At 36.0% G+C, this 72,089-nt stretch overlaps 2 long non-coding RNA genes across 2 annotated transcripts; one reads left to right on the top strand and one right to left on the bottom strand.

Moving 5' to 3' along the window:
* Window positions 1-44,489: 44,489 nt before the first annotated feature.
* LOC148241949 (uncharacterized) lies at window positions 44,490-58,285 on the bottom strand. The gene is made up of 2 exons (XR_015814092.1): window positions 57,745-58,285; window positions 44,490-44,808 (listed from the first exon to the last, which is right to left on the bottom strand). It is a non-coding gene; the product is annotated as an uncharacterized LOC148241949 (long non-coding RNA).
* Window positions 58,286-65,940: 7,655 nt separating this feature from the next.
* Window positions 65,941-67,741, top strand: LOC148241948 (uncharacterized). The gene is made up of 2 exons (XR_015814117.1): window positions 65,941-66,620; window positions 67,390-67,741. It is a non-coding gene; the product is annotated as an uncharacterized LOC148241948 (long non-coding RNA).
* Window positions 67,742-72,089: the final 4,348 nt, after the last annotated feature.

The raw sequence follows: 72,089 nt of genomic DNA, 5'->3' as shown, positions 1-72,089 counted from the left end.
TATCTTACCTTATATGTAAATGGTTAGTCCTGATACACAGCAAGATCAACATCTATATTCCTGTTTATTCAATTTTTAGAGAATAAAAATAGATTTTATTTCTTTTTCGAAGTTCGCAAGGTTATAAATTTACTTTTACAATTAATAATTGTAAATGCCCGGAATTTAATGAAAATGAATTTATAATTTAAATGCGGAAGTAAATAATATATTAGGGTTCACATTCTTTACATAGTAATTTAGAATGCCCAATAGGGCTACGGGAATGTTACTACTATAGTAGCTAGTACAAAAAGAAGCAAATAACTGATTTAAAATAAATAGAATAATATCCTAGGGTTAACCTCTACTAGCTCTTGAAGGGGTCCGATAGGTAAACTACTCATAGTCTTTTTACTAATCGGGGTCTGGATCCTGGTCCTCTTAATCTGAAATGGCTAATGAAATGATGAGCTACACTAGCCCAATAAGAATATTACACTACTCACTGATACAGAAAACTGAAGATTGGTAAAAATCAGAAAAACAACTAATGGAGTTCTTGCTATAATTAAATATATTTAACTTAAAAACGTTTATTTGATATTTACCGTTACGAGTTTTCCATAAAACAACATATGAAGACCCATATCCATACCACTTTTCATTTTCACGTACAAGAGAACAAGAGACGATAATTTTTTTTTCTTACTTACTTACTTACTAGTACCTCTAGGAGTCTATAGGGATGTCCCCTACTCGTGAACCAAATATCTAATTTTAACAATTAACCAGCCGTCTCCATACCTCGTCTGGTAATGAGTGCCAAACATTCCATTGCCTCGATACCTCGTCCATTATGAGGGTGAACCATCTCTTCCGAACTTTTTCGGTAAGGGACTTCCCAGCCCGGTCCGACTGAGATAACGTTCATGATAGGATTCCCTATGTATCAGGCCCATTCGCTCTTTTCCTAGGTACTCAGTAAGTCTTTCACATAAAGATTCTCATCAACAAAACTACCAAAAAAGCCATACCAATATCTCATATTATATTTATAGATTAAGTAGACAATATTAATCAGACGATATAGTTTATCATAACAAGGGATCGAGTAACCAGATAACCAAATAAAACAAATAAATTGATAAGACCATAGAAACTATAAATTAAGAACATGCACAATATGATAACAAGCAAGTAGGATAGTATAGGAAAATAAATAAAAAATCAGGACAATTTGTGAACTAACCGATTCCGCATCCACTAGTGACCTGTAATTATTTTTAATATTTTTTAAATTTTTACAAAAATACAAAATTATACATCGTTAAGCGTTATTTTACTGTAACGGAGAATAAGGTGAGGGATCCTTACCCAGATCGGTATTTCGAGACACCGCACTGTCTAATACGCCTCTTAATGGGTCATAGGTTTCCTGAATTTTTTTTGTGAAATTCAAAACACTCGTCACATACCCTAAAATACCATAAAAACCCAAAATCGGTGTCGAAAACTCTTTTCGACCAATTTTGGGGTTTCGACAAGGTGACACTGTCGTGCTCTGGTGTCAGCTGTGCTGCCCACGGTGGCAGTTCACCTCGACCTAATCGATTTTGGCTAATTTTACACGTATACTGCGAAAAAACACATTAGGGGGCCTTAGTTGGCCTAAAAATTACAAAAAACTGAACCTATCAGCAAGGAGGTCTCCTGGTGCGGCGGCTCCGCTAGTCCTCCTTCATGAATGGGGTTCCTTCTTCGGCTAACATGCACAAAAAAGGATGGTAAACACAATGATTGAAAAATCGCGTGAAACAGAAAGCGGGAAGGGACTCATCGAAGGAATTTTTGGGTTTTGGCGTAGCGGCTTCGCCAGACTTTGCACACAGTTTCTCGCTCACCCTCTATCCCTCTTACTCTGATATGGCCAAGGGAGGCTCGAAATAAAATTCCAAGTCAGTAGGGGGAAATTTTATCTTTTTTGGTTGTCGGCGATCGGCCTTCTTCTCCAATGCCTGGTTCTTCTTCTCCGGTGAGGGTTGGCAGCTAGGATTTGGGATTCCCTGCGACGCGAGGAGTTTATACCCATCCTGCGTCGATCTGGATCGTCCATTCGCATCGATATGGAATGAGGAGGGTCATCTGATCTTTGCCTGTTTAGGCCGATTGCATGGGCGAAACTGGATCTTTCATCGCGATTGATATTGTCTGTTCGATCAAGCTTAAAAAGGGAGCGAATCTGAGCCGTTTACGCGTGCGGGATCGAACCTGGGCTGTCGGACCGCTGGGCATGCAAATTATTTGCGTGGCACTGATGGCAGCATACTTTGACACGTAACGTGCTCCGATTCATCGAGGCTGCTGACTGGACCGTTCCACATGGTTGAATTTTCTCTTTTTGCACTTTGACACTCATATTTCTATTTTTTAAAAAAATACTCCGAACTCAAATTTTCACCATTTTTTCCTAAAATTATTTTTAATCTCATCCCTAATTCTTTTTTTTTCAAAACTTCAATTAAATAAAAATAAATTAAATTAAATAATTATTTTTTATATAATTATTAGATAATTAATCTAACAGAAAATTATCTCGGGCTAATTTTTGGGCCTGGGTATTACAACTCCTCCCCTTTAAGAAAATTTGGTCCCTCAAATTGATCACTCTCTCCCTCAGTCTAACAGCCGGGGGTACTAGGCCCTGAAGCTTGATTAATATTCCCAAATGGCCTCTTCCTACGTATGGTTCTGCCATAGGACCTTGACCAAGAAAATTTTTCGGTTGCGAAGTACTCTACTCTTCTGATCTATAATGCTTACAAGCACCTCCTTATAGGATAAATCCTATTGTAGTGAAAGAGACTCGTGAGACAGGATGTGTGAGGGGTCCAAGTTGTACCTACGTAGAATGGATACGTGGAACACATTATGAACTCTGGATAGCTCTGGAGGTAGTACCAGTCTGTAGGCAGTCATACCAATCCTGTCTAAAATCTTAAATGACTTGATGAAGCGGAGATTTAATTTCCCTCTCTTGTCAAACCTACTGATCCCCTTGAAAGGGGTGACCTTAAGAAACACTCGATCATCTTTTTTAAATTTCAAATCCTCTGTATAATTCTTCTTCATGCTCTGAGTTGTCTGGATGTTCTTCTTGATTTTAACTATCTTGACTGTAGTCTCCTCTACAAGATCTGAGTCGAACAACTTTCTATTACTCACCTCTTTCCAACATATCGGCGACCTGCAGGGGCAGCCATATAGTGCCTCGTACGGGGCCATACCGATACTTTCTTGGTAGCTGTTATTGTAGGCAAATTCTATCAAAGATAGGTGATCATCTTAATGGCCCCCCGAAGTCTAGAACAAAAGCTCGGAGCATATCTTCTAGTGTATGGATCGTCCTCTCTAATTGTCTATCAGTTTGTGGGCGAAATGCGGTACTAAGGGACAGTTTCGTTCCCATAGCTTGCTGAAAATTAGACCAAAATCTAGAGGTGAACCTGGGGTCTCTGTCGGATACCACTATCACTGGAACTCCATATAACCTGACTATATCCTAGATATATATTCTTACTAACTTGTTCAAATATTCGGTCATCTTGATAGCCAAGAAATGAGAGAACTTGGTGAGCCAATCGATATTTACCTAAATAGCATCATGTCTTGAGCAGACCTTAGGCAACCCAGTTACAAAAGTCTATTGTAATATGTTCTCACTTTCATTCTGAAATCGATAATGGCTAAAGTAGCCCGCCTAGGCATTGATACTCTACTTTAACCTGTTGACATACCAGACACTTGGAGACAAAGTCGGCTATCTCTCATTTTATTCCGCTCTACCTAAACTGGGGTCGCACACTTTGATATATTTTAGTACTTTCGGGATGTATAACGAACATTGAGCTGTGAGCCTCTGTCATAATGTCCCTCTTTAGTTCACTGTCATCTGGAACACACACCCTATCTTGAAACCTAAGCGACCCATTGACAAAGACTTGAAATTCTGGATTTACTCTATGTTCTGCATCCTTCTTAAGAGCTGCTATGGTGGAATCAGTTGATTGGACTTCTTTTATTCTCTGGATCAATTCGGGTTGAATAGTCAGGTGGGTCAAACATGTAACTCTCTTCAAGTCCTGAAGTCGTATCTATTGTGCGGCTCCTATTACCCTATATTCAGAAACCATTATGTGAGCTAACATACCCACACTGTTTCTACTAAGTGTGTCAGCTACCATATTGCTTTTGCCTAAGTGATACAAAATATTGCAATCGTAGTCCTTGAGGAGCTCTATCCAATGCATCTGACACATGTTGAGATTATTCTGAGTGAATATGTGCTTCAAGCTCTTACGGTATAAATATCAAAAGTCTCCCCATACAAGTAGTTGTGCCAACTCTTTAAGGCCTGGATGATGACGGCAAATTCTAAGTCATGGATGGGGTAATTTTTCCATCACCCTTCAACTATCTAGAATCATAGGCTATGACCTTGCCACACTGCATCAGAACACAACCCAACTCTAGGTAGGAGGCATTACTATACACTGTATATCCACTCATCCCACTCAGTAAAACCAATACGGGTGCAGTAGTCAACCGCTTCTTGAGCTCCATAAAGCTTCTTTTGCAATTCTCGTTCCATTCAAACTTAACGTTCTTTTTGGTGAGCCGGTTCAAATGAGCGGTTAGGCTAAAAAATTCTTTCACAAACCTATGGTAATAATGTGTCATTCCTAGAAAGCTATGAATCTCCTTAACCGAGGTTAATTTCTTCCATCCAAGTATTGCTTTAAATTTTTTGGGATTTACTGATACTCTATCCTTTGATATGATGTGCCCTAAAAAGATAATCTGCTCGAGCCAAAACCCACACTTGCTCAATTTTGCATATAGTTTTTTCTCTCTAAGAACCTGTAAGACCTGAGTCAGGTGGTGAGCGTGTTCCTCTCTACTCTTTGAATAGATCAGGATATCATCGATAAATACAATGATGAACTGACCCAATAATTATCTGAAAACCCTATTCATCAAGTCCATAAAAATTGCTAATGCGTTGGTTAGTCCAAATTGCATGATTAGGAACTCAAAATGTCCGTACCTGGTTATGAAAGTTGTCTTAGGAACGTCCTCTGCCCTGATCTTTACCTGACAATAACCAGAATGTAATTCTATTTTGGATAAGACTTGAGGACCTTACAACTGGTCAAAAAAGTCATCAATTCTGGGGATGGGGTACTTATTCTTGATCATGACCCTATTCAATCCCTTGTAGTCAATACATAATCTTAATGTTCCATTCCATTTTCTTACAAATGTGACTTTAGCACCCCAATGAGATACACTATGCCAGATTAACCTACTATTTTGCAATTCATTAATCTGTTTTCTCAGTTCTTCCATCTCAACCTGACTCATACAATAAGGGACAACCGAGATAGGTTGGGTGCCAGGCTGAAGATCTATGGTGAACTCAACTTCCCTGTCCACTAGCAGTTTGGGTAGTTCATCAGGAAACACATCTGAAAAGTCTCAAATTACCGAGATCTCTTGAATACAAATTTATTTCTTAGATTTTCTTAATATAGAGAAGACAATAGAGTTAAAACACTATATAATAAGAAAATTTCCATAAGGGAATAATATTTAATTTTTTTTTATTAACTTGTAAATAGCTCCTCATTAGGAGGGTTGAATACAAATTTTTTGTGAAAACAATCTACAGTGGCGTGGTATGCCGCTAACCATTGCATTCTTAGAATTACATCAAAGTCTCCTGTATTAATCTCTATCAGGTCCACACTCAATTTTCCTATCTATTATGGGGATGGGGTACTTGTTCTTGATCATGACCCTTTTTAATCCCTTGTAGTCAATACATAATCTTAATGTTCTATTCCATTTTTTTATAAATGTGACTCTAGCACCCCAAGGAGACACACTATGCTAGATGAACCTACAATTCTGTAATTCATTAATCTGTTTTTTCAGTTCTTCTATCTCAACCTGACTCATACAATAAGGGACAACTGAGATAGACTGGGTGTCAGGGTGAAGATCTATGGTAAACTCAACTTCTCTGTCCACTGGCAGTTTGGGTAGTTCATCAAGAAACACATCCGAAAAGTCTCAGACTACCGAGATCTCTTGAATGCAAACTTTTTTCTTAGATTTTCTTAATATAGAGAAGACAACAGAGTTAAAACACTATATAATAAGAAAATTTCCATGAGGGAATAACATTTAAATTTTTTTTTATTAACTTGTAAATGGCTCCTCGTTAGGAGGGTTGAATACAAGTTTCTTGTGAATACAATCTACGGTGGCGTGGTATGCCACTAATCAGTGCATTTTTAGAATTACATCAAAGTCTCCTGTGTTAATCTCTATTAGGTCCACACTCAATTTTCTTATTTATTATGTATATGATACAAGATTCGTATATAACCTCTCCTAGTAGTGTCCTAATTCCAGGAGTAGACACAAACAACACAGAATCAAGTCTTTCAAGTGATACATTCAAGTTTTGTGTAAAAGTATGCGAGACAAACGAATGTGAAGTACCTGTATCAATCAAAACATGTACAAGATGATTAGAGATAGTGTACGTACCCCTGTATCACATTCGGGTTGGCTTCAGCATCCTGCTAAGTGAGGTTGTAAGCTCTGCCTTTGATAGGAGGTATGGCCTAATTCTGATTTTGTGGGCATTCTCTCGCATAGTGTTGGGCACTCCCACATATGCGGTAGGTATTTTTGAGATGATAACAGGATTGGTTCCCATGATCCTTGCCACAGTACTGGCAAGTCCTATCGCGTCCTGTTACTAGAGCCTGATGAGGAGCCTGAGTAGATGGTCTAAGTCTTTTATTCTGCTGAATCAGTGTAGTGGATGCTAGTTTACGGTATGAAATCCGGGATCTAGGATTCCCCATTACTTGAGGAAAGATGTGAAGCTTCCTCTCCACTAGTTGTGCCTTGGTCAGAATAGCTGAATAGGTACTGAGCTCAAAGCATATCCTCGAACTTCTTTGCCTTTTTGCCTTCATCTATCATGCTTTCAAGGGAATACCAGCCTAACTCTAGGAACTTTCGAGTATACCCCGACACAATCATATCACCCTAGACTAGCTGTGCAAGCTCCATTGTTTTCAAATATCGGAGGTGCTCTAGGAGGTACTCTGCATTGAAGGCCATCAGGAACTGTTCCTAAGTAATTGGAATGGACAAGGTGGTCTACTTGAGCTGCCACCAATGATCTACGTCTCCCACAATTATATAGGTAACAAGTACAACTTTCTTTTTGGGAACCACTCAAGAGTCGCGAAGGCCTTCTCTATCTCAATAACCAATACTCGACCTCTTCAAAATAGGATGTCCCTGTAAAGGTAGATGAGTTTAGTATTTTGTACCTTTCAATGTAGCCTGGGTCCATCATGGGTGGAACTGGATCCCATGGAAGAGGGATTGGATTGTGTTGTGGAGCGATGGTTATGTGGTGGTACTGGATGATACAGTGGAGGTACTAGATTGTACTGTGGTGGTGCTAGATGATACAGTGGAGGCACAAAGTTGTACTGGGGTGGCTCCGGATCTTTCCGATCCAAGGGTGGCTTAAATTATAACAGCAGGGGAGGATCAGTTAGCTCCCTCCTTTCTTTCCGGGCCTACTGGGAATAGATGATTCTCTCCAGCATCTCAAAGAATCGGTCAACATTTTTTTGAAGCGAACCATCCCAGACTGCTCGGTTTAGTGGGAACCTTTCTCTCCTCATATCCTTGTACCTGCATTTCACAAGTAAAGGTTGAGTGATAGTTTGTATTTGGTATTTTTTAAGTCTTTGTATAAGGAATGGTTCTGAGGAATGCGACTTTGATACCAACTATAAAGGCCCAGAACGTAATGGAAATGAATTTATAATTTAAATGCGGAAGTGAATAATATGTTAGGGTTTACATTCCTTACATAGTAATTTAGAATACCCAATAGGGCTAAGGAAATGTTCCTACTGCAGTGGCTCATAAAAAAAAGAAGCAAATAAATTATTTAAAACAAATAGAATAATGTTCTAGGGTTAACCTCCACTAGCTCTTGAAAGGATCTGTGAGGTAAACTACTCACAACTTTTTTGTTGATCAGGGTCTGGATCCTAGTCTTCTTGATCTGAAATGTTTAATGAAATGATAAGCTATACTAGCCCAATAAGAATATCACACTACTCACTGATACAGAAAACTGAAGATTCGTAAAAATCAGAATAACAACTAATGGAGCCCTTACTATAATTGAATACATTTAACTTAAAAACGTTTGTTTGATACTTATAGGTACGAGATTTTCAAAAAACAACCTATGAAGACTCATATCCATATCATTTTTTTATTTTCACGTACGAGAGAACAAGAGACGACAGTTTTCCTTTCTTACTTGCTTACTGGTACCCCTAGGGTCCATAGGGATGTCCCCCTACTCGTGAACCTAATATCTAATTTTAATAATTAACCAGCCATTCTCATACCCCATCTGATAATGGGCCCCAAACATCTCATCGCCTTGATATCCCGTCCAGTATGAGGGTGAACCATATCTCTTGAACCTTTATGGTAAAGGACTTCCCAGTCCCGTTCGACTAAGGTAACGTTCACGGTAGGGTTCCCTATGTACCGGTCCCATCCACCCTTTCTTTCGGTACCCAATAAGTTTTTCACATAAAGATTTTGATCAACAAAATAACCAACAAATACATACCAATATCTCATATTATATTTATATATCAATTAGACGACATTTATGCAAACGATATAACTTATCATAATAAGGGATCAAATAACCAGATAACCAAATAAACCAGATAAATCAATGAGACCATAGAAACTATAAATTAAGAATATGCATAATATGATAACAAACAAGTAGGACAGTATAGAAAAATAAATAAGAAATCAGGACAATTTGTGAACTAACAGATTCCAGCTCCGTTAGTGACTTGTAATTATTTTTAAGATTTTCTAAATTTTCACAAAAATATAAAATTATATATTATTAAATCTCATTTTACTATAACGGAAAATAGGGTGAGGGATCCTCAGCTGAATCGGTGTTTCGAGATGTCGTGCAGTCTATTACGCCTCCTAACGGATCTCAGGTTTCCTGAATTTTTTCTTTGGAATCTAAAACTCTCGTCACGTACTTAAAAATACCCCAAAAATTAAAAATTGGTGTCCAAAACTCTTTCTGACCAATTTTAGGGTTCTGGCACGGTAGGGCTGGCTCTGCCACCCATGGTGGCAGTTTGCCCCAACCTAGTCGATTTTGGCCGGTTTTGGCTGGTTTTGGCTTGTTTTACACATATCCTATAGAAAAAAATGTTAGGGGGCCTTGGTTGCCCTAAAAATCACAAAAAACTAAACCTACTAGCGAGGGTCGCCTGGTGCGGCGGCTCCACTGGTCCTCCTTCATGGCTTATGTTCCTTCTTCGACTAACTTGCACAAAAAAAATGGTGAACACAACGATCAAAAAATTGTGTGAAACAACAATCAAGAAGCGGCTCGTTAGGAAAAAATTTTAGATTTTGGCTGCGACAGCTCTGCCGGACTTTGCCCGCAGTTTTCGGCTCACCCACTATTCTTCTTACACCGATATGGCATAAGGGAGGCTCAAAATCAAATTTCGAGCGGGTACGAGAAAATTTTTCCTTTTTTCTCGATCAGCAATGGCTCCGATGCGGCGGCGATTGGCGGTGAGCCTTCTTCTCCAGCGCCTAATTCTTCTTCTCCAGCGAGGGCTGACAGCTTGAGTTTGGGTTCCCCTGCGACACGAGGTATTTATAACCATCTCGCATTGATTTGCACCGTACATTCGCATCGACGTAGAGCAAGGAGGGCTTTCCGATCTTTGCCTATTTAGGCCGATTACATGGGCGAATCTGGACCATTCATCATGATTGATCTCGTCTATCTGATCGTACTTAAAGAGGGAACGAATCTGAGTTGTTCACGTGCACGGGATCGAATCTGGACCGTTGGATCACTAGGCATTTGGATCGCTCGCGTGGCCTCCTGTGTGGCACTGACATCAACGTGTTTTAACACGTGGCATGCTCCGGTTTGTTGGGGCTGCTGATTGGGTCATCCCACGTGGCCCTTTTTTTTTTTTACATTTTGAGCCCTATTTTTAATTTTTCTTTCAAAAACACTTCTCGAACTCAAATTTTCACCCCTTTTTCCTAAAATTATTTTCAATCTCGTCCCTAATTTATTTTTTCTCAAAAATTTAATTAAATAAAAATAAATTAAATTAAATAATAATTTTTATATAATTACTAGATAATTAATCTAATAAAAAAATTATCCTGAGTCAATTTTCGAGCCTGGGTATTACAATAATTGTCCTATATTTTTCTAACCAATCCAATCCTAAAATAACGTCAAATCCTGAGAAATCTAATAGCACTAGGTTTACAAATATTTCTATTTCTGAACCTTCTATCTTACAATTTTTATACACACAGTGAGCTTCTAATAATTCCCCTAGAAGAAGTCTCTATAGCTAATATTTTTTTAAAAAGTTCATGCCTAATATCTATTTTACAACTAGATGCACAAGAGATAAAAGAGTAGGTAGCACCTGCATCGATCAAAGTTTTAAAAAATGTATCATGAATAGAAAGCATACCCTAGATAAGGACATGAATGGGAAGGGCACTGGGTTCATCTAGGTGATATACACGACCCTGAGTTACAAGTTTGGCCACATCCTTCTGCTGCTGGGAGTAGTCCTTTATAAGGTGCTGGGTGCTTCCACACTGATAGCAGACGTGATTGATATACCGACAGGGTAGTTCATCATGCAAGCGACCACAATGATGACATGGTTGGGAAGGTTGGGCAGGCTGCCCAGTAGGTGAAGGTAGAGCAAGGGGAGGGATAACTCAAGTTCATTTATTTGGGTGGCTACTTATTGGGTCGGGCAGTCTTCTTTTGGGTTGTTGGGGTTGATGTTGTTGTTGGGTACAGACTCGGACAATGCATTGGTGTTTGGCCAAGATAAGATCTTTGGCCAACTAGACATGTTCTAGTACCTTGGCATACGAGCTGGATCTCAGCATCACAACTCGATCATAGATATCGGCACAAAGACTTTTCAAAAACTTCCTAACTTTACAACTTTCAAGAGTGACCATTAGAGGGACAAATTTAGACAGTTAGATAAATTGGGCTGCATATTGAAAAACTATCAAATTTCTTTGATAGAGGTCCTAAAATTCCTCTTCCTTCTTCTCTCGGATATAGGCTGAAAAAAAGTTATCAAAGAACACGTCTATGAAAACTTCATAGGTAGTAAGGGTAGGCATGACTTTTTTCTTACGTCGCCACCAGTGTTCTACTTCATTGATTAGCATAAAGGCTACTAGAGGGACTTTTTATTTCTTGGTTAGGTCTAGGACAGAGAAAAGCTTCTTTATCTGTAGGATCTAGACTTCGGATACTAATGGGTCAAGGCCACCTTCAAAGTGTGGTGGGTTAAGCTCCCTAAACTCTGCTATATTATGAGAGAGACCTTCCGACTATTCGGTATTCTAGGGAAGGGTGCTGACAAGGGTTGGCTTAATTCTATCCTACGACTGTAGTCAATCCTTAAGATGTCCAAGAAAATACTAAGTTCCTTACTGAAATCTTAAAGTTTTTCTATACCTTTTTTTTCTTCTCCTCTCATTCTCTCTCTAGATCAATCTCTGTCTCTCTCTAAGCTCTTAGAAAATGGAAGAATGAAATGGAAGTGATAAAAAAATTGGAAGAAAGGAGTTCCTATTTATAGAAAATAAGGGCCGTTGGATTTATGCAAAGTGGTAAAATCTGGTGAGAAGAGAGAGAGTTGAGTAGAAAAAGAGTGATGTGATGCGACGTAATGATGGTGTAAAAAATAGAGAAAGAACCATTGAACCAGTGATGGCGACACACTGCCCAAGGTGGCACACGGGACCTAATGGGTGGTACCACACTACTCGAGGCAGTAACGTACCTCCTCAAGCTGGCTGCACACTACAGGCCTACCCTGTAGGCGCCGGCCTATCCTGCCACGTGCGGAGGGCTTATAGCACGTAAGGCACTGCGCGTAGGCCTACCGCGTAGGCCTAGTATGTGGAGGATGCGCACACAGGGCGTGCGACACCTAGCCTGTTTGCGTTCAATGTGACCTGCACAGAGTGGCCTGTCTGCACGTGATGGGACCTGCATACAGACCGTCCTTGCGCCCCGCGCGGGCGAGTCTTTCTCGCAAGCATTTTTTCGTCTTTTCTCCTGAAAAATCATTTTTAAACAAAAATAAAAAATAATAAAATAAAATTAACAAAAATAACTTAATTAGAATAAAAATAAAATTAAAAACATGAAGATGAGCGGGGTGTTACAAAAATTATCAATACTTCTTACCCTTACTCACAACAAATGTCGTCGTACATGTTAAACAAACTTCTAATGGATCTTGAAGCTACCCACTCATTGCTCTACCAACCCAAATAAGTAGACCATACCAGTATACCGATGGGTATAATAAAAAGATATGATCGGCCAAGTCAACTCATAAAAGATGCATATATTACGAGTGTAATACCCTGCTCACCACCGTGCTAAATTATATTTGAAAAACCTTATTTATTCGGGCTTTAAGCCCACACTAAACTCATTTAATTTTATTTCGCAGCTTATTAACGTAATTCATAAATTTTGTCGATTTTATTATTTTATTTAATTTTACCTAAATTTGTTTTGATTTATTTTTTTTTTATTTCTCTTTTTTTGAAAAAAAAATGATTTTTAGGAAAAGAGGGAAAGGGAGGAGGGGGGGAGGGAAATCTCGCGGGAGATGGCTGCCCACGCAAGCACCGCGTGCTATGTGCGCTTATGTGCACGTGACAGGCACAGGATATGCGCACAATACTCATGTCCCATCCACATGAGGCGTAGGGCTAGACCTGTGTGCCGCTGCCCATGTTGGGTGGTAGGCCATAACCAATGGAGGAGGATTCTCTTTCGTTTTTTGTGACACATTAAATCAAGCATCTCTTCTATTTTCAACACTCTCTCTCTTCATCGAATTTTTCCACTTGGCACAAATCTAATGACCTTCATTTTCTATAAATAAGAGCCATTCCTCCCATTTTCACATAACTTCTATTCTTCCACATTCCAAGAGTTAGATAGAGAGAGAGAAGAGAGGAGGATAAGAAAAACAGGGTAGGAAAAAAAGTATCTAAGTTTCGATAAGGAATCTGATATTTCTTTAAACATCTTGAGCATTTCTAAAAAAATTAAATTATAAATCTGTGATTTTATGTGATTTACATGTTATATGTTTAGCAATTTTAATAAAATGAATTGTTCTTAATTTCAAGCATGATATGTGATTTATAGGCACTTGATTTGCATATAAATAAAATAATATGAAACTAGTAAGATCATCTGAAAAATAATTATATAAAAAAAGAAAAAAAAAGTTGGAATGAAGCTTAAATGGTTTGAAATATATATCTATATTGACATGTATAATGTATCAAGTGTCTCGTTAGGCTGTTATCTTTGAGAAGTATCTGTTTCTCCCTCTCCCATATGGTCTAGAAAGACGTGAGAAGATCGGGCAGCCTGGCTCCTACGCGGTACGGTAGTACAGCACCTACAGGCTAGGCCTGCTACGTGCGCTAGCCAGGTGAGGAACATTGCCGCCTCAAGCAGTGTGCTGCCGCCCACCTTGGGGGGGGTGTCGCCGCATGGGGTGTTGCCGTCGGTGGAAGAGGATTTTCCTCCATTTTTTATGCCGCATCAAATCAAGCACTCTTCCATTTTTAACACTCTCTCTCTTCACAAGATTTTGCCACTTTAGTGCAAATCCAACAACCCCCATTTTCTATAAATAGGGGCCATTCTTCCCATTTTCTCATCACTTTCATTCTTCCACCTTCCAAGAGTTAGAAAGAGAAAGGGAGTGATCTAGAGAGAGAGGAAGAGGAGGAGAAGAACGGTGTAGGAAAAAAAAAACTATCGAGATTTCAGTAAGGAATCTTGTATTTTTTTAAATATTTTAAGTAGCATTTCTAAAAAATTAAAATTATGAATATGTGATTTTATGTGATTTGCATGTTCTATGTTTAGTAGCTTTAATAAAATGAATTATTCTTGATTTCAAGCATGCTACATGATTTATAAGTACTTGATGATTTGCATGTAAATAAAATAATATAAAACCAGTAAGATCATCTGAAAAATAATTATAAAAAAAAACGTTAGAATAAAGCTTGAATAGTCCGAAGTATGTATCTGTATTGATGTGCATAATGCATCAAGTGTCTCGTTAGGTTTTTTATCTCTGAAGGCTATCTATTTTCCCATCCCCCATCTGGTCTATAAAGACGTGAGAGGACCGCTCCCTATGAATGACGGCATACCCTCTAACGAGAGTAGTGACGCAAATATCTGTTAGGGGTCACCTTTGGCTAAGTATTGTCATGACTATAGAAATCTGACAGGACCACTATGGTCGATACGATCGTGGTCATATATCGTATCATGGTTTGGCAAATCGAAAATGTACCTAAGTAAATTGTCGTTATCGGCATCTGATCTGGTCATTTCACATGGGTAGTCAAAAATCTGTATCTGCCCTCAGAGATGGAAGTTAGAACAACTTCGCGAAGCATGACACAAAAATCTGAGCATTTCATAATTTATTTGATTTTCTCTATTATCAAATATGTTGTTTGTTTTATTTTGATTGTTGTGACTATGATTTGATGTTTTCCTTAACAAGTAAATTATTTTTATAAGGTATGATAGGATTTTGACGTGACCTAATGGTAAGTGTTTATGATATAATTATTCACCTTTTAAATCTTAAGATGTTATCTAAATACTATTTTCCTTATTGAGTATATGGAACTCATTTTTTCCATGCTCCCCTCCCATATGAGGAAGATAGTGAGGGACCACCAATTGATCTACACATGGAAGTCTATAAGGATCTTATGGATCCGCAAATTTTGAGTGCATGATTATTCTTGCACTCTGATGAACCCAATAACATAATGATAGAAGCGGTTTTTTTTTGTATTTTGACATTTATATTTTGTAGCCACTTTTAGCCTTAGTTATATATGTGTAATTTGGAACTCATATAATTTGTAAGGGATTTGTATTAATTTATTCTGCTGCATATAATTTTTATCATGCACTCATAATTTATTTCTGTATTTGACTCCTACTTGTCTCAAATAGCATTTGGGATGTCACAGATGGTATCAGAGTAGTTATGTGGATCAAATCCCTAACAATTAAGGTTGTAGGTAAAAGGACCCTTAGGATATCAAGGAAAATAAGTCGTTTTCTCCAAGTTAGACCACCAACTTATGCCTTCCTTTCTTTTATAGGAATGATGCAAGGAAGACCTTCTGTAGAACGTACCGAAAGACCGGAGACCTAAGATCATCCAACCATGGCCAAGTTTACCAAACTCTTCCAAGCTATCCAAGGATTGACCGCAGCCATATTAGAATCAAGCCAACCCTTATCAACACCCTGCCTTAGAGTATCGAACAACTGAGAGGTCCATCTCTCATAATATAGCAAAGTTTAGGAAACTTAACCCACCACACTTTGAAGGTGGCCCTGACCCCTTAGTAGTTGAAGATTGGATCCTGCAAATAGAGAAACTTTTCTCTGTCTTAGACCTAACCGAGGAACAAAAAGTTTTCCCAATAGCTTTTATGTTGAACAGTGACGCGGAACACTAGTGGCGACTTAAGAAAGAAGTTCTGTCCCTATCACCAAGGAAGTTTTCATGGATGCGTTCTTTGATAACTTTTTTCTAACTTATGTCTGAGAAAAAAAGGAGCAGGAATTTCAGGACCTCCACTAAAGAAATATGACAGTTTCCCAGTATGCAGCCCGGTTTGTCCAACTATTTAGGTTTGCCTTTTTAATGGTTACCCCCAAAAGTCGTAAAGATATGAAGTTTTTGAAAGGCCTTCATGCTGAAATTTATAATCGAGTTGCGATACTGAGACCCAGCTTGTATGTAGAGGTGTTAGAACATGTCCAGTTGGTCGAAGATCTCACCTCTGCCAGGCACCAACGCATGACCCAAGTTTGTACCCAACAACAACAACAACCTCAACAACCTAAAAGAAGATTGTCCCACCCAGTAAGTAACCACCCTGATAAATGAACCCGAGTTACCCTTCCCCCTGCCCTACCTCCACCCACTGGACAGCCTGCCTGATCTTCCTAACCATGTCAATATTATGATCGCTTGCATAATGATCTACTCTGTCGGCGTATCAATCACGCCTACTATCCGTGCGAAAGCACCTAGTACCTTATAAAGGACTGCCCTTAACGACCGAAGGATGTGGTCAGACCTGTAGTTTAGGGTCATGTGTACCACCTAAATGAACCTGGTGCCCTCCCTACTCCTATCCTTATCCATAGTATGTTTTCTATGCATGATACTTCTGTCAAAGTTTTGATCGATACAGATGCTACTCATTCTTTTATCTCCTGTACATTTGCTTATAAATTTGATATTAGGCTGGAACTTTTAGAGTAAATATTAACTGTAGAGACCCCCCATCTAAGGGATTACTAGAGGCTCACTACGTATATAAAAATTATAAAATAAAAGCTTCGAAAATAGAAGTGTTTATAGACTTAATACTATGAGACTTATCAAGATTTGATGTGATTTAGAAATGAACTGGTTAGAAAAATATAAAGCAATTATTGATTGTAACTTTACAATCCCCAAAAAAGAAATAAAATCTATCTTTATTATTTTTCTTAATAATTGAATAAACAGAAATATGGATGTTGATCCTGTTGTATATTCCATACCAGTTGTTTGTAACTTTTTGAAAGTTTTTTTTGTCGAACTACCTGGTCTACCTCCCCTACAAGAGAGAGAATTTTTAATCAAAATGCTACCCGGAACCCAACCCATCTCGAAACTTGCCTATCACATGAGTCGTGTTGAGCTTGCAGAATTGAAAACCTAGCTTTCTGAGCTACTTGGCCAGAAGTTTATTCGTTCTACTCATTCCCTTTGGGGCGTTCCGGTATTATTCGTGAAAAAGAAGGATGGCTCCCCCAAACTATATGTAGACTACCTAGAACTCAACTGAGTAACATCAAAAAACAAGTATCCCTTACCTCAAATCGATGATCTTTTCAACCAATTACAAGGAGCTACGCTCTTCTCCAAGATCGATCTCAGATTGGGATATTACCAGCTGAGAGTCAAAGAAAAAGATATTTTAAAGACCATTTTTTGGTGTAGATATAGTCTGTATGAGTTTAGATGATGCTGTTCGGATTAACTAATGCCCCTGCTGCCTTCATGGACCTCATGAACATGGTTTTTTGGCATGCACTAGATCAGTACGTCATCGTATTTATTGATGATATCTTAGTGTACTCCAAGAGCCCAGAGGAACATGCGGCCCATTTGTCTGAAGTGTTGGGGACACTTCGTCGAAATCAGTGGTATGCTAAACTTAGCAAATGCACTTTTTAGTTGGATCGAGTTTTCTTCCTCGATCACGTAATTTCGAATAAAAGAGTTTTCATGGATCCAACCAAGGTTGAAATAGTAATCAACTGGAATCTGCCCATCAATGTGGTCGAGGTACGTAGTTTCCTTTGCTTGGCAGGATACTATCGGCTATTCATCAACGAATTTTTTAAGATTGCTGCTCCTTTAACTTGACTCACTTGAAAGAATGTACCGTTTGTCTGTAATTATGAATTTAGCGAAAGTTTTATAGAATTAAAGCATCGTCTTACCTCTGCTCCGGTGTTGATCCTTCCTGACAACATTGAAAGATTTTATGTATACTGCAATGTATCTCATATTAGCTTGGGATGCATTTTAATGCAGCATGGTAGAGTGATCGCTTATGGATCCTAATAATTAAAATTCCATAAGTAGAACTACCCTACTCACGACCTAGAGTTGGTGGCCATCATTTTTGCCTTGAAGATATGGCGTCATTATCTGTTTGGTCATACCTTTAAGATTTACACTGACCACAAAAGTTTGAAGTACATCTCCTTGTAGAGGGAGTTGAACATGAGACAAAGACGCTGGATGGATCTCTAGAAAAACTATGATTGCAAGATCATCTACCACTCAAGTAGAGGGAATATAGTTGCTTATGCACTAAGCCGAAAGGAGTCCACAGTGTTGGCCTAAATCATGGCCTCCAGTTAGAAGTTAGTAGATGTTGTGTAGTCACTCCGCTTTAGCTATTATGGCAAAGGTACCTAGCTCGCTCAAATTCGAGCCTCACTAGATCTTTTCATGAAAATTTAGGAAGCTCAGTCCACGGACCAAGAACTCACCAAGAATCTGAATAAGTTCTCTTCTGACGAATTTTTTGATTTCAAAATCTCATATAGGGGGCTGTTTAGATTTCAAAACTGAATTTGGGTTCCTGTTGCTATTAGGACGGATGTTCTCAAGGCTGTCCATACCTCTAAGCTATCCATCCATTTTGGGAGTACAAAGATGTACCGGATTCTGAAGTGCCAATATCGATGGTCAAGAATGAAGGACGTTGTCGACTATATCTCCAAGTGCCTTACTTGTCAGAGGATTAAGGTAGAACATTAAAAACCCGACAGTTTGTTACAGGGCCTCCCGATTCTGGAATGAAAGTGGGAGCATGTAACAATAGATCTTATCACCGGATTAGCCAAGACTTGTTTTGGTCATAATGCTATTTGGGTCGTCATTGACAAACTAACCAAGACCGCCCATTTCTTACCCATCAAGGCTACTGACTCCATCAGTAAATTAGCCCGTTTTTTATGTCGATGAAATTATTCGACTCCATGGTGTTCCCTCATCAATTGTGTTCGATCGAGATCCTCGATTCACCTTTCACTTTTAGGACAGCTTTCAATAAGCTTTTATTCCTGGATTGTACTTTAGCACCGCTTATCATACCCAAACTGATGGTAAGTCAGAACGTACTATCCAAATGTCGGAAGATATGTTGCGTGTTTGCATCCTTGACTTTGGTAATAATTGGTATTAATTGCTTTCCCTGTGTGAATTTTATAATAACAATTATCATTCTAGCATCGACATGGCTTTGTATGAAGTCCTGTACGGTAGGCCTTGTTGTTCTCCCACTTATTGGAGCGAAGTCAGAAACCAGCGTCATTTAGGACCGGACTTCATCCGTGAGACTTTGAGAAGGTCGTGATCATTCGTAAGAACTTGGCTACTGCACAGAGCCGCAAGAAAAGTTACGTTGATAATCATAGGAGACCACTGGAATTTATCGTAGGAGACTAGGTCTTCCTTTAGATTCTCCCCTACAAGGGAAAAATGCTATTCGGGAAAAGAGAAAAGTTGAGCTCTCATTATGTGAGACCTTTTCGGATCATAGAGCACATTAGACCCGTAGCATACCACCTTACTCTACCCCGAGAGTTTATAGGTCTACATGATATTTTTCACGTCTCTATACTCAAAAGATACCACCTTGATCCTTCTCATATCATTTCTCATTATGAGACACAGGTACAAGCCCATATGACTTACGAGAAATTTTTTCTAGAGATTCTTGGATAGACCTATAAAGTCTTACACAACAAGACGATTCCCATGGTGAAAGTGCAGTGGCAAGCAGGCCATCCACATGCGTCACATTGTGCGCGGACAGGCCCGTGCGTAGACTAGCTCCTGTGTGCAGCAGGGTGGCCTGGCGCTTGTAGCGTGCCTCGAACGGATGAAGCACATTGCCGTCTCAGACAATGTGATGTCACCCACCTTGGGCAGCGTGCCACTGCATGGGGTGCCGCCGCTGGTGAAGGAGAATTCTCCTCTATTTTTTGTGCTACGTCAAATCAAGTATCTCTTCCATTTTTAACTCTCTCTCTCTTCACCGGATTTTTCCACTTGGCACAAATCCAACGACCCCTATTTTCTATAAATAGGGGCATTTCTTCCCATTTTCTCATCACTTCCATTCTTCCACCTTCCAAGAGTTAGAGAGAGATAATGAGAGTGATCTAGAGAGAGAATAAGAGGAGAAGAAGAACGGTGTAGGAAAAAAAACTATCGAGGTTTCAGTAACGAATCTGGTATTTTTTAAACGTCTTAAGTAGCATGTCTAGAAAAATTAAAATTATGAATATGTGATTTTATGTGCTTTGTATGTTCTATGTTTAGTAGCTTTAATAAAATGAATTATTCTTGATTTCAAGCATGCTACTGATTTGTAGGCACTTGATGATTTGCATGTAAATAAAATAATATGAAACTAGTAAGGTCATTTGAAAAATAATTATACAAAAAAAAAGAAAAGAAAAGATCGAATGAAGCTTGAATGGTCTGAAGTATGTATCTCTATTGACATACATAATGCATCAAGTGTCTCGTTAGGCTTTTATCTATGAGGTGTATCTATTTCTCCTTCCCCATCTGATCTGAAAAGACATGAGATGACCACTCCTTGTGCACGATGACGTACTATCTGACGAGAACGGTGACGTAAATATCTGTTAGAGGTCACTTTTGGCTAAGTACTGTCACGACTATAGAATATCTGGTAGGACCACTATGGTCGATACGGCCGTGTCGTAGATCATACTATGGTTTGATAAGGCAAAAATGTGTCTGAACAAATTACTGTTATCTGTATCTGATCTAGTCATTTTAGATGGATAATCAGAAATCTGTATCTGTCCTCAGAGATGGAAGTCGGATTCATGAAGCAAGACACGAAAATCTTAGTATTTCATGATTTATTTGATTTTCTCTATTGTCAAGTATGCTGCTTGTTTTATTTTGATTGTTGTGACTATGCATGATGTTTTTCTTAACAAATAAATTATTTTCATACGATAGGATAAGACTCTTACGTGACCTAATGGTAAATGTTTATGATATAACTATTCACCTTTTGAACCTTATGATGTTATCAAAATATTATTTTCTTTAATGAGCATATAGAACTAATTCTTTCCATGCCCCCGTCCCATATGAGGAAGATAGTGAGGAACTGTCAGCTGACCTACCTATTGAAGTTCATGAGAATTTCGTGGATCTGTAAAACTTGTATCTGTCCTCAGAGATGGAAGTCGGATTCATGAAGCAAGACACGAAAATCTTAGTTTTTCATGATTTATTTGATTTTCTCTATTGTCAAGTATGCTGCTTGTTTTATTTTGATTGTTGTGACTATGCATGATGTTTTTCTTAACAAATAAATTATTTTCATAAGATAGGATAAGACTCTTACGTGACCTAATGGTAAATGTTTATGTTATAACTATTCACCTTTTGAACCTTATGATGTTATCTAAATATTATTTTCTTTAATGAGCATATAGAACTAATTCTTTCCATGCTCCCGTCCCAGATGAGGAAGATAGTGAGAAACTGTCAGCTGACCTACCCATTGAAGTTCATGAGGATTTCGTGGATCTGCAAAACTTGAGTGCATAATTGTTCTCGCACTCTGATGAGTCCAATAGCATAATGATAGAAGTGACTTTCTTTTTTATATTTTGACATTTGTATTTTGTAGCCACTTCTAACTTCAATTATATATGTGTAATTTAGAACTCATATATTTTGTAAGGGATTCATATTAATTTCTTCCACTGCATATAATTTTTATCATGCACTCGTAATCTGTTTTTGTATCTAAACACCTACTTATCTCAATTAGCATTTGAGATGTCACAAATTCCTCATCTGGATGTCCGCATAACTCTCCTGCATACTCTGAGCCGTCTAGATGTTCTTCCTGATTTTAACTATTTTGGTTGTAGTCTCCTCCACAAGATCTGAGCCACATGATTTCCTATCATCCACCTCTTCCTAATATATTGGCAATCTGCACGAGCGTCTATATAATGCCTCGTATGGAGTCATGGCGATACTTGCTTAGAGTTGTTGTTATAGGCAAACTCTATTAAAGGTAAATGATCATCTTAATGGCTCCCAAAGTTAAGAACACAAGCTTGAAGCATATCCTCCAGTGCGCGAATCGTTTTTTTTGATTGTCCATCAGTCTGAGAGTGGAATGCAGTACTAAGAGACAATTTATTTCTCATGATTTACCGAAAACTAGACTATAACTGAGAAGTGAACCTAAGGTCTTTGTCGGATACTATTATCACTAGCACTCTATGTAACCTGACTATCTCCCGGATATATATTCTTGCTAGCTTATCCAAGAGGTCGGTCATCTTAATGGCCAAGAAGTAAGAAGACTTGGTGAGTCGGTCAACAATTACCCAAATGGCATCATGTCCCGAGCATGGCCTAGGTAGTCCTGTCATGAAATTTATTGTGATGTGTTCTCACTTTCATTTCAGAATCAGTAATGGCTGAAGTAGGCCTCCTGGGCGTTGATGTTCTACCTTGACCTGCTGACACACTAGACACATAGAAATAAAGTCGGCTACCTCTCTTTTATCCCATTCTAGCAAAATCGGAGTTGCATACTTTGATACATTTTAGTAGTTCCGAGATGCATGACAAATTTTGAGCTATGAGCTTTTGTCATGATGTTTATTTTCAGCTCACTGTTACATGGAACACATACCCTGTCTTGAAATCTGAGCAACCCATTAGCAAAGACTCGAAATTCTGAATTTATTCCATGTTCTGCATCTTTCCTGAGAGCTATTAGGGTGAAATCGGTGAATTGGATTTTTTTTATTCTCTAAATCAACTATGGTTGAACAGTTAGGTGGGCCAAACATGTAACTCTCTTCAGGTTTTGAAGTCGTATATGTTATGTGGCCCTTATTACCTTGCATTCTGAAACCATTATGTGAGCTAACATACTTGTATTTTTTCTATTGAGTGCATCGGTTACCATATTGTCCTTACCCGGGTGATACAAAATGTTTCAATCGTAGTTCTTGAGGAGTTCTATCCATCGTCTCTTATGCATTTTAAAATTCTTTTGAGTAAATATGTGTTTCAAGCTCTTATGGTCGGTATAAATCTGAAAAGTCTCCTCATACAAGTAATGACACCAAGTCTTTAATGCGCGGTAAATATTCAAGGACATTAATCTCTTTTAGTAACTATCTTTGTAACTTCAAAATTCTTTTATGCAGTACTAATGATTTAGTAACTATTTTTTTGAACTCGATGGTATAATCAAAAGATCTTAATAAATACAAAATAAGATTTATGAGTGCATAAACCATTGAAGAGAGTTTTGGATTTGGTCTTAGAAAAACTGTGAATTATTGAAACCATTAAATTCAAACTATGGTAAAGTAGCTCCTCGATGGAAAAAGACTTCTTTGATGGTTGTTGCAATAACTCTATTTGTACTATTCATATTCATTATCTTGGAGATGTTTAATTCTTCTGTTTTACTTGACATAATTTCGTATTTTTAAAAAAAAAATTAATTTAACAAATGCATGTATCTTAATTATTTTTAAAAATTATTTTCATATTTAATTTAATATTAATTTAATACTTTGTGTTTGAAAGGTCTGATTGTCTTAATTAATTGAAGTTGTATGTTAATTAAAATAATATTATTACATACGAAATATAATAGAATATGAATTAGAACTAATTGCACAACAGTTCCACCAAATTATTATAATAACAAACATTTGGTTTTGTCTTTCTTCTGACGGAGACTATGTTGTCTTGTATTAGTTATTTGAAGTTGTATATTAATTATAACAATATTATTAAAGACGAAATTAAAAGAAGATTGATCGTTTGCATTGTACATATATATATATATATATATATATGGGAATATGCTCCATTAAATTAAGTAGTATACTCCAACGATGCTTCGTTAATACTATGGTTAAATGTTTGTTATACTAATCTCAATAAATTTTTTAGAAGTCTGATTTGTAAGTAACGTTTTTAGAATATATTAAAATTTTATAAAAATCTTCGTATATGTATATGCAATACATATTTCACATCATTAATAAATTTTAACATGATATAAAACTTAAAAAACATTTATTTTATTATTATAAAAAGAGATTTACATAATAATGTCAAAACACTTAGTGTTACATATGTATTTATTATTATTATTAAATTAATAGAAACTATAATTATTAATACATGTGTATATATATATTATTAAATTATAAAATATAAAAAGATAAAAAGCAAAAGCCCTTATTAATAACAATTATTTACAATTATAATTTTGCTAATTATATTATTCTTGAATTTCAGTAAATATTGTTATAAAAGATGAGAGTTTATATTAAAGTAGTAGATATTATTTTGGTGAACATCTCAATTTTAAGACCGTAATAACATAAATATAGTATATTATAAATTTCAATGAGTATATAATATTTTTATCATTTTATAATTTATATGTCAGATAATAATAATAATAATAAATTTATATTAAAAATAATAAAAATTATTTAATTTAATCATTTATATAAAAAATAAATAATAATAAAAATAAATCATTATATTTAAACATTTAGTTTACAAATGTAACAGTTCGAACCCTAATATCATTAAAAACTGAACCCCAATATCATTAAAAACTGATCGTTTGTACATTATTAAAATTTAAACTGTTATAATAAATACATTACATAAGTTAAATTGATATTTTGTAGTACAAAATATGATAATACTATGCTAAAATAACTACAAATATATTAAAACAAGTATTTTTATTAAATTTTTCAATGTAAAATTTAATTTTTTTATAAGGAAGTTATATTTTTTAGCATAAAAGTAAGCATTGAGGTGATAAATTAATCCTAATCAGCATGAAACGTAAACTAATGTGGGACCCATCAAAATTTATTCCCATGCAAAAATTACTTAGGGATTCAGTGTCTGCTTCTGCACCTGCTGCCAAAACTGGTCCTAGAAATTATGAAACACTGCTTATCACATCACGTGCCTGTCTCATCTCTAATCAACGTTTCTTCTCTGGTCAACCGTACAGCATACGACAATATACACATACTCGGATGAAATTTCGGTGATTATCTTCGAGTTTTTATATAATGTTATATAATATTAACAATATATTTATAAAAAAATAATTATTTATTTAGCTTAATAATCTACATTAATATACTATTCTTAAAATAAATTGTTTATATCTAAATATTTAATTTTAAATATAAAATAAATTATAAATTATAAATTAATATAATATTAGAATAAGTTGGGGTCATAATGTAAACTTTTGTAAATATAGGGTTCATGCTGTAAATAATTATAAGCTGCGGGTCAATTATGTGATTAGGCATAAGTTTATTTCTGTGTATAAGTACCATAAATTTTACAGTTAATAAATAGATTCATCATTGTTTTACCGGTGTACAACTTCTAGCTTCCTCTTTTTCCTCTCTTTTTGCTTCCAGAGCAAGCTTGTCTTTCTCTCCAAATTTCAACACAATCTCTCATAGTTTATGTTAATTTCTTATCAAATGTTGCTATATATTGTTTAGAAACTTGATATGGTATTTGAGAAATATTGATTTTTCTCTTGAATCACCTATTGTGAAAGTTTCTCAAAACTCTACTTATTTTTTCTAGTCGTCTAGTTGTCAAGAAATCAAAATCTTTCACATGCAAGCTATCATGAATGCAACTGTGAGTTCAAATTTGTCAATGATAAATAGATCTATGTCAAATCCTTTCTACTTGCATCAGAATGAGAATCTGTCACTCTAACTTACGGCATCAGTTCTCACAGGTAACAACTTCCATTATTGGTCTCATTCAATGAAGTTAGCTTTAATTTTAAAGGACTCATGAAGTTTGTGGATGGATCTATTCCTGTTCCTAACAAGGATAATCCTTTACATGGAGCATGGGAGAGATGCAATACTTTGGTTGTATTGTGGATTATGAGATCTCTATCTCATTCTATAGTGCAAAACATAATCTGAATAGATTATGCGAAACACTTATGTAAGGATTTACAAGATAGATTCACACAAAGTGATCTAGCCAAAATCTCATATAAGACAAAAAAAATTTCGTTAAAGCAAGGCACAAATTTAATTACTGAGTATTTCACATAACTGAAAATTTTATGGAACAAATTGTCCAATTTGAGGCTTATACCTACCTGTGAATGCCAATCATAGTGTTCCTACAAGATACTATGTGTAAACAAAAAATATCAAGATGAGTAATTCGATTTTTTAAAGGACTGAATGAGTCTTTTAACGTAGTAAAGTCTTATACACTACTCATAGAACCTTTGCCACCTCTAAATAAGGTGTTTGCATTGGTGCTCCAACACGAGTGTAGTCTCAATGTTAATGTCTTTGTATAACAGTATGAGTCAAGCATTCTATACATGAATAAAACTTCAGGAGCCCAATATAGAGGAATTAGTGCTTATAATCATGGAAATAATAAGAAGAATAATGGAATAGCTAACACTAAAGGGCCAACTTGTACTCATTGTGGCTTTGTTGGTCATACTGTAGATACATGTTATAACAAGCATGATTATCCACCAAGTTGTAAGCCTAAACTAAGAAATGTCTCAAATGTTAATCAGACAAGTACTTAAGTGCAAGAGAATAAGGCAGAAATAGCTGAATTCCATATTATATTCAATTCTTAGGGTAACATTTCATATGAATTGCCTTTTTCATTTACCAGAGATCTTAGGGTAACATTTCATATGAATTGCCTTTTTCATTTACCAGAGATCAGTACTACAAATTATTAATTTTAATTCAACCTTAAGTTCCTGCTTTGCAAACCACATATGTTCCACAAATAAACACTCTCATAGCCAATTTTCAACCTACTTCAGAACCAGGTATTACTTCTCTATTAATTTTTAAAATAAAATTAAATGATTGAATTAATGATTTTGGGGCTACTAATTATATAGCAAGTTCTATTGAGATGTTTGATTTCTATAGGTCTGTAGAGAATACTCCCATCAAATTACCTAATTCACAAACTATACCTATTATACATATAGGTGAAGTTCATATTTCACCTATATTTATTTTACATAATGCTCATATGCACCACATTTTGCACAATATCATATCTGTCAACCGTTTGCTTCTTCATTCTCCTTATAGCTTATTGTTTCGTGGTAAATATTGTATTATTTAAGATGCTCACAATCAGAAGAGGATTGGTATACTACTAGAGAGAAAGATGGGTTGCACCATCTTGAAATAGATAAGACCAATGTTGTAATACTGTAGATTCTATTAAACAATCTAATTCCTTCACTTGTAATTTTGTTGCTAGCCAAAATTTGTGGTATTTACATCTTGGTAATCCTTATACACCAAGATTAAAAACAATTCATCAATTAGACAATTTTTTCTTACCTTGTTCAACTCTTACTTGTGATATTTGCCATTTCAATAAACAAAAAAATACTTTCTTTTCCTATAAATGATTTATCCAATCACCATTGTTTTGAACTAGTACATTTTGATATTTGGGGACTAAATTCAATTGCTTCTCTATATGGTCACTATTATTTCCTTATCATTATTGATGACTTGAGTAGGTATACATGATTGAATCATATGAAGAGTAAAACAGAAGCAAGGAAGATAATAATTGATTTTTTTTTTTTTACATTTATGGAAACACAATTTAGTACAAAAATCATATTTGTTCGAATAAGCAATGAGAAAGAATTCAGTAGGCCTGAATTCTATACTTCTAAATGAACAATACATTTGTATTCATGTCTTTACACACCATAACAAAATGGTGTTGTGGAAAGGAAGCATAAACACATTCTTAATGTAGCAAAGTCCTTATGGTTTCAACTAGTTTGCCCATGAAATTTTATGAGGACTGTATTACAAGCAACATGTTTAATCAACCGTAAACCTTCCCTGGTCATCAATAATAAAACACCATTTGAACTTTTATACAATGTCTTTCTAAGTACAAGCATCTCATGGTCTTAAGATTCTTGTGTTATGCATTCAATTTAATACCTGGTTGATTTAATTTTGATTCTCAGGAATCTAAATGTATTTCTTGGGAATCCTTTTCATATCAAATGATATAGACTATATGAGTTAAATTCTAAAAAATTATTTATTTTTCTTGATGTTGAATTTGTTGAACATGTTTTTCCTTTTTCCTCCTCTACTTATCATTCTTCAGATGACATTGTATTCCCTAGCTTTAATGAATTCATGACAGATTACAGTAATGACACTTGGTCTATTAGGCATCAAGATAATACAACTCAAGACTATTCTTAAGGGCCAATCACTTATGGTAACATTTCATCTCATTTACCTTCTATTGATTTATCAATTAATGCATCTAACAATTTTGCCAATTACCCTATTATTTCCTTAGATCTAGAACCTCATCATTTAGAATTACAAATTAGAAAATCTACTAGATCTAGGAAACAACCATCTCATTTGTATGGCTACTTATTGTATGGTCACAAGTCCCAAAATAGGTCTAATCTGTCTATCTTCACTTCATTTTCGACTTTATTTCTTACAATAATATTGATACATCTCATAAGTTATTTATACTTGCTATATCACAAGACTCAAAACCTAAAAGCTATAACCAAGCTATTCAGCCTCTATGCTGAAAAGAGGTAATGAATTCTAAAATAAAAGCCTTAGAAGAGAACTAATCGTGGGATTTGGTTACATTGCTTAAGAATAAAAAACCTATTGGTTGCAAATAGGTTTTTAATATAAAAATGAAAACTAATGGTTCTATTGAGTTGTATAAAGCACAATTAGCTGTAAAGGATTATACTCAACAATCTGGTGTTGATTATCTATATACATTTTCACTAGTTGCCAAGTTAACCACCATCCAGACTTTGGTTGTTGTTGTTGTTGCCAAAAGTTTGACATCTTCATCAACTTGACATCAATAATATTTTTCTACATGGAGACTTGAGTGAAGAGGTGTATATGAATCTTCCATCTTTTTTTTAGGCTACACTAAAAAATCATATATCTAAGTTGAAGAAAATCTTATATGGTTTAAAACAAACTAGCGAGCAATAGATTTCAAGCTTACTGAAGCATTAAAAAGTCAAGGTTTTATCTAAGCACATTCAGACTCCTCACTATTTCTTAAGTTTTCTAATAAGAGTTTTATTGGGCTTGTTTATGTGATGATGTTATTCTGGTAAGCAATGATTTTTCTCTTATTTAGTTTGTTAAAGATTATTTTCATGATACATTTCGTATCAAAGATCTTGGTGATTTAAAATTTTTTTTAGAGCTTGAGGTTTCCTGGTCTCCTAAAGGCATTAATCTTTGTTAGAGGAAACACAAACCTGATGATGCAAGTTAAGGAGAGGCAACTCACACTAAGTTACATGAGATCTCATGATCAGGATGTAACTCAAACTCACATATAATACCACATGGAGATCACGATAAAAGATGAGCTTACATGAGCTTAAAAGCTCACAACCATAAAAAAAAAAAAAATCATGGACATATGATCTTAAGACCTCGCAAAAGAGCTTATATGGAAGCTCACGATTTCATGATCTTAGAAGGCTATGGTCTAAGCCTAAAAAAGCATGAAGGTCATAGCTTGGTCCATTTAAATTATATAAAATATCCAATTCAAGCTAAACAAAGTCTATATAAAGACAAGAACTTCAAGGTGCACTTTGATTATATGGATGGAGTATCACAAAAATATGGGCCAATACACTTAAGAGGAACTTCCAAGTTTATATCAATAGATGGATCCATAAAAAGAAGAGTCTTGGGCCAAACTTTGAAGGCCTTAAGAGGGGAAAATTGAGATCATCAAGTTAAGGGAAGATACAATAAGAGTAAAACTGACCCTTAAAGAGTCTTACACCTCAAGGACTCTTAGCCACTCATCCTTAATGAGTTTTATCCTCCTCTAAATCATCAAAATAAAGCCAAAAAGAGTTCTCAAAATTACGAAAAGCTTGGATTTGCGCAAAAGAAACTTTCTCCTAATTTTTCTCATCACAAACAGTAAACCCCTCACAAGAAATTTTCTCTTTTTTCCAAATCTTCACAACTGGCTATTTAAGATTCTTAACACCTAGGGAAGTTTGACAAAATCTTCCAAGAAGTCTTCAAACAAATGGCCACCAAAAGAGTTTTCACATCAAAGACTCTCGGATTTTTTATCCCTACAAACATGGGGGTTGTCTAACTCTTCTTTCAACAGTTCTAATCGATTTCTCTCACCCAAACAAAAGTGGAAAAGTATGTGGAGAATCCAAGATTTTCTCCCACAAAATCTAGCCAGCATTCCAAACTAAATTCACCCACCTTGTCTATAATTCTAGATGTCCACTCTTATACTAAAAAACTTAGTTTTCAACTTCAATTTGCATAAGTAGTCTTATCCCAGCATCAAGGCTGAGAGTTGTCTACTTGTGGAATTATTACCACATTTGATTTCAAATTCAAGTATGATTCAAGAGTTCTTATCCATCATAAACCAAATCTCTAAGATGAAGATCATGATGGACGACCACACCAGAATCTTTATAATTTTTTTTAGTCTTTATTCTAAAGAGTCTTTATTATGTGAACCATGATCTCTTAAGAGTTTGAGATAATCATGGTAGTTAGAGTCTTTATTACTTTAAGAGTTTTATTTTTTTAAAGAGTCTCATGGCCTACATCTATCTATAGGCTTTATGAGTTGGTTATAATTTCAATTCAATTTGTCATCATTAAAAGGTCTAGTTTTCAAGCTTATAGTTTTGATTTTTTGAGTGTTTTTTGATATGTTTCTTCAACTATCTTGTTGAGTGGAGAATTAATTCATCTTATCAAGGTAACTCTCGTGGTGTTTTATCAATTCTTATTCTTTTTTTTAGGTACCTTAATTTGCAATTACATGTTGATTATATGTTAAGTAGAAATACTTTATTTAGGGATTAACTTTTGCATGTCAAATTCTTAATTTATTGCATGATACTAGTTTCTTAGGCCATAAGCTAGCCCCTACAGCTATGGTTTCTTTTATTAGATTGACAAAAGCAGATGGCTCACCTAGTGTCGATGCAACTTCTTATAAGAAATTGGTTGGTTAACTTTTGTGTCTTACCAATACAAGGCCTTACATCTGTTTTCTTGTTAAATAATTGTCTCAATTCTTGGATACCCCAACTCAAATTCATTTATAAGCAGCACAACAGGTCTTAAGGTATTTGAAGGACACATCCATTCAAGGCTTGTTCTATCCTACATAGAACTTCCTACAACTGAAGGCATTCAATGATTCAGATTCGGCTTCATGTGCAGACTCCTGTTAATTAACTACTGGCTTTTGTGTTTTTCTTGGTAATGTATTCATTTCTTGAAAGATAAAGAAACAACAAACTATTTCCAGGTCTTCTTCTGAAGTAGAATATCATGCTCTTGGATCTGTCATTTGCGAGTTACAATAGTTACGATATATTCTTCTTGATTTACAAGTTCATCCAACTTAAGCATCTCTACTAAATTTTGACAATTTATCTACAGTCAAAATTTTTAAAAAACTGGTATTTCATGAACGAACCAAACACAATGAGATAAATTGTCATGTCGTTTACCAAAAGATTTTTGAGGAACTTCTTCGACTATTACTTATTTATACCTTTCATTAATTGGTAGATTACTTTACAAAGCCTTTTATTACTTCTCAGTTTCAGAATGCCATAGTCAAACTGAGTATTTCAATATTTGTATACTCTACTTTGATAGGGGGATATTAGAATAAGTTAGGGTGATAATGTAAACTTTTAGAAATATAGGATTCATGAAATACTTATAAGCTTTGTTTTAATTATGTGACTAGACATAAGTTTATGCCCTTATATAAATACCATTAATTTCACTGCTAATAAACATATTCATCATTTTCACCAATTTACAACTTTGAGCTTCCTCTCTTTCCTCTCTATTGGCTTCAAGAGAAAACTTGTCTTTCTCTCCAAATTTCAACATAATGTCTCACAGTTTATATGAATTTCTTATCAAGTTTGGCTACATATTGTTCATAAACTTGATATATAAAATTATTACACTAAAAAAACTACAAATATATTAAAATGAAATATTTAAATAAAGTTTGGTTGCATATATAAAGTTATCCTTTTAATTTTTTTCCAGAAAACTAAAAAAATTATATTTATTTGTCATGCATATTAATTAATATTTAATCTGACATAAAATTTTGTCTGTATTATAGGCCACTAATTATTATTTTTTTTTGGTTTCAAATGGAAAAATTATACTTAGTTATATAACATAACATTGAGATACCACTACCGTAATTATCTGGCTGCCTGTTGAGAATAATAATTTCCAATGAGTTAGTCTGTCGGCGCATATGTTTTATTAGATGTTTATGACTCAACTCAAAGTCGAGCCAGTGTGCGACAGGTGGGTCCATGGTCTGGATCTAAAATGGATCTGCCCATACTTCATTAGACACCCATTAAAAAAAAAAAAAAAAAAATTGAAATTTAGATCCGACCCAATTTAACCATTCCATGTATGAGAGAATTTATCTTATATGGGTGATTGTATTGATGTATCGTTTGTCACCATGTCGTTGTGTTTGAAGAGCTATTGGGAGATGATGGATCAGACGGTCAGGATTATTAGATGGTAAGCTTGTGGGACCGGGTTGTTTTAGTGTGGCAGGGATTCTCCATGTGGTTTGTCGTCCAAGATGAATATATGAAATGTATTTATAAATAAATTTCAAATTTTGATGAAATGTATTTATAAATTTAACATGATATAAGTTTTATTAGAAAACAATAAAAACATAACATCATATATAATTTAATGTGGAATTTGTATGATGCATTCCGAATTTCGTTGAATTTAATAAAATTTCAAATTATTTGTTTTAATTCTTGATGAAATTTCCCTCTTTATAAATAAATTTCACTAAATTTTTAAATTCTTTTCCAGATATAGTTATAGAATTATTTCAAATAAAAGAAGATTTTATAAGATTTGATTTACTATATATTTCAGAGTTCATTAATTTGATAAAATTTTAAATAAAGTTCATAAGATTTGATCTAGGTTGCTTGATTAGTAAAGTATGAAATGTCATAGGATCTTGATTTTTATTATTTTCTAATAGAATTTATATTATCTAATAATTAAATTGAACATAAAAATGCAAATCAATTTTCATTATTAATTAAATATACATTAATCCAAATGCAAATATTACCAATTAAACTTAAAATTCTAAATTAGACATAAAACCAAAATTAAAATAGATTAGATAATCCAAATGAGATACACAATCCAAATTACTAATTCACTTTAGATATACCTACAAAAATATTCATAAAATATCCAAATTTCGAAATGTTTTTGTCCATAGCAACTGTGCGTCGTATTTTACGTGTGTATACATACATATATATATATATATATATATATTACATTCAACTTTTCAGTAACTAATATCTTAAAAAATCAAGTATAAGTAATTGAATAAAAAATCTAACTAGTGTCAAAACATTAGAAAAAAAAAAAAAAAAGTAGATAAGTTGACAAGAGAGAAGTAATTTGATTTTTTGCTAATAGGCAAAAATGGTGGAGCTTACTCTATCTCAAGAGCTTGCGAACTTCATGCAAAACCTCTGAGATCAGGTACACAAATTTTAGTGTTTTTTTTTTTCCGCTTTTATCTACCAAAAATAAGAATTTTCTGTTTGAAGTGATGATATTTTATAAATTTTTCTTACTCTTTTTCCAATATGTATATATACATATTCATATATATGAGAAACAATTATAGATAGCCACATAGCACAGTCTGAGTCTTTTCTCTTATAATTAAGGATGAAAGTAATGAACTATTTTGAATAGTTGAATGAGAGTTAAATTTTACATAGATAGTAATAAATTTTATAATTAATATGAATTTTATGATACGTTATGGTAACATATATTTTGTGTTATATTTTTTTAAAAATATTTATCTGTATTTGTCACTAATCGCTTTATTCTCTTTTAATAGTTACAATCTTTCCCCCATAAAGTTTGAAAATATATATAAATGAAACACATTTTTCTTAAATTAATATTTTTTGTCGAGCTTATTTGGAAGTGACCAGCGTGCTTTGCAAAGATGTTGAAGTTTGTATAGCAAAACTAACAAATGTCATGTAAGTAATATCCTGTTTTGAACTTATGAATTAACGATTCCTAATTTTTGCATGTTTGTATCTTTACTACAGCGAGTCATATATATATATATATATATATATATATATATATGTTTTGCAAGTCCCTAAAATTTCATGTCTCTTATTGTTTATGTTTTGTTTATAACTATCCCAAGTGGTTGGATTACGCAAAGGATATTAAACCAAGTATCTATAGGTAATATCTTCTAAATTTGTTTTTTAGTAAATAAATGTTGTGTACGCATTAACATATATCTACTGTTATATTCATAGTTGAAAATTTTGCTTCTTGTAATTCTTAGAATCCTATATTAAATTTATATTATACTAGAGTGTATTTTCCATGTTATTTTATAATTTCAAAACAAAATGTTTTTTTCCATATTTCTTTTTAGCTACGTTCAAACAAATCCATATTATTTAATTAGGTATATTCTAAATTATATCATTATAATAAAAAACTAAAGTTCACATAGAGTTTTATACAAAACTAAAATAGTACATTTTAAAGTTCTATTAAAATTAATACATTATTTTAGTCCTATAAAAAATTTTGTATCAACTTTTTATTATTTTATGTAGATTTCTTGTCATACTATAGTTAAATAAAATGTAATTTACAAACTCATTTAACATAGAATTTACACTTGTTTTATGCAGTGCCTTTTCATAAAAGTCATGCTTATGTTGTATGTTTTGTTCATTGACGTTCTCAACCTTTTCGATCTGTTTACAGGTAGGAGAGTCACAACAAATCTCCCAAGCATTTCCTACAAGAAGTTTGTCAATTAGTATTTTTCTACTACAAATTATTAGTTTCTCCATAAATAGGATTTAGTCTAATATCTAATCCATTTTTCCTCATTATGGATTTTCTCAAGTCAAAATTATTTCTCTTCAAGTACATCTTGTGTCTATTGATATCTCTCATCAATGTTATTTCAATCTTGAATGGAAAGTAAATTTCTTATATGAAGTCCCATTCTTATAGAAACTTTTTCATACATAATAATTCTTAAGTGGATTCTATCATTGCAAAAGTCAATCTTAGTTTCCTCTTAATAAAATGTTCAAGGAAACTGATTTATATTTTCCATAATCAACATTATTTATCATAATATCGACCAAATATTACAAAAAAAAAAAAAGCACTAGTGAACCCTAGAGTTTCATGTTCTTCTTATCAATTATCTTGAGGGTTTGATTTGTCTGACTCTAGGTCAATGCAATTGTAGATCTTGTAGACTATCAGATTGTGAGTTATGATTGTAGTGAGTTTTAAATTTTTTAGGATTAATAACTTGGGTGTAAATAGTTTCTAGGCCGGTAATTATTCAGGGCATAGCAAAATAAATGATTTAGGCACGTGTCAACTTGGTGACTGTAGATGGTACGACTCTAGACTTTGTAGACTGTACATCTTGATTTGAAAAAGATTGTTAAATTCAAGCCACCAACCAACAACGATTCTTTAAACCCTTCATCGAAACATCATGAGAAATTGTTCTTTAAGAACAAAACTACCAAACTAGTAAGAATTTTGAAATCCATAACTTTTTAAAATATTCTTTAAGACTTCTCCAAATTAAAACCATCAACTTGCCACAACAAGCTATAATAATAATAAGATTTTATACATCGAAAAGAAATCTTCCACTAATAGTTAGTTAACAGGTCTATAATAAGTCCTTTCTAGTACCATTAGAAATACTGTAGTTATAAATTTGGACATAAAATCTCAATTCAAATAAAAAGCTAAGTTGTATGAGTGAAGACACTATTGAATAATAGAAGATTTAGTTAACCACTACATCAATTTATGGTACTCTAAAGGTACAACTTTCATCAATAATTTTAACAATAGTTTATAGTAAATTTGTAACATCCCCAATATGTGAAGTCGAAAATACCATTCATAAAGATCAATACAATAGATACATAAATGTAAAATCTAGGCTGTAATCTCTCCAAACTGGTCTAAAATACCATCAATTAATATCAAATCAGTAGATGCATAAATGAAAAATCTGTTATATCACCATGGCAGTCACTGGACATAGATCTAAATATCTATCAAGTTCGAATTAGTCGTAAGCTAATTTCATAAACTAGTAGACCTTCTCAGACTTGTAAATACAGGTAACTCTTATCTCAGCAACAAAATCAAGCCACTGGTATTTACTCTTATAAGCTATTTCCACTCAACAAAGCAAAAATAGAACTAAAATTTACAAAATTCGGCATATCACCAAGTCTGCACACCATCCGGGTCATGTCCCAACTCTAGGAGTTCTTGCAGGGGTTCCTATTTTACTACCTCTATACAGAAATAAAGGGATGAGCTAAGATACCTAATAAGAAAAAACTCAAGCATAAACCAAAGAATTAAAATAAAAGCAACTAATTCTCCCCCCCCCCTAATTTCCTCAATAACCATTTGCACCTCAGTATTTCCCATGTTCTAACAGCTCTCTTCTTTTCATTTCAAAAAATTCTTCCTCTTTCAAGTACCCTTCACTCATTAGAACATCCTAAACAACAACTCTCCATTCAGTCAAGTTTGTATTCTCCCTCTCACCATGCTAACCTGTCCTCCACCTTGCTCATGTAATCCTGTTAGGTCCATTATCCCTCTATTTCTCTCTTCTCAATTTCTCTCTCTTCCGACACTGATTAGGTCGGCCTCTCCCTTCTCATGCACACATTTTACTGTAGCAGACCCATTAGGCTTGCTCTCCCTCTGTTTCTCTTTTTTTAATTTCTCCCTCCTCCTACATTCATCCATCACAGGTAGCTGGACGCCCTTTTCTTTTATTTCCTTTACTCCCTTCAATGATTTCCCCTTTAAACCGTACTCATTCCACAACAGTACCATTTCAAGGAATTTCTTAAAAATATATACATACACGTAACCCTACATCGAAGCCATAACACCTGGCTCCACTGCACAAACACATTCACAGCGTCTTAAAAATCCCAAAATCAAAGATCATCATATGCAGCCATTATTTATGCATTTAACACATATACATAAGCAACACATTAATTTTCAAAGTGTCCGCATGTGGTTATTATGCACATGCATACTCATCTAGCACTAATTAAAATCAGGATAAGATATCATATCATACATAACTATATTATGCATAAACATGCAATATAATTAAATTCAGATTAAGAAAGGTAATGAAAAGAGTCAACCACTTCACCCATTCACACGCTAGTTACCCATACCGAGAAGATAGAACCAATATTCACTCAGCTTCCTAAACAGTTTCCTCTTCTCAATTTTGAGTCCTAATATTCTCTCATTCAAGTACATTCTACTAGGTCTCTGTTGTTAATTCAAATTTTCTCCATTTCTTATACTCAGTGGGTAATTCACAGCCCATTATGTTCTTTTGTCTTTTTGTTTATTTGTTTCTCTTTTCTTTTCTTTCTCTTTCCCTTCTCTGTTTCTCTTCCTAATTCCTTCACTGAGCCTGTAATTGGTTTGCCAATCAAGGTATTGTTCTCTTCATCTTATTCTACCGTTGTCCTTACTCTCAGTTTATCTCTACGTTTTCCTTTACACATACATCATTAATTTAAGGTATAGAAATTTTTCTCTGTCTCCTCCTTGGTCATATTTCTTACAGTATCACGTTCCTTAAATTTGGGTTTTAAGTCATTTTTGTTATTTCCTCAACAATTCCTTCCAACAATTTGTCCTAGTTCACCACCATTCTCTTTTTCCTCATATTTTGGTTCATGGCCTCTATAAATTCTTTCTAAACTTCATCTGAACTGATAAACTCAGCATTTCAATAGAACCTATATACCCATACCTGTAATACCTGCCCTGTCTCTTAAGAGTTCAGTAGCCTTCATTTAGAACAGTCTATCTGCCATTTCAAATGATCAAGATTTCCTAATAAGTAATTTACGCAACAATTTAAATTTAAACTGCTTACTCATCAACACTCCCAAAAACTAATTTACAGTGTTATATCTTAGGAAATTAATCCAACTATTTCAAAACTCGATATTAAGATCAACTTGATCCTACCTCTTTGTTCTCGAGTATAGCATCTGCATTCGAGCAGAAAACTCCTCGTTGTTCACTCTTTGTTCGACCATGAAGACCGCAATCCTCTCCTCCCTCTTCACTGAAATCTGTTCAGCTCTACTCCCTTTTCTCTCCCTGTAGCTTGACCTCCCCCCTCCCTACTTATACCCTATGAAATTTAATCCTGGCTGTTGTTCTGTTTCCTTAAATCTGGGCCCTCTACATATGAGGAACACAATACGGTTTTTGCTCCATCAGCATCGTGTGCCTCCATTTATACCATTCTTCTATAATAGACATTATAACGTCACCATTAACATCACGTGTCTCCATCTATACTGTTCCTCTGTAACAGACGCATTGCAACATCGCTTTTACACCTGGCTTGCGTGAATCGGTTTGTCGGTGCTTTGGTTGTAGATTCTCCTGTTTTCGGCTACATTGCACTTAGGCCCCATTCTAAGCATCCCTTTTAAAAGAGTCCTTTCTTTCATCAATTATTACTCCTGGTCTTTCCTTCTTTATTTCATAATTGCACCCTTATTGTTTTTCAACATGTATAAAACAAAAAATTATTGAATATTCATGCATCTTGATTAAGAGGGTTTTCTCCCTTTTTTTGTTTTGTACATCTCACAATATATTTATTTATTTATATTTTTTTTAATCCTAGAATATTAACATTTATCTGGTTGTTACAATATCCCCTCCTTTAAAAGAAATATGGTCTCCCAAATTGTTATACCTCTTTAAAAAGTTGGGGGTGAACCCGCTTCATCATATCCTCGTGCTCCCATGTTGCTTTCCTTGGAGTGGTGTTGCCATAGTACCTTTACCATTGGTATCATTCGGTTCCTCAACATCCTCACTTGTTGCTCAAGTATGCATATGGGTTCTTCTTCATATGTCAAGTCCATTCCCAAGGTGATTGACTCATGTTGTATCACGTGTGATGGGTCCAGATGATATTTGCATAATATTGACACATGAAACACATTGTATACACCCGAATATTCTTATGGCAGTGCTATCCTGTAGGCTGCCATGCCAATCCTTTCTAACACCTCAAAAGGCCCTATGAGTTTAGGGCTTAATTTCCCTTTCTTTTCGAATCTTAGTTCTTTCATGGGTGACATTTTCAGGAATACATGATCACCGATCTCAAAGACTAGTTCCCTCTTTCTATTATCTGCATCACTCTTCTATCTATATTGAGCGATTCAAAGTTTTTCTCTGATGATCATTAGTTTTGTTGTGGTCCCCTCCACCAGTTCAGGCCCGATCAGTCTTCTCTCTCCCATTTTATCCCAACACGTCAGAGATCTGTAAGATCTACCATACAGGACCTCATAAGGCATCATCCCAACACTAGAGTGATAACTGATGTTATATTCAAATTCTATAAGGGGTAGTAACTTATCTCAGCTTTCCCCGATATTTATAACACATGCTCGCAGCATATCTTCTAATAGCTAGATGGTTCTCTTTGTTTGTACATTTGTCTATTGGTGGAATGCCGTATAGAAGTTCAGATTTGTGCCCATGACTTGTTGAAAACTCTCACAAAACCTAGATGTAAACTTGAGGTCTCGGTCCGACACTATTAACATAAGAATTCCATGCAATCTTACTATTTTTCAAATATACAATCTGACTAGCTTATCCACTGAATCAGTGACTTTCATTCCAAGAAATTGAGTAGATTTCCTTAGTCGATCCACTATTACCCATATCACATCATTATTTGCTCGCGTTCTTCGTAAACCCACTATAAAATCCATCGAGATATTTTTCCATTTCCATTCTTGTATCGGTAAAGGCTGCAATAATCCTTCTAGTTTCTAGTGTTTGGCCTTTACCTGTTGGCATGTGAATCATCACGACATGAATTTAGCGATGTCTTGCTTCATTTCGTTCCACCAATAGCGGTCTCTCAAATCCCGGTACATCTTTGTGCTGCCCGGGTGTATTGTGAAACTCAGAGTTGTGGGCTTCCTTTATAATCTCACTTTTCAATTCTGTATTACTTGGAATACATACCCTGTTCTTGAACCTGAGTAGTCCATCATGGTGTATACTAAATTCCGATTTCACCCCTTGCTCCACATCCTTCTTAACCACTTACAACATAGTGTCAGTCATTTGTCCTTCCTTAATCCATTAAATCAGAGTTGGTTGTACTTTTATTACGACTATGTATCCCTTACTGTTTTATTCTTTTACCTCTATTCTCTGCATAGCTTCCTCTACTTCCTATTCTAAGACCATCACATGTGCTAACATTCCTATACTTTTCCTGCTAAGGGCATCTGCAACCACATTTTCCTTGCCTGAATGGTAATTGATTTTACAACCAAAATCTTTTAACAAATCCATTCACCGCCTTTGTCGCATATTGAGTTCTCTCCATGAAAACAAGTATTGTAGATTTGTATAGTTTGTGTAAATTTCAAAGACCTCACCGTATAAGTAGTATCGCTAGAGTTTGAGAGTGAATACCACAGCGACAAGTTCTAGATTATGAGTCAACTAGATCTTTTCATGAACCTTTAATTGTCTAGACTCATGTGCAATAACCCTTCCATGTTGCATTAATACACAACCCAAACCCTGGTGGGCTGCATCATTGCATACCGTGTATCCTCTAGTGCCACAAGGTATGGCAAGTATAGGAGTAGTGGTGAGTCGACATTTCAATTCTGTGAAACTTTTCTCCCATTCACTGTCCCACTTAAATTTCACATTTTTCTTAGTCAATCTTGTGAGTGGAGAAGCGATGTTCGAGAACCCTTTCACAAATCTGCGGTGATACCCAGCTAATCCTAGGAAACTTCTAATCTCTGTCACCGACTTTGGCTGTACCCAATTTATCACTGTCTCCACTTTTGAAGGATCTACAGATACTCCATCTTTGGACACTATATGCCCCAAGAATGAAATTTCTTCTAGTCAAAATTCACATTTACTCAATTCCGCATACAATTTGGCCTTCTTGAGGATCTCCAACACCCTGGTCAAATGTTTGACATGCTTCTCCCAATCCTTAGAGTATATTATAATATCATCAATAAGTACAATAAGTACAATAACATAGCAGTCTAAGAGGGGTCTGAACACTCTGTTCATCAAATCCATGAAAACAATAGGTGCATTCGTCAGTCCAAATGACATTACTAGAAACTCATATGGCCATACCTGGTTCTGAATGTTGTTTTAGATATATCCTTCGCCTTGATCTTCACCTGGTGATACCCAAAATGCAAGTCTATATTGGAAAACACTTGAACCCCCTTTAGCTGATCGAACAGCTCATCTATCCTTGGGAGGAAATACTTGTTCTTAATAATAACTTAATTTAGATCTCGATAATCTATACACATCTCCATTGTCTCGTTTTTCTTCTTCACAAACAGCACCGATGCGTCCCATAACGACATGCTAGGTCGAATAAATGTTTTTGTCTAATAAATCTTCTAACTTAGTTCTCGCCATTCGGTATGGTGCCTTGAAAATAGGTTGCGTTTTGGATTTTAGTTCAATTGAGAATTCTACCTCTCGGTCAGGTGGTAGTCCCAGGAGGTCATCTGAAACTGCGTCAGGAAAATCCCTAACCACAAGAATCTCTTGAAGCATGACCTTTATACTCCTGTTCCCTAACAATGTGTTAGTGTTAATTATATGCATGGGCAATAATCAAATATAAAGAATGCAATGATTCATGCTCTCTATGTGATAGTAGTAGTATTATTTCTAAATTATATTATTATTATTATTATTATTATTATTATTATTATTATTTCATATCAAATCAATACGTACATAATTCTTTTTTTTGCTCTTAAATGGTCAAGGGTTCTTCCTTAGGAATTGTCAATGCAACTTTTTTTTAAAATAGTCTACATTAGCATGATAGGCTACTAGCTAAGTCATCCCTAATGTTACATCAAAATCCTTAATATCTAACAAGATTAAATCTATCTCTAATTCTACGCCTGAAATTTCTACTACATAAGATTTATATTTTACATTAGTATATTGAGAGCCAATTGTCAGTGTAGACACTTTCAACATATATTCCAAGGGAACTAGGATCACCTTTAACTTAGGTACAAATGTGGGTGAAGTGAAAGAGTGTGCGGACCCAAGATTAATTAAGACTTTTGTAGGACAGTTAGATATAAAAAGCGTACCTTAGATTAACTATGGTGTTGCCTTTGCATCATGTGTTGTGATATTGTATACTCTATCGTAGGTCATGGGTCTTTGGGGTTCTCGGGGCTCTGGGCAATCTTGAACCGAATGTTGCATACTATTGCACTTGTAACAACCACAGCTAAACATAACACATGGGTGATCACAATGGTTTTTACCACAATAGGGACAACTCAAATTCCTTACATCGACCCCCTGAGTCGTAACTAGAATCTGAACTGTTCTTTGTCTTTTGTCTGGCTGAATGGGCATTGACATAAATCTCTTGAAACTCGAAAATCCCCTAGCATGTTCTATACTCTTTCTATGAAATGTCTTCACTAACTGAGCCTTCTCTAGGACCGCCTAGTAGGTAGGTAATGTCAAGACTGCTATCTGATGATAAAGTTCAGGTTTCAACCCCTTCCCAAATCTCCTAGCCTTCTTTAATTCATTCATCATCACCTCTACGGTAAAACGTCCCAAGTCTATAAACTTCTTAGCATATTCTACCACTATTTGTTTACCTTGGCGAAGATCTGCAAACTCTCCTTCCTTCCGTTGTCAGAGAAAATCTAAAAAATATTCTGCATTAAAAGCTTCTAAAAAGATTTCCCAGGTAATAGGAGAGATTAGTGCTCCCTTCTTCAGAGTCCACCATTGTTCCACTGCTCCTCTTAACATAAAGGTGGCCAATTGCACTTTCTGCTCTGCATTCACCTTTATAATCCTAAACAACTTTTCAGTTTCCTTAATCTAGTCTTCCGCCACCAGCGGGTCGGAACTCCCATGAAAGGTAGGGGGGTTAAGTCTTTTAAATTTTTCAATATTGCTAGTGTTAACCCCAACATGCCCAAGATTCAATACCTGTAACTGTGATGTTTCTTGCAACAATTTTCTCTCCCTTATCATAACTGCCAAACTCTACCACCCTGCATAACCTGTTAAAATCCTCTTGACTAGTCCCCAATGAGTTCAGGGTGGGGGCCTGTGGAGTTGGGGGTGGTACTGAGCGAAAACATGGTGGTCCTTGGAATGTAGGAAGGGAATCCTGATTAAAGAAAGGAGATCTGGGTTGAGTCCCCTGTGGTTCATGTGGAGTCGGGGTAGATTCTCTTTGTGGTTTTCCTCTGCCCTTCTTCATGGTTTTCCCTATTCCTACAAGCCATAAAAAATTAGATGGAGTTACCCTCGTGGTATTAAAGTTCGTATTGCCTAGTGCTGCACATGCGTACAACCACACTATCACTCATTACTACTATCATTGTGTTATGTTATCGTTATATATATATATATATATATATATTGTACCCTTTCCAAGTTTATCGTGTCGCGGTTCGTCCCAAAGAACCACTTTGATACCAATTGTAACATCCCCAAAATGTGAAGTCTAAAATACTATTCATAAAGATCAATACAATAGATACACAATTGTAATGGGCTGTAATTTCTCCAAACTGTAGAGCCTAAAATACCATCAATTAATATCAAATCAGCAGATGTATAAATGTAAAATCTGTTATATCACCATGGCAGTCACTGGACATGAATCTAAACATCTATCAAGTTCAAATTAGCCATAAGCTAATTTCATAGACTAATAGACCCTCTCAAACTTGTAAATACAGGTAACTCTTATCTCAACAACTAAATCTAGCCACTAGTATTTACTCTTATAAGCTATTTCCATTCAACAAAGTAAAAACAAAATTGAAATTTATAAAATTCGACATGTGACACCCTGCCGATCACTGTATTAAAATAATTTAAAAACTCTATTTATTTAGCTTTTTGGCCGTTTTAAACTTAAGTTAATTTACGATATTTAACATTTTTCGAGATTCGTAATTTTGATCTATTTTTACTTTTATTTATTTTTGCAACAAATTAGCATTAGCTGTTAGAGGGTACTTTAGTATTTATTGAATATTCTGGTTTGGACAGGTAGCATTGCCAACTGTTCCACTACCACAATATTCCTTCTGTTTTTATTTTTTTTTAATGTTTGTTACGCATGTATGGAGCCTATAAACTGGCACTCCATCTTTTCTGTAATGCAAGGGGAAAATAATAAAGAAACAATTCCCTTCAAAACTACAATTTTATTTACCCTAGGGCCATTAAATGTATTTTTGTTGGATACTCTTCAAATCAGAAAAGATACAAATGTTTTTTCCCAAGTACTCATCGTTTTTACAATACTATGGATGTAACTTTCTTTGAAAATCAACCATTTTATCCCACAATAGATATTCAGGGGGATAATTTCACTTAGAAATATCTATTGTGGGATACAGACCCACCTCCACCTCCACATGTCTCCTTGCCAACTACACCTCCTCAAATAGCTGAACATGACCTTGAAACCACTAAAGAACCAGTTGTACCTGAAACCACAAGAGAGCCTGAATCTGTCACAGATACTAATAACACATTACTTGCAAAAAGTAAGTTACGTGTCTACACAAAAAGGAATAAGACTCAAGTTGGTAGAACTTCTGAACCAACTATGCAATGTCATGAATCAACTCTTGGACTAAGCACTCAAAATACACCAGGTAATGAAATCTCAGACTCACTGATTGATACTGATATTGATAATGAGTTACTTATTGCTTCGAGAAAAATGTGTTTGCTCTTGCACCATGCATCCCATACAGGAGTATGCCTCATATGGTAAGTTATTTCCAATATATCATGTACTTGTAAGTAAACTTGATAGCAGCATCACTGAACCAAAAATAGTTCATGAAGCACTCAAGTTCCCTGAATGGAAAGCTGCTATTCAAGAAGAAATCAAAGCACTTGAAAAGAGTGGAACATGGGAGTTAACTGAACTGCCCTCAGGGAAAATTCCAATGCGATGTAAATGGATTTTTACTACAAAATATAATCCTAATGGAAGTATAAGTCGATACAAAGCTCACCTTGTTGCTAAAGGTTTTACTCAGTCATATGGGATTAATTATTAGGAAACTTTTGCCCCAGTTGCCAAGCACAACACCATCCGAGTACTTTTCTCACTTGCTTCAAATTTTAATTGGCCCCTTTACCAACTTGATGTGAAGAATGCATTTCTCAATGGTGATGTAGATAAAGAGGTGTATATGGAAGTCCCTCCAGGACTTGAAATAAATCGGCAAAAGGTATGTAAACTGAAAAAGGCCCCCTATGGTCTCAAGTAGTCATTAAGTGCATGGTTTGAAAGATTCTCTAAGGCAGTTAAACATATGGGATATACACAGTACCAGTCTGATCACATTCTATTTGTTAAAAATAGTGTCATAGGGAAGAGAGTTATCCTAATTGTGTATGTTGATGATATTATTTTGACAGGTGATCATAATGAAGAGATCTCAAAACTCAAGGACTTCCTTGCTAAGGAATTCGAAGTCAAAGACGTTGGGATACTAAGGTATTTTCTTGGAATGAAGATAGCTCGATATAAGAAAGGAATCTCAATATCACAACGTATGTACATCTTAAACCTTCTAAAAGAAACAGATATGCTTAGCTGTAAACCTGCAGGAACACCTATGGAGTCAAATGTTAAACTTGGTCTCAAAACGAATGATAAACCGGTTGATAAAGAAAGGTATCAATGACTTATTGACAAATTTATCTATTTAGCTCACACAAAACCAGACATTAGTTTCGTTGTGAGTACCGTAAGCCAATTCATGTCTCAACCCACTAAAGGACACATAAGCGCTGTGTACCGGATTCTGAGATACTTGAAGATGACTCTATGACAAGAACTATTCTTTTAAAAGAGTATGAACAGAAATATTGAAATCTTCATCGATGCAGACTGGGCAGGATCAGTAACTGATAGGAGATCCACATCTGGTTATTTCTCATATGTATGGGGTAATCTTGTCACCTGGCGTAGCAAGAAGCAATCAGTTATTTCAAGGAGCAGTACCGAAGTTGAGTTACTTGCCCATGGAGTATGTGAAGGTGTGTGGCTAAAGAAGATACTCCATGAACTTAAGTTCTCAGTTCCTATTCCCATGAAACTTTAGTGTGATAATCAATCTACCATTAGCATAGCCAAGGATCCTGTGCACTATGATAGAATTAAACATGTTGAGATTGATCGCCACTTCATCAAAGAAAAGATAGAAGACCAGTCTATAACACTTTTATATGTTCCAACCAATCAACAAACTGCATATATTTTTATAAAAGCTCTTCCAAAGGGAGTATTTAATAACATTGTATCCAATATAGGTTTACCAAATATCTATGTAACCTAGATTGAGGGGGAATGTAGAAAATTTGCATTAGCTGTTAGAGGGTACTTTAGGATTTGCTGAATATTCTGATTTGGACAGGTAGCATTGCTAGTTGCTCCACTACCACAATATTCCTTCTATTTTCATTCTGTTTTAATGTTTGTTACACATGCATGGAGCCTATAAAATGGCATTCCAGCTTTTCTGTAATGCAAGGGGAAAATAGTAGAGAAACAATTCTCTTCTTTCTCTCAAAATCTTTCTCCCTTCAAAACTACAATTTTATTAATTTAATTTTTATTTTATTTTAAAATATTTTATTTTATTTCGAATGAAAAATTTTAAAAAAATCAAAAAACGGCAAAACAGAAGAAAACCAGCTCGCGGGAAAAATCCTGGGAGAAAACTGTTTGCCCGCGAGGGTGGTGGGCATTGTGCGCGTGTGCATAGTGGTCGTGGGGCATGCGCACAGGGCGCACGTCCCATTCGCATGCTAGCACGCATGGGATGTGCCCACAGCACGCACGTCCCCTCTGCACGCACGCACGCACGCGACGTGCATAAAGCGCGCACATCGCCTCCATTTGCACACACGCACGGGATGGACGCAAAGCGCGCATGTCCCCTCTGCACGCACGCACGCACGGGACGTGCACACAGCACGCACGTCCCCTCTGCAGGTATGCACGCACACACGCACGGGACGTGCGCACAATGCGCACGTCCCCTCGGCACGCACACACACACGCACGGGACGTGCGCACATCCCCTCCCCACGCACGTCCCCTCCCCACGCACGTCCCCTCCGCACGCACAGGACATGAGCATAGTGCACATGTCCCCTCTACATGCATGTACGCACACATGGGATGTGTGCATAGAGTGCACGTCCCATCCGCGTGCACAGCATGGGGTCAGGACCTTCACGCGCGTCCTGTTGCGTGTAGGCGGCCCTTCCGCGCGTAACTTCGCGCACGGATTGACGCCGCACACTGTACGTGTGCCGTCCACATAGCAGGCTTGCATGGACCGCCCCCATGAGCCTGGGGCCTGCGCGCGTGGCAGTAGGCCAGTGCACTTGTAGGCTAGCCTATGGCGCATCGGCCGGGCACTACCACCTCGGGCAGTGTACCGCTGCTGCCTTGGGCGGCGTGCCACCACCATTGGTGGAGGAAATTTTTCTCCCTTGTTTTTCATGCCAAGAATCTTTTTCTCTTCTCTCCACTAGATTTCTTCACTTGATGCAAATCCAACAATTCTAAAATTCTATAAATTGCCGTTCCCCTTCCCTTCCTTTTCACACTTCCATTTCTTCCAATTTTCAAAAGTTTAGAGAGAGAGAGAGTAAAATAATAAAAAAAGAAGAGAAAGAAAGGAAAACGGTGAAGAAAAAAATATCAAGATTTCAGTAAGGAATCTAGTATTACTTTCGAGATCTAAGGAGTATTTTTAGATAAGCAAATTTGATATGATTGTTAGTTTGTTTGTTTTGCATGCCTCCGATTTCAAATGAATCACATTGTTTTGATTTTCAAGTATGTTGTGTGAATTATTGACACTTGATGAATTTGCATGTAATAAATATAATATATAGTTCGTAATAATAAAAGTAAAAAGAAAAAGAGAAAAGTGGAATGAAGCCTGTGTAGTCCAAAGTATATCTGTATTGACACATCAAGTGTCTCGTTAGACTTTTTATTTCTAAGGGGTATCTGTTCCCCTTACCCTTTGTGGTATCTGTTTCTCCCTCTCCTATCTAGTCTAGAATGAGATAAGAAGACCGCTTCCAATGGATGACGGTGTACCCTCTAACGAGAGTGGTATTGCATTATCTGTAGGGGTCACTCGTTGCTAAATAATGTCGTGACTATAAATATCTATTAGGACCACTATGGTTGGTACGACTATGGTCATAAATCATACCATAGTTTGGCCACCCGGAAGTAAGCCTGAGCAAATTGCCATATCTGTATCCGATCTGGTCACTCCACTTGGATAGTTGGAAATCTGTATCTTCCTTCAAAGATAGAAGTTTGTAACGATTTCGCGAAGTATGACACAAAATATCTGTGCATTTTATGATTTAATTGATTTTCTATGCTAACATATTATTTTGATATTCAAATAAATGGTTTCCTTTACTAATGATGAGTTAGGTAAACAAGGAAACTAAACGGTGAGATAAAATAACAAACCTTTAAAATCTTACGACGTTAATTTAATATGGTTTTCCTTAATGAGCATATGGAATTCACTTTTTCGATCCCCCTAGATGAGGAAGAAAATGAGGAACCACAGGCAGACCTACTCTTGGAAGTCTATAAGGATCCTGTGGATCCACAAGTCTAAGTGCATGACTGTTCTCGCACTCTGATGAATTCCAATAGCATAGTGAAAGAAATGACCTTTATGTTTTGTATTTTTTTGCCACTTCTGGCCTCAGTGATATATGTATTTGGAGCATTATATATATCTGTAAAGGATTTGTTAAGGTTTGATTCTACTGTGTAAATATAATCATGCACTCGTTATTCAATCTGTATCTGATATCCATTTGCCTTAATTGGCACTTGGGATGTCACATGTAGTATCATAGCAGAATTTTGCGGAACAAATCTCTTGCACTGAGGTCTTGGATAAATAAACCTTTTTAGAGTATCTAGGGAAGAGAAATGTCCTTTTTCAAAAATTAAACCTCCAACTCGTGTCTTCCTTTCTTTCGTAGGAATGATACGGGAAAGACCATCTATAGAGCGTACTGAACGACCTAAAGCCCTAGATCATCCAAGTAGGACTAAATTTACAGAAATTTTTCAAGTCATTCAAGGATTAACTATAGCTGTAGGAAAAAAACCAAGCCAATCCTTATCCACCCCCTTCCCCTGAATTCTGAAATACAGATCGGTCTATCTCCCACAATATAGCAGAGTTTAGAAAACTTAACCCCCACACTTTGAAGGTTGCCCTGATCCTTTAGTAACCAAAGGCTGGATCCTACAAATAGAAAAATTCTTCTTTGTAGTAGACTTGATCGAAGAAGAAAAGGTCTCTTTTGTAGCCTTCATGTTAAACGGGGAAGCTGAACACTGGTGGTGACTTAAGAAAGAAGTTCTGCCTACCCCTACCACTTGGGAAGTTTTCATGGATTCTTTCTTTGATAACTTCATCCCTGCTTATGTTTAGTAAAAGAAAGATGAGGAATTTCAAGACCTCCATAAAAAAAGCTTGTCTGTAGCCCAGTATGCAGCCTGATTTATTTAACTGTCTAGGTTTGCCCCTTTGATGGTCACCCTCAAAAGCCAAAAACTTATGAAGTTTCTCAAAGGCCTTCGTGCTAAAATTTATGACCGGGTCGCGATGCTGAAACCCAACTCGTATGCAGAGGTGCTTGAACATGCCCAGTTGGTCAAAGATCTTATCTCGGCTAAGCACCAACGCTTTGCCTGAGTTCGTGCCCAACGACAACCCCAACAGCTTATAAAAAAATTGTCTGACCCAGTACGTAATCCTCCTGACAAACGAACCAGAATTGTCCTTCCTCCTACCCTGCCCCCACCTATAGTTCCACCTGCTCGAGCTAACCAACCTTATCAACATTGTGGTCGCTCGCATGGTGATCTGCCTTGTCGGCGTATCAATAATGCCTGCTGTCGGTGCGGAAGCATCCAACACCTTATAAAAGATTACCCTCAATAACTTAAGGATATAGCCCGACCTATAGCACAAGGTCGAGTATACCACTTAGATGAATCTGAAATCCTTCATACTCCTGTTCTCATCCAGAATATGCTTTCTATTCGTAATACTCCTGCCAAGTCTTTGATCGATACTGGTGCAATTCACTCTTTTATTTCTTGTGCATTTGCTTGTAACTTAGAATTTAGACTAGAAGCTTTATGAAAAATGCTAGTAGTGGATGCTCCCTCTAAAGGACTATTAGAGGCTCATTGCGTATATAAGGACTGTACGATAAAAACTTAATAGATAAAAGTATCTGTAAACCTGATACTATTAGATTTTGTAGGATTTTGTGTAATATTAAGAATGGATTGGTTTGAAAAGTATAGAGTTATAATAAACTGTGAAAGTAAAATTGTAACCTTATGAACCCCGAAAAAGAAATAAAAGTTGTTATCATTTTTTTTTTTTTAACAATTGAATGAACATGAATATGGCCGTTGATCCTGCTGTGTGTTCCATACCCATTGTTTGCAATTTTCCTAATGTCTTTCCCATCGAACTCCCTGACCTACCTCCCCAACGTGAAGTAGAGTTCCTGATTGAATTATTACCTAGAACCCAACTGATCTTGAAGCTCGCGTATCGCATGAGTCGCACTGAGCTAACAGAGCTGAAACATCAGCTTTCTAATCTAATTACTCAGAAATTCATTCGCCCTAACCATTTTCCTTGGTTGCTCTTGTGTTATTCGTAAAGAAAAAAGATGGTATCCTCCAACTCTGCGTGGACGATAGGAAACTCAATCAAGTGACCATTAAAAGCAAGTACCCCTTACTCCCGATTGACGATCTCTTCAATCAACTACAAGGAGCCACGGTCTTCTCTAAGATCGATCTTAGAACCAGATACCACCAGTTGAGGTTTAAAGAAAAAGATATTCTAAAAAATGCCTTTCGGTGCAGATATGGATTGTACGAGTTCAGGGTAATGTCGTTCGGATTGACTAATGCCCCAGCACTTTTCATGGACTTAATGAACCGAGTTTTCTAACACGCACTAGATCGATATGTCATTGTCTTTATTGATGACATTCTAGTATATTCCAAAAGCCATGGGGAACACATAGTGCATTTGGTTGAAGTGTTGGAGACTCTCCGCCAAAACCAACTATACAAAACTAAGCAAGTGCTCCTTTTGGTTGGATCGAATTTTTTTTCTCAGTCATATAATCTCATGTGAAGGAGTTTCTGTAAACCCGTTTAAGGTGGAATCAGTGACCAACTGAAGTTCACCCACCAGTGTGGCCGAGGTGCGTAGTTTCCTTGACTTGTCAGGCTACTACCGACGAGTCATTGACGAATTCGCCAAAATTGCTGCCTCTATGACTCGACTCACTAGAAAGGGTATACCATTCGTTTGGAATAATACATGCAGTGAAAACTTCATGGAACTAAAGCGTCGTCTTACCTCTGCCCCTGGGTTGATCCTCTCGGACAATGAGAGATTCTAAGTTTACTGTGATGCATCTCATATTGGTTTGGGGTGTGTCTTAATGCAGCATAGCAGAGTAATCACCTTTGCATCCCGACATCTCAAAGTTCACGAACAGAACTACCCTATCCACGACCTGAAGCTGACAACCATTATCTTTAAACTCTGAAGATATGGTTGCATTACCTATATGGTCAGACTTTTAAAATCTACACTAACCATAAAAGTCTCGAATATATCTTTTTACAACGGAAGTTAAACATGAGGCAAAGATACTGGATAGATCTTCTGAAGGATTATGATTGTTAGATCATATATCACCCCGGGAGAAGGATCATCGATGCTTTAAGTCGACGAGAGCCTGCTGTGCTGGCCCAAATCAGGGCCTCCAGTTGGAAAATGATGGACACTGTGCAATCACTCTACCTTAACTATTATGGTAAAGGCACCTACCTCGCCCAGATTCGAGCCCTACAGGAGCTCTTTATGAAGATCTGGGAAGCACAGGCCACAGCCCTGGAACTCATCAAAAACCTGAATAAGTTCACTTCGGACAAATCTCTTGATTTCAGGATTTCTGATGATGGATTGTTCAGATTCCGGAACCGAATTTGGGTCCCCGATGCAGTAGCACTAATGTACTCAAGACCGCCTATGCTTCTAAGTTATCCATTCATCCCGGAAGTACCAAGATGTACTAGGACTTGAAACGACAATATTGGTGGTCAGGAATGAAGAAAGATATAGTTAACTACGTATCTCAATGCCTTACTTGTCAATAGATCGAGGCAAAACACCAAAGACCCAGTAGCTTGCTACAGGGTCTTCCAATTCCCGAATAGAAATGGGAGCACGTGGCTATGGATTTTGTCACCGGATTGCTCAGGACCTATTCTGGTCAAAATGTCATTTGGGTCATGTGGATAGGCTGACCAAGATTGCCCATTTCCTGCCTATTCGAACCACGAACTCCACCAGTAAATTAGCTCGTCTATATGTGGATGAGATTGTTCACCTTCACGGAGTTCCCTCATCTATTGTATCCGACCGCGACCCTTAGTTCACCTCTCACTTTTGGGACAGGTTCCAAAAAACTTTGGGGTCTGGGTTGTACTTCAGCACCGCTTATCATCCCCAGACAAATGATCAGTCTGAGCATATGATCCAAACATTGGAATTCGCTTATAATAACAATTATCATTCCAACATCGGTATGACCCCGTATGAAGTTTTGTACGAAAGGCCTTATCGTTTCCTTACTTGTTGGAGTGAAGTCGGGAACCAGCGTCATTGAAGACCAGACTTCATTCAGGAAACCATAGAGAAGGTCGCAATCATCCGTAAGAATTTGACAACTGTCCAAAGTCCCCAAAAGAGTTGCGCTGATAATCGTAGGTGACCCTTGGAGTTTGCCGTGGGAGATCAAGTTTTCCTAAAAGTCTACCCCTATAAAGGTAAGATGCGGTTTGGAAAGAGAAGGAAGTTGAGCCCTCGTTATGTGGGACCTTTTCTGATCGTCGAACGTATTGGACCCATGGCTTATTGCCTCACCTTATCTCAGAAGTTCGCAGGTTTACATGATGTCTTTCATGTCTCGATGCTCAAGAAGTACCAACTTGATACTTCACATGTTATTCCTCGTGATGAGGTACAGGTACAGGCCTATTTGACCTATGAGGTGGTTCCTGTGGAGATTTTCCGGTGGACTGATAAGGTCTTGCGTAACAAGATAATTCCCATGGTGAAGGTATATTGGCAACATCACACCTCGGAAGAAGTGACATAGGAGTTGGAGGACGAAATGTGGAAAAAATATCTAGAATTGTTCGAGACAAATTTGAGGACCAAATTTTTTTAGGTGGGAGGGATATGACACCCTGCCTATCACTATGTTAAAATATTTTGGAAACTATATTTATTTGGGCCTTTGGCCGCTTTAAACTTAAGTTAATTTACGTTGTTTAATATTTTTCGAAATTCATAATTTTGATCTATTTTTACTTTTATTTATTTTATTAATTTTAATTTTATTTTATTTCAAATTATTTCATTTTATTTCAAATAAAAAATTTAGAAAAAAATCGAAAAATGAAAAAATGGGAGAAAACCAACTCGCGGGAAAAATCCTACGAGAAAATTGTTTGCCTGCGCGAGTGCTGGGCACTATGCACGCACGCATGCGTGCACAGCGGCCGTGAGGCGTGCGCATGTCCCATCTGCACGCTAGCACACACAACACGTGCGCACAACGCTCACGTCCCCTCTGCACGCATGCACGCACAAGACGTGCACACAGCGTGCACGTCCCTTCCACACGTACGGCGCAGGGTCAGGACCTGCGCGCGCGTCCTGTCGCGTGCAGGTGGGCCATTCGTGCGTCATTTCGCGCACGGACTGGCACTGTGCACTGTGCATGCACCGCACCATCTGCACAGTAGGTCTGCCCGGACAGGCCCTGTGCGCCTGGGGCTTACGCACAATAGGCCTGTGCACGCGGAGCCCAATACGTCTAGGTCTTTCGCACGCAGCAACCGGCCTGTACGCCTGCAGGCTAGCCTACAGCGCACCGACCGGGCACTGCCACCTCGGGCAGTGCACCATCACGGCCTTGGACGGCGCGCTACCGCCACCAGTGGAGGAAATTTTCCTCTCTTATTTTTCGTGCCAAGAATTTTTTTCGTCTCTCTTCACCAGATTTCGCCATTTGGCACGAATCCAATGGTTTCAAAATTCTATAAATTGCCCTTCCCCTTCCCTTCTTCTCCACACTTCCATTTCTATCCATTTTTCAAAGGTTTAGAGAGAGAGAGAGAGAGAGAGTAAAATAGTAAGAGAAGAAGAGAAAGAAAGGAAAACTGTGAAGAAGAAAAGATCAAAGTTTTAGTAAGGAATTTAGTATTACTTTCAACGTCTTAAGAAGTATATTTAGATAAGCGAAATTGATAGGATTGTTAATTTGTTTGTTTTACATGCCTCTGAGTTCAAATGAGTCGAATTGTTCTGATTTTCAGGCATGGTATGTGAATTACTGACACTTAATGAATTTGTATGTAATTAGTGTAATATGTAGTTTGTAATAATAAAAGTAAAAAGAAAAAAAAGAGAAAAGTGGAATGAAGCCTGTGTGGTCCAAAGTATATCTATATTGACATGCATATTGCATCAAGCGTCTTGTTAGCCTTTTTATATCTGCGGGGTATCTGCTCCCCTTACCCTTCGGGGTATCTATTTCTCCCTCCCCTATCTGTTCTGCAAAGACATAAAATGACTGCTACTAGTAGATGACGGTGTGTCCTCTAACGAGAGTGGTATTGTACTATCTGTAGAGGTCACTCGTGAACAAGTAATGTCGTGATTATAGATATCTGTTAGGACCACTATAGTTGGTACAACCGTGGTCATAGATCATACCATGGTTTGGTTAGCCGGAAGTGGGCCTGAGCAAATTGTCGTATTTGTATCTGATCTAGTCACTCCACTTGGGTAGTTGAAAATCTGTATCTGCCATCAGATATGGACGTTACATCGCGGAGCAAGACACGAAATATCTGTGCATTTAATGATTTATTTGATTTTCTCTATTATTTGACATGATATATGTATATTTGATTTTCCGTGCTAACGTACTATTTTGATATTCAAATAAATGGTTTCCTTTACTAATGATGAGTTAGGTAAACAAGAAAGCTAAATGGTAAGATAAAATAATAAACCTTTAAAAATCTTATGATGTTAATTTAATACTGTATTCCTTACTGAGCATATGAAACTCATTCTTTCCATCCCCCTCGATAAGGAAAGAAATGAGGAACCGCAGGCGGACTTACCCTTGGAAGTCTATGAGGATCCTGTGGATCTACAAGTCTGAGTGCATGACTGTTCCCGCACTCTGATAAATTTCAGTAGCATAGTAAAAAAAAGCAATTCTTATGTTTTATATTTTGTTGCCACTTCTGTTCTCAGTGATGTATGTATTTGGAACATTATATATATTTGTAAGGGATTTATTAAGGTTTGATTTTGCTGCATAAATATTATCATGCACTCATTATTCTAAATCTGTATCTGACACCGATTTGCCTTAATTGGCAAATGCGATGTCACACGACATATTACTAAGTCTTCGCACTATCCGGGTCATGTCCCGACTTTAGGAGTTCTTGCAGGGGCTCCTAGTTTACTACCTTTGCACATAAATAAAGGGATGAGCTAACATACTCCAGTAAGAACAAACTCAAGCATAAACTAAAAAATTTAAAAAGAAGCAACTAATTTCCACCCGCCCCAAATTTCCTCAATAACCATTTGCACCTCAGTATTTCCCATCTTCTGACAACGCTCTTCTTTTCATTTCATAAAATTCTTCCTCTTTCAAGTACCCTTCACTCATTAGAACATCCTAACAACAACTCTCCATTCAGTTAGGTTTGTATTCTCCCTCTCACCATGCTAACCTGTCCCCCACCCTACTCATGTAATCTTGTCAGGTCCACTATCTTTCTGTTTCCCTCTTCTCAATCTCTCTCTCTTCCTACACTGATCAGGTCATCCACTCCCTGTTTTTTATTAGCCTCTCCCTCCTCCTGCACTTATTTTACTGTTGCAAACCCATCAGGGCCATTCTCCCTTTGTTTTTTTCTTTCAATTTCTCCTTCTTCCTACATTCATCCATCACAGGCAGCTGCATTTTTTTTTTTTTTTTCTTTACTCCCTTCAATGATTTCCCCCTTCAGACCGTACTCATTCCACAACAGTACAATTTTAAGGAATTTCCCAATTATATATACATACACATAGCCCTTCATCAAAGCCATAACAGTTGGCTCCACTGCACACACACATTCACAGCATCTCAGAAATCTCAGAATCAAAGATCATCATATGCAGTCATTATTTATGCATTTAACACTTACACACAAGCAACACAGATTAATTTCCAAAATGTTCGCATGTGGTTATTATGCACATGCATACTCATCCAACACAAATTAAAATCAGGATAAGATATCATATCATACACAACCATATTATGCACAAACATTCAGCACAATTAAATTCAGATTATAAAAGGTAATGATAAAAGTCAACCACTTCACCCATTCACACACTGGTTACCCATACCGAGAAGATAGAACCAATATTCACTCAGTTTCCCAAACGGTTTCCCTTTCTTAATTTTGAATCCTAATATTCTCTTGTACTCAGTGGGTAATTCATAACCCATTATGTTCTTTCGTCTTTTTATTCATTTGTTTCTCTTTTCCTTTCTTTCTCTTTTCCTTTCTTTCTCTTTCCCTTCTCTGTTTCTCTTCCTAATTCCTTTACTGAGCCTGTTAACTGGTTTGCCAGTCAAGGTATTGTTCTCTTCATCTTATTCTACCATTCCCCTTACTCTCAGTTCATCTCCACGTTTTCCTTTACACATACATCACTAATTTAAGGTATAGACATTTTTCTCAGTCTCTTCCCTAGTCATATTTCTTACGGTTTCACATTCTTAAAATTTAGGGTTTTCTGCCATTTCTGTTCTTTCCTCAACAATTCCTTCCAACAGTTTGTCCTAGTTCACCACCATTCTCTTATTCTCTTATTTTAGTTCATGGCCTCTATAAATTTTTTCTAAACTTCGTCGATTGCAAATCATCCCGAACTGATAAATTCAGCATTTCGATCAAACCTATATACCCGTACCTCTAACACCCGCCCTGTCTCTTAAGGGTTCAATAACCTTCATTTAGAACCGTCTATCTGCCATTTCAAATGATCAAGATTTCCTTAACAAGCAATTTACGCAACAATTTAAATCTAAACTGCCTACTCATCAACACTCCCAAAGATTGATTTATAGTGTTATATCTCAAGAAATTAATCCAACTATTTCAAAACTCGAGTTTAAGATCAGCTTTATCTTACCTCTTTGTTCTCGAGTATGGCATCCGCGTTCCAACAAAAAACTCCTCGTCATTTGCTCTCTGTTTGACTGTGAAGACTACGATCCTCTCCTCCCTCTCCACTGAAATCCACTCAGCTCTACTCCTTCTCTCCTTGTAGCTCGACCACCCTCCTCCCTACTTGTACTGTAGAAATTCAATCTTAGCCATTGTTCCATTTCTTTAAATCTAGGTCATCCACGTATGAGGAACACTGTACGTTTTTTGCTCCATCGGCATCATGTGCCTCCATCTATACCACAAATGAATTATAACGTCGCCATCAGCATCGCGTGTCTCCATCTATACCGTTCCTCTATAACAGACGCATTACAACGTCGCTTGTACAACTAGCTTGCGCGAATCGGTTTATTGGTGCTTGGTTGTAGATTCCCCTATTTTTACCTAAATTGCACTTAGGCCCTAATATAAGCATTCCCTTTTAAAGGAGTCCCTTCTTTTATCACTTAGTACTCTTGGTGTTTCCTTTATTTCAGAATTGCACCTATATTGTTTCTCAACATGTATAAAACAAAAACTTGTTACCTTTATTGTTTCTCAACATTGTTCCCTTTTTTTTGTTTTCTACATCTCACAATATATTTATTTATTTATACTTTTTTTTTATCTTAAAGTATTAACATTTATCCGGTCGTTAAAAAATTGATAACATTATATAGTAGTCAGTTAAATATATACATTTGAGTTATTTATTCATAAATACCTCAAAATATAAGTTATTTTTTATAATTCAAATAAATTATTGAAGAAAATACTTAAATTATCAAATAAACTATAGTCTAAATGTTTTAGAGTCTTAATGTCTCTAAGGTTTCATAGAATTTCCATCTAAAATATTTTTTTATTGTGTTTTATCCTATCATCATATCTTAAAAATTTTAAATTAAAATAATTATTATTCCAGTATCAATGAATAAACCATTGTGGTAGTATGTGTATAAATTTTTAGTCTCATGTCTAAATTTCATCTAAAGCTTAAATTCATATCTTTTTTTTCTTTATTTATTAGATTTGAGTATTATTGCATTATATATTATTTATGTAAATGTAATTGTAACCTAATAAATCTCTAATTCATTTAAATGTAGAATTGGAGACCTGTTGGTAGCCGAATGATAAATAATTACAAAGAATTACGTCAATCTATTCTTGAAAAAAATGAAAAACAAATGTAAGATTTTTTTTTTCTTCTCAAGCAAACGTCATCCAAGTCTTTATTTGCTTTCTCTTGTTCACATAAAAATCTTATTAACTTATAATATTGAGCAGAACACAATATTGGTATATGTTTTTTAATAACAAAAAAATAACATGTAATCAATGCAGAAAATGTTATTTTAAAAAAAAAAGTTACACTTTATGATTTTAGTAAATATAACATATTTCATAGGATGAATGAATCCATATAAAAAAATTTTAAATTAAAATGTATCTCTCATGCCTAAAACCTAATCCTAATACACTTAAGTGTTCCAAGAATTCATATATGACATTTTCATTTGTCTAAGTGTAAATGCATACCATATGTAAAGTGTTAATCAAATTAAACTAAATATTTTTCTTATTAATAGTAGATTCTTTTATTTCTATGTGCATTTAGGTGTTTGACTGTTTTGGAGAAAATGACAAATGAATTTAATATTCTATAACAAAATATAACTACAATTATCGAGGTAATTTTAATTATTTTTTATTCTTAAACATGGTTTTCATTTATTACTATTTGTAGTAAAGAAAATAGATGCTCACACAAATATTCATGCACACAATTGTATCATGACTAAAGATTGGATTTATTTCTGATAATACTTTTCATGTTATCGAAGAGTAGGCATAAAGGAAAATCCTGAATAGATCCAGAGGAAATCATCCTTAGGGATATTTGAAGGTTGAAAGTTGTTAGTGGAAAACATTTTTTGTACTATTCAAGAAAGCAATAATTGGTTTTCTTTTGCATGGAACATTAATGTTGCTTATATTTTCTTATGTGTTTGAGTTTTTTAATGTAAGGAAGAGCTTGAAGAGACGAAATATATTCAGCTCTTTTGTTAGCTTACTATAGCTTGATTAATTTATTTTGAATATAGCATGTTTAGTTATTAGTTAATGTTGAAGTGGGTTGGATTATTGATAATTGGTGAGTCATGACCCCACCTTAATTTAATATTAGTTCCTTGGGTTTAACTTTTTCTATTATTTGTGTATATATGTTTATGTGTTTTTTAAACATAGGATTGATATTTAAAGAACGAAAAAAAATTAAAAATTCCTCCTTTGGTCCATAAAGAAGATAATTTAGTTTGACACATATAAAACAAAATATTGTTCTTTAGTTGTAAATCAAGTCAACTTTTCCATCTATAATAGTAATCGTGATCTAGGACATATTTTGTTGTTTATTGTGAGTGAAAGAGAGAGCAACAAGATCTTAAGCTTTCATCAAAGATACATTTATAAGAGAAAAATTTAAATACATTTCACTTTATTTAGTTTTATTGTAGTGATATCAAAGCATTATGTTGATAATTCTTGTTAGAAACAAATATTACAACATTCTTTTATGTTGCTTTCATGGATATTCTAGGATTCTTATATTATGAATACAAGAAATGAAAATGTTTTTATATTATCAGTATAAGTTATAAAGTTAGATGAGCATAAGTAAACTTTAGATATGTAATTAATTAATTATTTAGTCAAGAAATAGGAGGGAAACAAATATAACAAAAATTTGGTGAGCTTTGGAGCTGAAAATATGACATCCTGATGCCCACGGGCAATGACATTGATACGCAAACATTATATCCACACATTCTTACATTAAATGAACAAAATGCACATATAGTAGTTTACATCCCTTATAAAAATCTCAAGAAAACGAGACTCTAATAAGTATGAATTAATATTTCACAATTACATCAAAGTGCTACTTGTGTTATGATTTAACTTCTAGCCTCCAAAAACCACATTGAGCTCTTACTGAGCTTATTTTTGACCTATTTCTTGTACTGGACCTAGCTCTTATTCTTGATTTTGATATAAAAGAGGATGTGGACTGGGGTGAGTTCCACAAACTCAGTAAATACAAGATAGTAATATAATAGTAGGGACAAGGGTTTTCTTTGAAAAGTAAATACATAATTTAAGAAATGCAAGTAAATACTACCACAGTAAAGGTTCTTCTGCAAAAACTTCATAATAAGTCATTTATTTTGATATTATATTGGAAGAAAAACTTCTTATTTCTTCACTCTTAGTTGTTTTACTTCTCTTGAGTTTACAAATTTTTAGAAATCATTTTAAACAAAGTTTACTCCTATTTTCCTTCCTAAATACTTATAATTATTTGTACTTATTATCTTCATTCTTTCGTTTCATTATTTCCAATCTAAGTTGACAAATTTTAATAGATATCACCAACAGTTCTTTACATATATATAAATTCGAATACCTTTAGTATTTAGAGTTTTTATTCTTAGGTTGGTAAATTTCACAATTTTCTTTCCCAAAAGTTTTACTTCATTGGATTTAGCAGCTTCATAAAATAAAATTTTACAAATTTATATCAAAATATCTAACAAAATTATAGATAAAGACACTTCATTGTATAAAGCCACTTCTAGCCTACATTAAGGAGGGCAAAAGGGAACCTTGATTACCATTATGGATAGATGCATATATGAATATGAAATCATATACGAAATTTCATGATAGTATTTCGCCAAAGTGGCCATTAAGGAAACCATGCTTGGACTGGGTGCACAAAATCATTATCTATCAATAAGTTAGGGTTCAAGAATCAAAATGTCAAATTTTGCCGCATATAAACGAAAATTCCTTCGTGATATTTGGCAAAAACAGATTTTACAACATTCACATTTTCTAAAGTCATATTTTCACTTCTCTTTTTAATTGTACCATTCATTGAATTTCAATCTTACATAATTATACTAGATAACTTATAACTTATCTTTTTAAATTTTTCGTTGAAACTTATGAAACATCTTTTAATTTTTAATTATTTTAATATAGAATTCATTACTACATTATCTATTCTGTTTTCCAACTCTTAATTTTCTTCATTTTTTTTTATCATCCTTCCTTCCTTTATGGATTCCAATATTGCTTCATCATTTCTCTTCGTTATCTTGCATTTTAAATCTTTTGTATTTCTTTAGGCTTTTTAAAGGTTTCCAAATTTTTGTTTTAAATTTTTTTTTACATACAAAAAATATATTTTTCTTTATATTCAATTTTCTTTGTTTATTTCCTTAAGAATGATCTTTCATTCTTTTATTCTTACTTTTTCAATTTCTAAAACTTTTATTCTTTTCGAATTAAATCTTTCACTTTCTATTTTATCTCAATTAGATTATTAGTAATAGGCACAGTCCTTATTAATTTAATTGACTCTTTATATGAATCTGATAGGTCCTAATTAAAGTTAGCGAGATAATTTTCTACTTAAGGTGAGAAAAGAAGCAATGATTAAACTTCACTGCTTTATTCCTGGCTAAATGGCTCTTTAAATACAAAAAGTTTCCTTCAAAATAAGTGCAAATTCCTATTTTTATGAACATGAAAATCAACATAAAGATAAATGGATAAGTGACCACTTTTGTTGTGAGAGAGCAGCTGCTGCGGGTGGTTGAGGTTTGGACCGATTCTTCAGCTTGGTGGTTGGGTCAATGCGGCTTGACTGAGTCTACAATTTTAGCATGTGCAGCAGACTCTTTTATGGATTTGCAATATGTATTTACTCCAAGTACTTCGGGTTCTTTATTGGAACCCATTGGGATCTTCGAATCCTAACATTTCTCCCACCATTTTAAGCAACTTTGTCCTCAAGGTTGGAAAATTTTGTGAGCTGCATCTTCAATGGACAAATGTTTTCTTTTAACTAGGCTTTCTTCCATAAATTTACCTTCCTTCTTAACCCATCGTTTGTCCATGATCTTATATAGTTAGAGGAGGATGTTGCCTTCATTATTGATAGCTGTGAGATCTTTGGTGGTGAATGTAGAGTTGCCTATTTTTTTCTTTAGTAGTGAGCCATGAAAAGCTGAATGAATGCATGACTCTTCAAGTAGTTTGAGTTTACAGGCCTCCAGTCCAATATGATATGGCCCATAAAATGACATGCTAATTTTTTAAGAGCTCTTCAAAAGACGGTCTGTTGGCGATAGGGTTGTAGTTTGAGAAAAATGTAGTCGCCTTCTTGGAACTCCACATTGCAGCATTTGGAGTTTGCATAAGGCTGCATGCTATTGTTGGCAACTTGTAGGTTGGCTTTGAGTTGTTGTATGAGTTCATTGTGCCTTATTAGCTGCTGGTCTACTTTATTCACTGAAGTCATACCAGGATGATAGTACAGAATGGTAGGTGGCGACTGCCCATATAAAGCTTGGAATAGGGTCATTCCGATGGACACATGGAAGGTGGTGTTACGTTGTGTGCGGAAGGGACGCGCGGGCTGTGTGCACACCAATGGAGAATCATGATAGACTTGCATGTGTAAGGCCGACCTAGTTTTTCTTGAGCTAGTGCATTGATTTTTTTCATATGGGGGTGTTTTTCTACCTCCTGCTTTATATCATCCCATGGTTGATTATTTTGAACAAACAAGGCATCTAGGGAGGACTCTGTCACTTGGTGTGTGAGAGCATCTGCCGTTGCATTTTCTTTTTTTGTCTTGTAAGTAATCTCGTAATCATAACCCAAATAACTTGGATACCCATTTCTGTTGTTCTTGAGTGGTGTGTGTTGCTCTAATAAGTACCTGAGGCTGCACTGATCCATTTTAATAAAAATTTTATGCCCTATGAGATATGGTCACCAAGCTTAAACTGCAACCACTACAGTTACATTTCTTTTGCATGGGTGGATTGTGATTGTTTGGATACCCCAAGACTTCGATTGAGATATGTTACTGGCTTTCCTTGTTGAGTGAGGACTACTCCGATTCACGCATATGAAACATCTATCTTAATGGTGAAGGGCTCATTAAAGTTAGGTAGAGCCAATGTAGGAGTGGTAGTCATAGCCTGTTTCAAGATGGTGAATGCCTTGTCGGTGTACTTAGGTCCATTCAAACTGACCATTCTTCAATAAGTTTGTCAGAGGTTGGGCTATGAGTCCATAATCTTTAACAAATTTCTAGAAGTAGCCAGTCAACCTCAGTAGCCCCCGAAATTCTATAAGAGTGATAGGTCTTGGCCATTATAACATTGCCTGTATTTTATTCTGGTCAACTTGAACTCCTTGCGATGTAATTATATGAGCCAAGTATTCTAATTTTTGCTACCCAAATACACACTTCTTGAACTTTACAAAACCTGTACTGCTTCAAAATTTTAAATATTTATCTAGCATGTTTCAAATGTGAGTGCCAATTGGGGCTATAAACGAGTATATCATCAAAGAATACTAACACAAATTTATGCTAATTCAGGCGAAAAATGGCATTCATGATAGCTTAAAATGTAGAGGGTGCATTGTATAAACCAAAAGACATTACTGGATATTCATAGTGGTTGTTATGTGTTCTGATTGCGATCTAGGAAATATCAGCCGGATGGCCCTGGATTTGGTGGTACCCAACTGTTAGATCCAATTTAGTGAAATAAGCAGCATCGTGCAACTCATCTAACATGTCTTCCACTGTGGGAATGAGAAATCAGTCCTTGATGGTGACCACATTGAGAGCCTGATAATCGGTGCAAAAGTACTATGTACCGTCCTTCTTTCTAACTAATAGAACAGGGAATGAAAATGAACTGGTGTTGGGACAGATGAGTCCGGAACTAAGCATGTCAGCAACTTGCCGCTCAATCTCTACTTTTTGGAAATAGGCATATCGGTAGGGGCAAATGTTGATTGTGTCACTCACTTCCTTGAGGTTGATGTGGTGATCAATCTTTCTCTTTAGAGGTAGTTGATCTGGTGCCTGGAAGAGGCCCGAAAATTCTGTCAAAAACTTTTGCAACTTAGGGGTGGTGGTGGTCTTGGCATTGGTTGCAATTTCCTTGTTGATTTCTTAGGTCGATGCTGCTTGGATGGGTGGTCAAGGCCGCACAACGGGTCTGGTTATGCTACTAGAAGGTCATGGTGAGGTTCTTTCTGTCATACATCACTGTTCCAAGTCCTTCAAGCCACTGAACGCCCAACACAATATCCAAACCAGTTAGAGGTAATGAAAAAATATGAGTGAGAAAGAGATACCTCTAATCTGTAGTGGCACTTCGTCGAACTGACCTTATCACTTCATAGTTTTTCTGTTTCCAACCTTCACAGGGAATGGGGCTGTTGGCATTATCTAAAGTCGCAGTCGACTTGTAACTTTCTCACTGATGAAATTGTGTGTGGACCCACTGTCGATGAGGGCGACGACTTCTTAGTGGCCAATGGTGGCAGCGACTCGCATGGTGCGAGTTAGGGTCCAATCCGGGAGGGCATGCAAGGAAATTTCTGGTTCTGAACCCTTTGTTTCTTCATTTTTTTCACTACCTTTTTCGAGTAGTAGGAGCTGTGGTTTGCGACATTGGTGGCCTACCGTGAAGCGTTCGTCACAGTTAAAGCACAACCCTCGGTCTCTTCTTTACTGTATCTCCTCCCTAGATAACCTCTTCGGTGCTGCGGGTGTAGCAGTTATGGTTCATAGAAGCTGATCCGGCAAGGACAATGCTTGTTGGATGAGTTGGATCCTAACGGGTCCAGTTAGCCTGCTCTGTCAGCCAACCTGCTCTTTCTGCATGCTGGCCAGGCCTATAGCCTCTCTTAGTGATCTGCGCTTGAAAATGCAGATTCCATCTGCAATTTCAGGCTTGAGCTCACCGATAAAGGCCCCCACCAAAGCTCGTTGTGGCCATCCATAGAACCTGCTGCCTGTCATTCAAATTCTTTTTTATACTCTCGGAGTGGGCTCGTTTCTTTAATGTGGGATAAGGCTTCATCAAAATTCTCAAAGTTTGTTGGCCCAAACCGAGCTCACAATTCCTCTTCAAACCCGGTCCAGGTGATTTCTCTTTCTTCCTCTATGTAACTCCTATTCAACCATTGCCACCACTAGTGGGCCTCTCCTTCCAGGTGGTAGGATGCTAGAGACACCTTGTGCGGCCCGGTAGTGCCTTGAAAGGAGAATAATTAGCTGACACGACACATCCATTCAGTCAGGTCCCCTCTAGTGTAAACCGAAAATTCCAATTTGGTGAGTTTGGAATAAAATGGGGCTTGGCTGTTATCTTCGTTTGGGGGTTCTTTGTTGCAGCTCGTATGTGGCGTGCTGGGGCGAGGAAAGTGATGGTTGCTGAAGCCTTCCCGGCTAGAGGCAACGGTATTTGTGAGCCATTGAAGGGATTCTTCAATCATCCAAAACCTGTCGGCTATTCCGACCTCCATGTAGCTTAGGTGATCCTGTACTCCGTCGAGGACACTCTCCAGATTTTCCATACATTCTTCGTTGGACAAATTGAAACTAGCTCTGATACCACTGATAGGTCCCCGTCAAAGCTAGCAAGATAATTTTCTACTTTAGGTGAGGAAAGAACCAATTTTGGGGATTAAACTTCGTTGCTACATTCTTGGCCAAATGCCTCTTCAAATACAAAACGTTTGCTTACAAGATAAGTGTGAAATCTTATTTCTAGGAACATAAAATCAACATAAAGATAAATGGATAAGTGGCCATTTTTGTTGTGAGAGAGCAGCTGCTGCTGCTGCTGTTTGCGATGTTGGACCGACTTTTTAGCTTGGTGGTTGGGTCAGTGCAGCTTGACCGAGTCTGCAATTTGAGCACACGCAGCAGACTCTTCTATGGATCTGCAATATGTTTATTTACTCGTAAGTACTTCGAGTTCTTTACTAGAACCCGTTGGGATCTTCGGATCCCAACAGTATTTACCTTTGATTTATTTATTCCAGACTTTCTTGCTTAACTTGATATCTCCATTAATCGTTACCACACAGCCCTTTTCCCATATGTTTCTAATTTATCAAATTAATTACCCATTTGAATTTATTCATTACCCAATTATTTAGGCCTCATTTACCAATTAAGATACCTTTTTTTATCTATTTCCAAATCCAAATTTTAAATTAATTTTTTGATTTATTTATAAGCTTATAGATTTCTAACTTTCTTTTATTTGACACTGAACTTCTAGTTTCAGAATCCCTTAATGACCAAACAATTTATTTACTCTTCCTTCTCCTTGTTAATTTCTTTGGTCAATTTTAAAATTTCCAATTTATATATATACAAATTGCTTATCATCATCAACATTTAAAACTTCTACTCGTTATTAACCTAAATTCCCTCATGTTCTTTTAAAACTTTACCAAATAGTATTTAAAATTAATTGAGTTAGTTTCGAAAATCTAATTATATTTAGTTGAACATGTATAGCAAAAATCTTCAAAAATCCGTTCATTATATTTCAGAAAAAAAAATCCAGAAAGATTAAAACAACAACATATATATTTGCAAAATTCTTGTGGTTCTGCAATGATTTAATAGTGTCAAAAACACCTAGTTTTCCATTTTTCCATTTCATTTTTCCTTGGTTCTTAATTAATTATTCCTTAACCTTCAAATTTCCTTTATTTTCAGCATCAATCGACCACGTGTTACGCAATTTTGGCCAACAGATTTATCATGTATACCAAAAATGGTTTGCAAGAACAAAATGTTCCTCTTCGATACAATCCATAAATTTTCTTGGTGCTTACAGGTGTCCAGGAAGATCCTAACGTATGTGCATATGCATTTTGGAATATTCAATGGGTTTTCTAACACTTTTAAATGCGTAGGAAGCCGTCCACATGCACGAGAATCCTTATCTCAGTGATTCAGAATACCTGCAATTGATTTCGAATGTTGTATCATTACACACGTGCATCATGATGTTAATGAAATTCCACCCATACTTACATGTTTACTTATTAAATCATTTTTACCTTAATACTGGTCCAAATCTCTCTAAATCAATGATTAAAGATTCTTGAAACCCTTTTTTAAATTTGGCTTATAACACCTAAACATTTGCATGCTTCAATTACTATATCCCTTTATGTTTGTCATGGGGTTTTCTGCATAACTCTACCCAATTGCTCTCACCCTAATTTTCCTTAATGGCCAATCTAAGATAATGTGAATTTGGTTCTAATTATTTAACAGAATGGTAAGAACTTTCTCCATTTATTGTTATAACTTTCAGGTTTCATACTTATTGTTGGCTCTTTGTAATTTCCCTTTTTTTCGAAAGTAATGTGAGTCACCCCTAGCTTTCTATAACCTAAAGTGAGCTAGGGTTTGCTCTTTTCTCTGATTGCATTCTTTCTCAATGATTTTGGCATTCTTTTTGCCTTCCAAAATAATCTTCTCCTTAATTTTTAGTTGTCAATCCCGATTTGAATGGGATTTCCTTTAAAATTTAAAAAGTGTGCCTTTTTTGAGTTGGCTACAATGCACGATGCAAGCCTTGGCCAAAACTTGGTCAGATGTTGTTCTGGCTCCCTTCTTTCTGTCTGGGTAATAGCTATGCCCAATGGTTGATTGCACTCTTTAGTTGTCTATGGGATATACGCCTTAGCCGAGGCTTACTTGATTGTGCGCTGGGTCTTGTGAGTTTATCTACTTGCCTTAGCCGTGGTCTAAGTTTAATGTTAGGGAACTAGATCTTCTACTGTCTACTGGACCCAAGCCTTGCCTGCCTAGTCTGACGACTCATATACGAATTCTGCCTTTTTTCATGTTGTTTTACTTATCCCGTTTTTGCCTTTTATTCTGCAATAAAATATAGGAAAATAGTTTAAACTAAGTGGTAATTGGTTTAATTAATAGATCAAAAATAGGCAATAAATATGTCATTTTTATGCACTATCAAACTCCCTTACACTTATCTCGTGTTCACCCTCAAGCAATTCTCTACACAAACTAGCAACTTCCAACCTTACAGCTTAACTACCCTCAATTGTTCAACTGGAACCCAACCTGTTACACTTTGAATTTTCAATTGAAGAGGCAACCATCAATTGGTGATCTGCTGCTTAGAGTTTCATATATTCACACAAACAAATAGTCAATTCAATCGTTACCCAAATATGTCATGGATGAGATACGCATATTTTAGTACATAAAATTTTTGAAAACAGCCAATACATAGTAGAACACTATCGAACTATCCAGATGTAAGTGATTTATACAATTAGGTTCTAAGCACAAAGTTTAGTTGTGATTGGTTTAGAGCACTTTTATTGCTTGCTTGAGTTGTCACCAACCTTTTTGACGTGAGGACAAACATTTGTGATGAATGCACTCAGTTACTCGGCGAGTCATGGACTCAAGTGGTTGATGATTTACTAGCCTTTTGACGCGAAAGCAAATATTTGTGATGAATGCACCAAATTACTTAGCCAGTATTCATTTTATTTGACTAGAGGAGTAGTTTATGATTAGTGCTCTCTTTTTTTTTTTTTCAAACTTAGAACTGCAGGATATAGAATCACAATATAAGATAGGTTGCAACAGAGTTCTATTAAAAGGATGTTTTCATTCGATAATTCTCACACAAGTCATGTTTATGACTCTTAAAAGTACCATTCACTATGCAAAGGATGAAACAAAACTATAGTTCTTAGAGGATGGCCGAATTTGCAATTTGATTTCCAAAGTATCACATTCGGGTTGTTTGTAAAATGATTGGGCTAATGTGAAGAAGTTGAGGCTACAATTGTCAAAAGTTTGTGCAATTGTGTGAAATGGGCAAGGTTTAGGATGTGTTATAACTTGTAGTCATAGGTATGTGCCTACGATTCCTAAACTCCCCCACACTTAAATTACACAGTCCCCAATGTGATGCAAGCCAGGTAAGATATAAGGAAGAAAATAGGAATATATAACATAATAGAAATAGTAATAAGAAGTAAAGTAAATTGAAAAGTAAAAAGATAGAAAAAGGGATAGAAGACTCCCCTAGGTTCATCTGGTGCGGGGGCATGTTAATGGGCACTCGGACTGGGTTATTAACTATGTCAAGGCCTCAATTTTCTCGTCCAATTTGCACAATGATTGTTCGATAGAGTGCAGGTTGCGATTAATCATTCGTATGTGTAACAGGGTGTGGTCCATGAATTCTTAGAAATTGGGTCGCAGGTTACTTGGGGTTGTTTGTGTCTAGCGCTCTTTCTGCTTAGTGTATACTTTTTTGTCTCGAGGCACTAACAACCCAAGAGGTACAATGCAAGGGATGCCATCCTTAACTTCTAAGAGGCCTATGTCATCCAAGGAACGAAGATCTGAAGGTGCTTGTGGGTATGCAAGGTGCAAGTATGTTTCATCTATGTCAAAACAGGTGGTGAAAATAATAATTCTGGTGATAATCAAGCCCAAGATTAACAGTTGCTAGAATGAGAGGACGTTGATGAATTGCGAAGCAAACCAGTATCTCAAGTTCATACAACATCGTTGCACCATGCACAATAGGAAATATAGCTTTGTTTTGGATGCAATGTTTGTGTATCCTCACAGCCTGAAAAAAAATAGGTCAATAACCGATGAATGTACTTTATGCAAGGGTCGGGCAATTAGAGGTCTTTAGACTTGCTGGGATCATATGCAACAGGAGGGTTGTCACAGAATTTGTTGTAGATAGTGATAAGCTCGAAATCATCAATGAAATCACAGTAGGGGTGTTCAGCCTCTTGTTCAAAAAATCCCAAGGCATCATTGAACTAGGCAAAGGAGAAATTGAAACGTCCACCCCTCAAATAGTAGGAAATGATATTTGGAGTGTGGAGGTTGAAATGAGTGGGTTTGTAAAATTGGAAGGTTGTGTAGAACTCCCTAACCAGTTCCAAGTAAGCTGGCATGTCAATAACAAACTCTATGGAGTGGTGACGCATGAAGGGCTAAAGATCGTTGGTTTTTTGTGCGGATCTCTTATGCCTCATTTTATGGGTGGTGGGAAGGGTTGGGGATTAGGAGCGTTTAGATCTAGTGCAAGATAGGAAAAAAAAGGGAAGTTGGAAAGTAAAGAGGAAAGGTTGGTCGTAAATGTGGGAAGTGGGGTTAGAGTTTTCGTTGTTGGGGTTTGAATTTTAAAATGGGCATCAAGTGTCGATAGCCTAGGGCAAGGGTTGGGTTTATCAGAAGTTTTTTTTTTTTTAAGTTCATATACTTTGGGCGAGGCTTTGGATGTGAGAGGACAGGGTTAGTTTACGGGTTACAGATCATAAACCTTAGTCAAGGCTTACATGGTTAACCAAAAGAAATCCTCTACTGTCTTTATATTGTAACCATGGGCAATACTTATGTGTGATTGAGGTTTAAGCCTTGGGCAAGGCTTGCCCAAGGCTTACACAAAGTTATTGTTTTGACTTTGGTGTTCTTACAACCTTTGGGTAAAAGTTGTGTGAGGGTGCTTAGCAGAGTGGTGTTGTTTTAGGTAAGGCTAAGCTACTTAACAAACGCCTTGGAAAGGCTTACTTTGTTATTCTAGTTTAAGCTTTCTTGACTTCGCCATCTAAATTCTCTATTCCTATTCTATAATTCTCAAAGAAACTTCGGTTAAATAAAAAAAATTGTTATAAATTAATTAAAATGATGAATACTAAGAATTAAAATCAAAGAAAAAAAAACATATGGGTTGCCTCCCATCGAGGGCCCTTGTTTACTATCCAGGGCCAGAATTCCTTCGTTTGTTGTTAAGTGTTTTCCTTAGGTGCATCCAAGGTGATTTCTTCAATTTACTAGGTGGAAAACCCTTTATAAAAGGGTTTGAGTCGGTGTCCATTAACTTTGAAACTTTTGTGCATGTCAAGACTCAATTTTGATAACACCGTAAGGGAATATATTGGTGATGATGAACGGGCCTAACCATCTTGATCGTAGCTTCCTAGAGAATAGGTTAAGGTGGGAGTCGTAAAGAAGGACTTTTAGCCATATTGAAAACTATTTTCTGGAAAGTATTTGGTCATGGAATGTTTTTTTCTTCTCTTTGTAGATCCTGGAATTATCATAAGCTTTATTTCGTATCTCTTTCAATTCTTGTAGCTGTAATTTTTTATGCTCACAGGCTTCATCTAGCTTTATGTTGCAACTTTTGATGGCCCAGTAAGCTCTATATTCCAGTTCAACAAGTAGATGAAAGGCCTTGCCAAAAACCAGTCGGTAAGGGCACATGCAGATAGGTGTCTTAAATGTTGTTCGGTAGGCCTAAAGAACATCGTTTAGTCTCAAATTCCAATCTTTTCTGTTTGGGTTAACCATTTTTTTCAAGTATGGACTTAATTTCCCAATTAGAGACTTCA

Source organism: Carica papaya, chromosome 8 (genome assembly GCF_054855325.1).
Source record: "Carica papaya isolate Zhongbai chromosome 8, ASM5485532v1, whole genome shotgun sequence".
Taxonomy (NCBI): Eukaryota; Viridiplantae; Streptophyta; class Magnoliopsida; order Brassicales; family Caricaceae; genus Carica; species Carica papaya.
The sequence above is the reverse complement of the archived record's forward strand: the minus strand, read 5'-3'. Positions and strand labels throughout refer to the sequence as shown.